Source organism: Heteronotia binoei, chromosome 9 (assembly GCF_032191835.1).
Source record: "Heteronotia binoei isolate CCM8104 ecotype False Entrance Well chromosome 9, APGP_CSIRO_Hbin_v1, whole genome shotgun sequence".
Taxonomy (NCBI): domain Eukaryota; kingdom Metazoa; phylum Chordata; class Lepidosauria; order Squamata; family Gekkonidae; genus Heteronotia; species Heteronotia binoei.
Window position 1 is genome coordinate 15,992,108 of NC_083231.1, and position 72,089 is coordinate 16,064,196.

Here is a 72,089-nt window from a genome sequence, read left to right on the forward strand (position 1 = left end):
CAGTGCCATCTATGGACTGTGGCTAATTCCCATTGATGGACCTCCTCTCTTGAAGCTGTCTGCACTTGTAACTGCCACCACTCACCACTTCCTTTGGAAGTGAATTCCATGTGTTAATTATTCTTTAGGTGAAGAAGTACTTCCTTTTATTATTCCCCTACAGAAAATGCCTATTCTGGACCGTAGACTTTATGGCATTATACTCCCATACCCTGCTCTCCCCAGGCTACACACCTCAAATCCCCAGTTTGAAGTTACCAGCTCTACTCTAGAGAGGGTGGACGAACCAACTTTCAGCAAAATCTTGCAATGGGGAGAGGGAGGAGCCAACTTGGTTAACTGTTCCTATATCCCACTCCCATTGGCCGAAGTACACTGAGGAGCATAGAGAAGCTTGAAGGCTACTCAGTGTCTCATGTCTCATCTAAAATATGGACTGCCACCAAGCTATACCCCAGTTTGATAATCTTGATAATCTGGAAATTAGATTCTTCCTAGAAATTAAACCATAATCTTGGGAAGGGAAGAGGAGAAGATGCCTACCTTTATTAATGTATATCCAATTATTGTTGCCAAAGCACCTCTATGCATTTGTTTGTTCTTGTTTTGCTTATACAGAGTCTCTTGAGTCCACTGAGTCTCTTGGAAACATAACTACATTTCTTCTATATTTATGGGTTTCTGAGTACTTTGTCTATCAAAGCTCTCAGGTTTGCTCAAGAGTTATGAGAATTCTTTACTCCGTAACACAGCCATGGAATCACAGTTCAACTCTTATAAAGAGACATTGAGAAATAATAATAAAAAAAAAAGAGTTAGAATGTGTTCACAAATCCATAGATGGATGGCTTTTGGAATTCTGGTATTACTTTTCGAAAGACCTGAACAGTATATAAAAAAATGTAATGCTACTTCCAGCAAAGATGGCATGATTTTCTGGCAATGTGAAGCAATCTGCTGTTCAAAGCAAGACCTAAACCATCTCTGATATTCTTTTGCCCTTTTCTTTTCTTTTCTTTTCTTGATGGGGAAGAATATCAGCAGAATTTCTAGGATTACTTACCATGAGGGCTAAAAGAAAATAATTAACGGGTTTCCCCCCACAAATGTTTCTAGCAGTGTTGAAAAACCACCTCTTTATTTTACTGTGTGTGTTTGACAACTTGCTTCAAATTCTACACATGCTGTTGAATGAACTTCATTTCTACAGCTCAGCTACAAGGTAGCATCTAAAACCACAAGATTTGGGTTTTTTTCAATGAGCATAAAGACCTAACTAATAACCATGAACTCCGGTTAAAAACAAATGCCTTAAATTCAGTGCTGTGGCATAGATGTGGCTGAGGTGTCAAAGGGTAAGATCAGATGATATGATTCACTGCCACAGGAGGCATAGCAAGAAGAAGAAGAAGATATTGGATTTATATCCCGCCCTCCACTCCGAAGAGTCTCAGAGCGGCTCACAATCTCCTTTACCTTCCTCCCCCACAACAGTCACCCTGTGAGGTGGGTGGGGCTGGAGAGGGCTCTCACAGCAGCTGCCCTTTCAAGGACAACCTCTGCCAGAGCTATGGCTGACCCAAGGCCATGCTAGCAGGTGCAAGTGGAAGAGTGGGGAATCAAATCCGGTTCTCCCAGATAAGAGTCCGCACACTTAACCACTACACCAAACTGGCTTCAAGAGGGGATTGTATAAACATATGGAGCAGAGGTTCATTAGTGACTATTAGCCACAGGGTATTGTTGGAACTCTGTCTGCAGCAAGTGATGCTCTGTATTCTTGGTGCTTGGGAGGGGCAACAGTGTGAGGACTTCTAGTGTCCTGGCCCCACTGATGGACTTCTTGATGGCACCTGGGGTTTTTTTGGCCATTGTGTGACACAAAGTGTTGGGCTGGATGGGCCTTTGGCCTGATCCAACTTGGCTTCTCTTATGTTCTTTTGGGCAGGTTGTGGCGGCAGCATCTTGCATCTGGAAAAGTCACTTGAGTTTGCACCACCCCACCATGATTATATGGTGTGAGCTCAGCTGGCATCAAAGTAGCATGGGCCCATGGTCGGCTGTTGTATTGCTAACACTCTGCAATCACAGACCCATGGGGAATGGATTTGGGTTTTTTTTTTTTAAGTCCTGCTCTGTGTGTGCACAAGCAGACAAGCCTACAATTGCTCCTCAGAGTGGGTTTGAAGGGGGGAAAAGAACATGCTGGATATGGAGTGGAACAATCACCTGGATTTTGGCCATTTTGTGGCACAGGGTGTTGGACTGGATGGGCTGGTTGGTCTGATCCAACATAGCTTCTCTGTTGTTCATAAGGGATGTGTCAGCAGGAGATTACGTTTGGATCCAACCCATGCATTTAGAAGGAGGATTTGGCTTTGTTTCCCCAGAACTGACCAGACTGGGATGAGGGAACGAGAATGTAATGTCATGTTGCATCCTACAGTTTGTTCGTTCATATAAACTAGGCATGCCAACCTCCAGGTGGGGCCTGGAATTACAACTGATTTCCAGACAGCAGAGATCATTTTGCCTTAGAGAAAATAGCTGCTTTAGAAAGTCTAATCACTGCCTCCTTGAGCAGAGATGGCACAACTACCACTTCCAAGGAAACATTGGTCACTCCTCATTTTCTGTTCTGCACAATACTCCAAGTGAATTCTAACTAGAGCAGAGTCATAGAATCATAGAATCATAGAGTTGGAAGTGACCTCTAAGGTCATCTAGTCCAACCCCCTGCACAATGCAGGAAACTCACAAACACTTCCCCCTAAATTCACAGGATCTTCATTGCTGTCAGATGGCCATCTAGCCTCTGCTTAAAAACCTCCAAGGAAGGAGAGCCCACCACCTCCCGAGGAAGCCTGTTCCACTGAAGAATCGCTCTAACAGTCAGGAAGTTCTTCCTAATGTTGAACAAGAAACTCTTTTGATTTAATTTCAACCCATTGATTCTAGTCCTTCCTTCTGTGGTTACAGAAAACAATTCCACACCATCCTCTATATGACAGGCCTTCAAGTACTTGAAGATGGTGATCATATCACCTCTCAGCCGTCTCCTCTCCAGGCTAAACATCCCCAGCTCCTTTAACCTTTCCTCATAGGACTTGGTCTCCAGACCCCTCACCATCTTTGTCGCCCTCCTCTGGATCCGTTCCAACTTGTCTATATCCTTCTTAAAATGTGGTGCCCAAAACTGCGATACCATCACTCACTTGATCTGGACACTATACTTCTGCTGATACAGCACAAAATCACAGTTGTCTTTTTAGCCACTGCATCACACAGCTGACTCATGTACAGTGTATGGTCCACTAAGACCCTTAGATCCACATGCTACTGCCTAGACAAGACTCCCCCATCCTATACTTATGCATTTGATTTTTTCCTACCTAAATTCAGAACTTTACATTTATCCCCATTAAATTTCATAGTATTTGTTTGACCCAGTTTTCCAACCCGTCAAGATCATCCTGTATCTTTACTCTGCCTTCTACTGTTTTTGCTACCCCTCCCAATTTAGTATCATCTGCAAATTTAATAAGCATTCCCTCTATTCCTTCATCCAAACCATTGACAAAGATGTTGAACAAAACAGTACCAAGGACAGATCCTTGAGGCACTCCACTTGTCACTCCACTCCAAGAGGACTCTCTGGGTGCAATCAACAAACCAGATCCACATAACAGTAACAGGATCCAAACCACATCTTACCAACACGTCAACAAAAAATATTATGCAGAACCTTATCAAAAGCCTTATTGAAATCAAGATAAACTATATCTACAGCATTCCCCTGATCCAGCAAGGTAGTAACTTATTTTTTTTTGGGGGGGGAAGGGTTAGTATGACATGTCTTGTTCTTGTAAACCCACGCTGGCTCTTAGCAATCATGGCCATCATTTCTAAATGCTTAAGAACTGACTGATTATTTGTTCTAAAACTTTTCAAGGTATAGACATCAAGCTGACAGGTCAGTATTTCCCCAGATATGAAATAATTGCCAGTTCTTTAAAAACACACTCTGAGAATAATGGTTCCATTCCCACAAAATAAGTTTCTCCATCAGCATTGTAAACCAGCTGTTATGTAACCTTCTGTTTATAGTATCTCGCAGTGCTAAAATACCGACTGTATGTGAAACTAAATCTAAGACCTTTTCCGCTGCCAAGTCAATAGGAATGTTTCTGATGACTTCTTTCGAAAGGCTTGCATCTCAGTTATCCCTGACTCAACCTGTGTTTATTCTTTAAGTTCCAGCCTTATGTCAAGCTATAAAAGCACAGCCTTTAAAGAGCTTAGAAATGTCGTATCCTTTTTTTTTTTTATCCTGCTCGACAATGGACAAGCCAAGAAAAGGAAGGCTGCGTTTTATTTCTCCCCCTCTCTTTACTTCAACTCTTCCTTCTTTGATCCTACGAGAGACAAAAATGCCCTCAGGTTATCCACGTAAGGTTGAAGCGGGCAGGAGCTAATGATGCTGTTAGTCCACTGATGGTCTATTTGCCCTCTGAGGGACTTGAGTGACAGGTTCTACAATAGCCTTAGCCATTCGTGAAGCAGTCGAAGGCCATTTGCCTGTGCTGCAGGAAGCAAAGGCCACCTAGGCAGCAAGCCAGGATTGTGCCGTAGCTCATCATTACTCCTTTTTTTTTTGTCCTGCAAAAGAGGTACTGAGGAACTGACAACATGAGCCTGTTTTCAAGTGAACAATACGTTATTACCCAGCTCCTGAATGGCTGTGGGGATGACCTGTCTTTTGTTCCCCCTCAAAGACACAATAACGACTGCCTTCTTCAGTACATTTTCTGTTATACCACCATGGCCCATGACCTTGGAGGACTCCATAATATGAGAATGCCCTCCTTACTCTGTACACATTATGGCTTGTCGGGTGAAAAGCCTCTGGGACTCCTCTTTGAAAGCAGAGGTTGGGACCATTTGAAGAAGAAGAAGAAGATTGCAGATTTATACCCCCTCCCTTCTCTCTGAAGCAGAGACTCAGAGTGGCTTCCAATCTCCTATATCTTCTCCCCCCACAACAGACACGCTGTGAGGTGGGTGGGGCTGAGAGGGCTCTCACAGCAGCTGCCCTTTCAAGGACAACTCCCGCAATAGCTACGCCTAACCCAAGGCCATTCCAGCAGCTGGGGGAGTGGGGAATTTGAAAACTTTGCCCGTTTAAGTACTCCATCCCCAAAGAATTAAGAAGAAAGGGTTCTTGCTAAAAAAAGTGACACTCTTTCAAAGGATAACAGTCTCAATGGGACAAGCGGAGTAGAACAATCAATATACAGGAATCTAATGAACAAGCAGAGAGGAGGGTTTCCTAGATTCCTCAGTCAAATCAGGGCTTCTCAGAATTGTGACTGGGAAGAGGATGTTAGCAGCTCTTGAAGCTGAGGGTTACTGTTGTGTCCATGTCAGTTTTGAATGAGTACTGATTATATTAGTTGCGTCAGAGCCATTTGTCAGGTGGAGCCCAGGCAATGGAATAAATCAGGCCTCAGATTCAGCAGGAGTTCACAGGCGCACAGCTCCTGAACCTTTCTGATGGTTCCCCTTCCTCCTCCCCACCTACCTTGTCCATTGCTGCAGTTGCATACAAATAGGAGAACGGGCAGCCAGCCAGTCACCCCCAGCAGCCTTCATTAAACCCTGGAGTAGCCCATGCCACCCCTTCTCCACTTCTTATGTGATTTTAGGTGGTGGGTTGCTTGCTGGCCTTTTGACTGGGGGTGGCGGCCCAAGAGACCCCCAGGCAAGTGAGGGCTGCTTGGGCTAGCCGGATCTCTAGCCAGCCCAAGCAGGCCTCGCTCGCCCAGGACACTCCTTTCTTACATTGGGTTGCTTTTGGCTGGGGGGCAGCATATCCTAATGAGCCCCACCAACTATTTTTCTACAAAATGACCCCTGGGAATAAGGCTGCCAAATCCCCAGTCAGAGTATGGAATTCCTTCCCTCCAGGTCCCATTCCCTCCCCCTGCTCCATGCAGCAGCAACAGAATTAACAACAACAACCCTGCAGTGCCAGAAGTTCTTAGCAAGAGTGACAAAGGGTAGCTCCAGTAGTTCCTGGCAATTCCTAGAGCTACCTTATGTCACTTCTGGGGCAGTTCTAAGACTTGTTGGAAAGTCTATGATAAAACCAGAGAGTACTGAATAGTAGTAGGTCGGACACTATAGTGTTTCCAGCACAGTTCTTTGATTAGCGAAAACCCAACTGAAAACACACACAGCTAGCCACAACTATATAGACAGAAATGCCACCCAAGACACACCTCCAGCAATAGACAACTCAATAGAAAAACAGGACTTGGAACCCTCATTTGCATGGACTTATTCAAAGGGATATTACCTGATTGGGTGGCTCAGCAAGGGTGGCCACTCTGAGTATAGTTGCAAGGAGCCTCTCAAACAATGGGCTTCATTCAAATGGATATTACCTGATTGGCTGGCTCAGCAAGGGCATCCAATCTGAATGCAGCTGCAAGGAGCCTCTCCAACAAAGGGTCTTCATTTGAAACTCCCAGTACACTACAATGGGCTTCACTCAAATGGATATTACCTGATTGGCTGGCTCAGCAAGGGCAGCCACTCTGAGTATAGTTGCAAGGAGCCTCTCAAACAATGGGCTTCATTCAAATGGATATTACCTGATTGGCTGGCTCAGCAAGGGCATCCAATCTGAATGCAGCTGCAAGGAGCCTCTCCAACAAAGGGTCTTCATTTGAAACTCCCAGTACACTACATCTACCAGTTCTTTTTTTAAAAAAATGGAAGTGATGTAATTATGTGATGCTGTGTACCAATACCCCATCTTGGGGGTTTTATGGAGGGGCACTCAAAATTTGAGACTCCACCTCAAGTAGTTTTGTGAAACTACTTGGTTTACCACCTCAGTGATGACTGATATCTAAGTATCCATATCTGAAGGGAAATTATCACAATTAGGGGTCCCATTCCCCAGTAGGGGCACTCTGAATGGTGGTGGGAGAATAGAAATTAAAAAACCCTAACACATCCACTGCAACACCACATCACTTCTGTTAAAAAAGTAACTTCTGGTAAAACCATAGAGTTTCCAGTGACACCTGGAGCAGAGGTTTCAAATATGCAGCCTGAGGGCCGAATCTGGCCCCTGGAGAGCTCCTATTAGGCCCACAAGCAACTCACTGTCATCTGCTCCCACCTCCTTCTCTTAGATCTAATGGTAAAATTTCACAGAAGGAAGGGGGGCAACTTTTTATGATTCCCTCCCCCTGCAGACTCCCAGTTCACCTCTTGTATTTTTCCTAAGTAAGGCTGGTGCTAGGGTTTTTGGTGCCCTAGGCGAGCTGCCCATTAGCCCCCTCCCCGAAATTTAAAAAACAAACAAACAGAGAATGCTAATGAAGACCCATACTTATAAAGACTCAACACTTTATAAGTATGGCATTGCAAAAGAGAATCTTCAACCAGAAAAGCGAGATAAATACATGAAGCTGCCTTAATACTGAATCAGATTTTTGGTCCGTCAAAGTCACTATTTGGAAACTTTATAGAAGATTGTAGTGTAGTATTCTGACAGATCGCTGTTTTATTTGTTTTATTACTTTACTGTTTTAATTGTTGTAAATCGATGTATTTTTAAAACCAAAATGTTAGATCTTATGTTGTGAGCCGCCCTGAGCTGCTTCGGTGGGAAGGGCGGGATATAAACTGAAATAAACTGAAACTGAAACTATTGTCTCTTCAAGGTCCAGACCACTGGCTTGGGGTGGCAGTGTGCCCGGACAGACATAAGCCAGTACAAACAGAAGTGCCCTGGGATGGCCAGGGCACTTCTGCTTGGACACTTCTGCTTGGCCAGGGCACCGGCTGCTTGGACAGGTGTGGGCAGTGCGTGCATCGGAGGAGTGTCCACAGTGCCCAGGCACTTGAACCACTGCACTTCTGGTGCTCCCCAGTTGTTCCAAAGTGGTAGCTTTTTGAGGTGCGACTGGGACAACTACAGAGAGGGTGAGTGCAGGAGTGAGACAGCAGGCCGATGTGCATGTCTGGACACACACGTTTTTAATCTGTTGGCTTCTTTGGTGGCCCTGAGGAGGACAGAATGGTCTATTGGTCTTGACAGAATGGTCTATTGGTCTGCTGAGAGCCAGTCTGGTGTAGTGGTTAAGTGCATGGACGCTTATCTGGGAGAATGGGGTTTGATTCCCCACTCCTCCACTTGCAGCTGCTAGAATGGCCTTGGGTTAGCCATAGCTATTGCAAGAGTTGTCCTTAAAACCCTCTCAGCCTAACCCACCTCACAGGGTGTCTGTTGTGGGGGGAGAAGATATAGGAGATTGTAAGCCACTCTGATTCTCTGATTCAGAGAGAAGGGCAGGGTATAAATTTGCAATTCTTCTTCTATTGTAAGTTCTGTAAGTAAATAAATAAAACCTGGGACCTTCTGCATGTCAAACAGATGCTCTGTCACTGAACCACAGTTCCTCCCCTAATTATGAACTACCTGAGCTAGGAACTATGGGTATTCTCTGTAAGATATTCATGATCCATTCAGTTTGTAAATTGCCTCTTACTATGCATAATAACAACAGTCTCTCTCTCGACTTGACTTCACGAACAAAGATTTAAGAAAGGTGCAGTAGTCCACGTCTGCTGCAGGCTCGCTGGTGGTTGACAAGACCAATGTGGGACAGACAGGTCCGGCCACAGTGGCTGCAGGGAAAAGTCTGATTTGGAGTTGGTGCTGTAGCAGTACGATTCTTCCTCAATCTCCTTTTGTCCTCAAGACCAGCTATGCGTGCGTTCTCAAAGGAAGAGACAGCCTGGTGGATGGTGTGTGTCACGGCTGGGGCCGGGTCAGGCAAAGTCCAGAGGCAGTCCGAGGTCTGTAGCCAGTAAGCAGGAGGGTCTGAGGCGCCAAATCCAAATCAGTGTACAAGTATCGCAGGTCCGAGGTCCAGAAGCCGAGGTCAGGGAGTCCAGAAGTCAAAAGCCAAAGTCAAGGAGTCAGGAACCAAAGTCAAGCCGGAGTGGATGCTAGGATGTCAGGGAGATGACTAGTTGCTTCCACAAAGCCTCCTCCCAAAGCCCACAGCTATATAGCCCTCTGCTGGCTGTTGCCCGTTTGGGCTAATTGCTGGCTCAGGGAGGCAGCCAGGATCCTGTCATAACTCAAGCATCCTTGCTCTTAGGAGGGCCAGAATCCTCTCAGAACTCAGGGCTCAGGGAGCGTCTTGCTTGTGAGCGTGCCGCCCTCCTCCGATCCCTGAGGTCCTGCCGGAGGCGGTCACGCACACGAGCCACCCGAGAGGGCGAGGCAGGGGGGCTGGGATCTTCTCCAGCAGGAGGCAGGGGCACTGGTGCAGGTGGCAGGGGCACAGTTTCCTCGTCAGACTCAACTTCCTCTGCAGGGTCCCCAGCACCCATGACAGTGTGCCTCCATGCTTTGCGATCTGAGGCTAGGTCAGACCACTGGTGATGGTTGATGCAACAGGTACCAAGGGATTTCTTCAAGGAGTCCTTGTACCTCTTCTTTGGTGCCCCTCTATTTTGATGGCCGAACAACAACAGTAACAATGATGAAACCAAAAAGGAGAGTATAGATTCCTGTTGGGAGAATTATTGGTGACTGGGGTATATATATAAAAAAAAAAAATCAAGAGGCAAATCTGGATCCATGCCTGATTTAAAAGGGAGGTCGTCAACTCTATTATTTCTAATACGGAGTCTGATTGTACTGTCTATGCTCAATCAAGGCAGACAGCATTAAAAAACCTTCTAAGCCATCATTGCTTTCTTATTTGCAAGAGGACAAAAAATTGCAGCAATTTGTCTGTTTTACTAGAATATTAATGTTTGGTTGCATTCAGCTGTAATAAATATAGTCTCTTTCTGAAAATGCAAATAAATATATATATTTCCACAGTGTGCTTATTATGCCACGGGTCTAGAATTTCTGTGATGCTTCCCAGACAGCATAGGAAATTCTGCCATTAATACCAGACGAAACCAGTCTCATTATATTGTTCATTCAGGGTTCCAGTCTGTAGGCTTTTAAGTGTCCAGCTTTTCATGTCGCTGAAGGTTGCACTTGCGCATAGAAAGGTTGAAAGGTTACAAAAAGGAATTTTTCACACACCCCCTTCTGAATCAATTCTATGAAACAACGTTTGACATTGATGAAAATCTCACCATCTGTTATCTTAATTAATGGAGAAAACAGAGAAAACGCACTTGGTACAGTGGCGTGAGCCCTTAGCAATGGTTCAACATAACGAAGGGGCACGAAACTTCAATTAGAACATGGCGTTCGCACACCACACATGCACACCGAGAGAAATGTCATCCTGCATTCTTGTTTAGAGCATCACCACAAATTGGTTTCTCAAAATAACGACAAATGCTTCATTAATGTATGTATCAGGGAAAAAAAATCCTATAGCCTTCTGACAGATGTAAACACCCGCATTCTGATTGCTATCCAAAGCAGAACAAAACAATGAACTTAAGAGGTGCCCTGCAGTATCTGGTCTATATTTTAAAAAGGAATGGTTCAGAAAGGCCCTTTTATAAAGGGAATGGGACTGTGTGCTTATATAGTATCTGTTTACTCAGTGTATTATCCTTCTCTGACTGGCTCGTTTTATATTTATGCACAGGGCTTTTTTTGGCAGAAAAAGCCCACCATGAACTCATATGCATAATAGGCCACATCCCCTAGTGTCACCACTGTTTCCAACAGAGCTTTTTTGTAGAAAAAGCCCAACAGAAATTCATTTGCATGTTAGGCCACACCCCCTGACACAAGCCAGCTGGAACTGCGTTTCTGTGCGTTTCTGCTCAAAAAAAACCCCCTCTTTATGCACCATCTTATGCATTATTTTAGCATAGAATGTCCAACTTTGTGCTTTGTTTCAGTTTTCTGTAACCCTATTACCTTGTTTCTTAGATGCTTGATTATACTGACTTTACACAGTGAAAGATTATACTGACTTTACACAGCGAAAAAGGTAAAAAGGGTGGACTGTTGTTGTTCTTCTTCTTCAGTCACACAGTCGAGTCCCTTTGTGACCCCACGGACAACATCACACCAGGCCTTCTATCTTTCACTGTCCTCCTAAGTTTGCTCAAATTCATGTTCGTTGCATCGATAACACTGTCTAACCATCTCATCCTTTGCTGTCCCCTCCTTCTTTTACCTTCAGTTTTTTCCCAGTGAGTGTCCCCTTCTTATTTGGTTGTCAAAGTATTTGAGCTTCAGTTTCAGTATCAGACCTTCCAGGGAACAGTCAAGGTTGATATCCTTTAGAATTGACTGATTTGATCTCCTTGCCATCCAAGGGACTCTCGAGAGTCTTCTCCAGCACCACAGTTTGAAAGCATCTATTCTTGGCCTTCCTTATGATCCAGCTCTCACAGCCATACATTACTACTGGGAACACCATTGCTTTGATTATACAGACTTTTGTCAGCAGTGTGATGTCTCTACTTGTTATTATGCAGCCTAGGTTTGCCATAGCTTTCCTTCCTGGGAGGAACGCTGGCTCAGTGGTAGAGCATCTGCTTAGGAAGCAGAAGGTCCCAGGTTCAATCCCTGGCATCTCCAAAAAAAGGGTCCGGGCAAATAGGTGTGAAAATCCTCAGCTCGAGACCCTGGAGAGCCTCTGCCAGTCTGAGAAGACAATACTGACTTTGATGGACCAGGGGTCTGATTCAGTAGAAGACAGCTTCATACGTTCATATGTTCCCAAGGAGCAGGCGTCTTTTAATTTCATAGCACTGGTATTATTGCTTCAAAATACAGAGGCTCCCTTTAGTTGTCACAGCTAGTAGCCACCGATGGGATCTGCCATCGTGAATCTGCCACCATTCATGGAAACAAAATAATCTAAGCAGGGATGGAATTCTAGCAGGAACGCCTTTGCATATTAGGTCGTGAATCTGCCACCATTCATGGAAACAAAATAATCTAAGCAGGGGTGGAATTCTAGCAGGAGCTTTGCATATTAGGTCACACACCCCTGATGTAGCCAATCCTCCAAGAGCTTGCAAGACTCTTTTTCGTAGGCTGTTGGGGGATCGGCTATATCAGGGGTGTGAGAACTAATATGCAAAGGAAGTCCTGCTAGAAGTGTTTTTGGATCACCCCACCTCTAGATAAATCTATAAGCATATTTCAAGACGATCTGCACATTGATATAAAACCTTCATAAAATATATGATTCAGTGCCGCCTCAACCATCCCCGTGAGCCAGTATTCCTTCCGGTAATAGAACCCCCTATTTAGATGTGTTCAATCTTGTTGAAACTCAGCAGACAAACCACAAGAGTTGTTGCTGTACAAGACAAAAGGCACTGCAAGCCTAATTGCTTCCTTTCTATTTATAATATTATTTTCAACTCTATTTCCTTCTCTTCCCCTGGGCCAAAGCTGCAATGTTATTTGGAAGGTGTGCAGCAGAGATGGCGGGTGTCTGTTCTAATTACTTGGAATTCAAAGTTAGATCGGTGTGTGTGGGTGTACCAATTTCAAGTTGTCAAAAAGTGGCAAATGAAGCAAAGATTTTGTTGTTGTTGTGTTGTTAAGTAGATTTCATACATATTCGGAATGCACTATGGCGAATGCTAGCAAGGATGTCATGGGATGTAAGTGATTTTTAATTAGTGAATTCTTGACATCCCAGTGTTTGTGAAGCTCACCTTTTAAGGTATCTATCAGTTGTAAAACAATGCTATGATGCATGACATCCAATTATATTAGCAAGATAAGCAGCATAATGTGGATGGATGAAAAACTTTAAAAATGATTCATTAAACTGTTTATGACTTCTAATATACTGGAGGCCTGAGCTCAGACGGCTTCACATCTGCACAGCGATGGTGGCTGTGGACTGGTGGCTGTCAAGAATTCATTTTGTCACGGGCACTTCCATTTTGGTCCAGACTCTTGTAGGCACAATACTGTGTTGCTATACTGTGTTGCTATACTTGCTTGCTTGCTAATCAATTGTGTTTTGTCTGTAACAAAGTACAAGTCACATTTCCCCACCCTGAGGTATGTTGGCACTGAAGGTCAACTGCAACTCAGAGACTTTCATTTTGGGGTAACCGGCTTCAGCTAAAAAGGATAACGGAGGGGGGAGGTATGCTTTGTTGGCAGAGAAAAAGGTGCTCAGTGCTTCAAACTAGTAATGGTCCGGGCCCTAATGCATAATTATCTGTCTGAGACTAATTCCTCACCGGCATTGGCTCTGCTCCTGCGCTTCTCCTTGCATTGGCACACGCTGTCGATTCTCCACCAGTCGCTCCGCAGCACGTCTTGCTTCCGGGCTCCTTCCCACTCCCATCGTTGCAACTGGAACGCCAAAAAGCCAGCATCCTGTTGCTGCAATGGTAATAGGAAGTAACCACGATGTAAGAGTTGCCCGTGGAGCAACTAGCGGGGAATCCATGACTTGAGCCGGTGCAGGGAGAAGCGCAGGCGTGGAGCAAATGCCCATGAGGAAACAGGTTGAGTCTGGGGGACTCAGTTTCACCAAGACGCCATCTTGGAACTGTAACATCTTCATTCATTGAATAAACTTTATATCATTTCACCACAGAGATCTTCATTGGTGGGGATTGTGTAGCACCTGACAGTGTCTCTCAAGAAGCACTCCCGTCTTTTGAAAAAAAAAAAAGAAGAAGAACAAATATCTAATAGTTCTTTCAGTTGTGGCATAGGAGGTTCTTGTTCAGAGCTGGAAAGTGTCAACGATCCCTCGGAGTGCGCCCCAACTCACTGCATGCCTCAAACAGCTCTTTTGGATCTCATCCCTTAACGGTCTGGGACCTGTACACCTTTGGGGCCACCTCTCCTAGTATACCCCCAGGAAAGTCTTCTGCTCTGTTGACCAACATCTGCTGGTGGTCCCTGGCCTGAGAGATGTCTGCAGGGCCAGGCCTGCCACTAGGTAAACTAGGCGATTTCCTAGGGTGCCGGCCTTCTGAAACCATAGAGCAGGGGTGTTGAATTCATTTGTTATGAGGACTGGATCTAACAGAAATGAGACTTTGTAGGGCCCGGCCATGTGTGTACCTATTTAAGATTAGGTAGCAGAGAATAAATGTTATAAAGACACACACAAACACAAAGTTTTTTTGTTTTTTGTTTTTTTTAAAAAAAACCCAACAACTTAAAACATGCTTAAAACTGTCAAGCATGCGGGTTCAATGACGAGTCGAAGTTGATACAAAGACTACATTTATTGATAGACCGATACTTTGGCCGAAGCCGTTCCTTGAGAAGAATGAAACCGATACATTGATACAAAACTCTTAAGGCTTACCTCAAAGGGATTCCAAAGGTGGGGGGATGTGGGAGAGTGTTCACACATAGAATATCAAAACTACATACATTCCCAGGGCGTTATCAGACATTCGTCCTTGCTAAGCCCAGATGGTTCATCCTCCCGGAGGAGAATTCATGGGAAGGTGCTGATTACTTCGTTCCCTTCACACTACTTCTAATTAAACAGCCATAAAGTGGAATGAAAGCCAGGAAGGAATAATAAACTAACAACATTTGGTTCTCGGGGACATTTCCCAGACCTGCCTCTGGCAAGGCCCTAAAACCATTAGTTATTGATCAGAATTAGCCATGCTTGACAAAAACATTAGCACTTGTTGGTCTTAAAAGTGTTAACTCCAGGACCAAGAGGGGGAGGAGCCTCAGCCAATAGAAGAAATGGAGGCTTGGCTCAGTAGCTCTGCTGCGCGATTGAAAGAGCCTGGCAAAGCGAGCTCTGCCTCCCCCCTTCCTACCCAAGGGATAGGTTCAATCCCTGGCATCCCTGGCCTCAGCCAATGGAGAAAACAGAGGTTTCACTCTGTAGCACCTGTGCAATTCAGCAAGCCTTGAAAAGTAAGCTGTGATGCAGACGGAAGCAAGATATTGGGAGAAGGAAGCAGATGACAGCCAGTTGCTCAGGGGGCTGATAGGAGCCCTTCGGGGGCCTCATTTGGCCCCAGGCTGCATGTTTGAAACCCCTGCCATAGAGAAACCATAGAGTTCCCCTCCCAAATTGCTAGAGTGTCCAGGAAAATCACAGAGTTTCCCCAGAAGCTCCTAGAGCAGCCAGTGTGTGACGTCGCCGGTGTGATGACATCAGTTGTGAGTGACGTCATCGTGCGACGTGTGCTATGCAGGTGCAAAAAAAGTCCCCTGTCAGAGGCCTCGGGGGACTTGGCAACCCTACAGGGACCTGTTCCTGACAATCTCCGATAAATGGACTTCTGGGTGGAATGGTGTAGAGCAGGGGTGTCGAACTCATTTATTATGAGGGCCAGATCTGACATAAATAAGACCTTGTTGAGCTGAGCCACGTCGGACTGGACCATGTGTGTACCTACTTAAGATTAGGCAGCAGAGATATAAACTTTTTAAATGACACAAGCACAACTAAAGATTTTATTAAAAAACTTAAAACAAAACATGCTTAAAACATTAGCACTTGTTGGTCTTAAAGGTGCTTTCTTTGTGTTTCTTCCATGGGATCCAGGGAACTGGGCAAAAGAAGCTCTGGCTCTTTCCTTCCTTTCCCAGGGGCCCTAGGAGGAAGAGGAGCCTTAACCAATGGGGGAAATCAAGGTTTTGCTCTGTAGCTCCTGTGCGACTGAGCAAGCCGTGCAAAGCAAGCTGAGATGCAGAAAAAAGCATGAGAGAGGGAGAAGGAAGCAGGCAAGAGCCAGTTGCCCGGGGGCCTGATAAGAGCTCTGCAGGGGCCCATTTGGCCCCTGGGATGAATGTTTGACACCCCTGGTGTAGTGGTTGGAATCTATTGGTGGCCCTGACCTGGATGGTCCAGGCTAGCCCCCTCTCATCAGATCTTGGAAGCTAAGCAGGGTGTGCCCTGGTTGATATTTGGATGGGAGACCCCCAAGGAGGAACAGGATTGGTAAGCAGAAGAAGGCAATGGAAAGCCACCTTTGTTCATCTCTCATCTTGAAAACCTTATGGGTTGCCTGTGAGTTGATGGTACTTTCCACCACCCGTTGGAGCTATATATTGGGGAGGGACGGTGGCTCAGTGGTAGAGCATCTGCTTGGGAAGCAGAAGGTCCCAGGTTCAATCCCCGGCATCTCCAAAAAAGGGTCCAGGCAAATAGGTGTGAAAAACCTCAGCTTGAGACCCTGGAGAGCTGCTGCCAGTCTGAGAAGACAAGGTCTGATTCAGTATAAGGCAGCTTCATATGTTCATACAATGGGATGTACCAGTGCAACAGGAAACTAGGATGCTGCTGTAAAAAAAGAGGTCATTTCCCCCGTCTCATGCCGAGGTAAGGAACATACCCCTCGCAGCTTCTGGAGAGTTATTAAAAGCCCGAGAGTTTAATCCTCTTTTATATCTGATCTTTCTACTGTGTGATAGAAATACGAAGCCTTTACCGGTGCAGGCTGGGAGTTCCGCGCAACGCTGTCGTATCGGTACGTTTCATTGGGAAATTGTTTCGTAAGAAAGAAAGAAACTACAATACAAGTTTTGAAGGCTTGTAAGGAACCTTTGGTATCTGCTGAAAGTTATTTTTTTTTTGTTGACTTGGTCCTCCCCCCCTTTACCTTAAGGTCACAGTATTGATTCTGGCAAACTACTGTAAATATTAAAACCCCAGGTCAATAAGCTTAACACTAACCTAGAAAAAACGTCAATAAATGCTTACCATCTGCAAAGCCGAAACAAGATCCTTATCCAAGGCTTGGAATGTGCACAGCTTTCTTAAAGCAGCAGTCGGTGGACAAGTGTAGGTGTATCTGTTTCCAATAGTGCTGAAAGAAATACCTAAGGCGGTGATGCTAAGCAAAAGTTTTGGAAGAAAGTTCCAGGGTAACTATTGGGACTAGCATCAGGGGATCGCAAATCTGCTGCATTCTATTTCTGTTCAGAAAGCAGAATCCATTTCTTTAAAAACTTGTCATTCTAAAACCCTTTAAAACACACACACAAATGTTTGAACATTGTCTGCTCTTAGGGCTTTTTTGTGGCAGGAACGCCTTTGCATATTAAGCCACACACCCTTGATATAGCCAATCCTGTCTGTCTATCTATCACTCAATGCACAGCAGCCAAGAAGGTCAGAGCGCCTGCTCCGGCTGCAACGCCACTGAGGATGTTCTCCGCAGCTGAGAACGAAACGTCTGGAAGAAAAACTTTCTCCAGTAGAGCCCGAAAGATTCTACAAACCCTAATCCTCCAAGAGCTTACAGAGCTCTTATTACAGGGCCTACTGTAAGCTCCAGGAGGATTGGCTACACCAGGGGTGTGTGGCCTAATATGCAAAGGAGTTCCTGCTACAAAAAAGCCCTGGCTAGCCCATGTATTCTTCCTTGAGAGCAAGAAAGTCAAATATCTTAGCAGACATTTTCCCCCAAAAATTGTTTCTATTATGATCTCTATTTTTAAAATGGTTCATGTTTTTAACTCAGGCTCTGGCCTGAAGTTAATTTCTGAAGACTATTAATAATTCCCCTGGAGGTAGTGAATTGCTTGGGAGATTGTGGATAGGGGATTAGCTGTCTGTTTATTCCTTTAGCACATATGTTTAACAAATAAGTTGGTTTATACTGTCTCTGTTTATCTTTACTCTGATCCTCTAATATTTTAAGCTGTTTGTTTCTAAACAAACATGTAACCTTTGTTTTTCTCTTTATTGCAGGGCTTGAATTCAGCAGGAGCTCACAGGAGCATGGCTCTTGAATCTCCAGCCAGGGTCTGCATGCAGTGGGGAGTTCTCTCCCCACTGCACACAGATCCCGGGAGCATATGCAAATGAGATATGCTACTGAGCTCCTGCACCTTTTTTCCTACCAAATGACCCTTGCTTTATGTCCTCATTTATGCTTTTGTTTGATATCTATCTATCTATCTATCTATCTATCTATCTATCTATCTATCTATCTATCTATCTATCTATCTATCTATCTATCTTTCTATCTATCTATCCATCCATCCATCCATCCATCTATCCATCCATCCGTCCGTCCGTCTGTCTGTCTCTATCACATCAATCATAAATTGGTTGTTATTGTTAAAATAATTTTAATTCAATAATTTTAATTTAATAATTTTAATTCAATAATTTTAATTTAATAATTTTAATTCAATAATTTTAATTTAATAATTTAATTATTTTTTTTTAAAGAGAGAGAGAGAGCCAGCAAGCCCTGTTGAACTTGGGAAGAAGAAGAGATTGAATTTATACCCCACCTTTCACTACCCAAAGGAGTCTCGGAGCGGCTTACAATTTCCTTTCCCTCCCCACAACAGACACCCTGTGAGGTAGGTGGGGCTGCAAGAGCTCTCCCTGAACTGCTTGTGAGCAGAACAGCTCTGAGAGAGAGAGAGCTATGACTGACCCAAGGTCACTCCAGCAGCTGATATGGAAAAGTGGGGAATCAAATCCATTCTCCCAGATAAGAATCTGCTCGCTTAACCACTACACCAAACTGGCTCTCTGAAACTGAAGGAATTCCAGACAGTACAACTAGAATTGCTGTGTCTCCTTGACCAATAAGCTTGCTAGCTCCAAATTGGGAAATACCTGGTGATTGTGGGGGATGCAGCCTGTGGAGGGCCTGGTTTGAGAAGGGAAGGGACTCCAATGGGGTATAATGCCATAGAGTCCACCTTCCAAAGTGGCTGTTTTCTCCAGGTGAACTGAATGCCAGGATTCACTGCCTTACTCTGCACCAAGGCTTTATCCAGCCATAACCAATAAAGTTGTGGCCATTATATTTCAACAAGGGGTCATCTGGTTTTTGCATGTATGGGAGTGCCTTCACTCTTCTTGGGCACTGGGTCTGCAAGCTCTACTACAAGGACAGTAGGTTCAGCTATGCTGCCAACTCTGCACTGGGAAATTCCTGTAGATCTGGAGGTAGAATAGGGCTGCCAAGCCCCTGGTCCTGCTGGGCCAGCAAGGGAAACCTCACCCTACATCACTGGCATGATGACGTCACTCGGAAGTGATGTCATGAAAATGGCGGCGCCCGTGCGGGGCCGTTCTAGGCGTTTCCAAGATTACTCTATGGTTTTCCCGGATACTCTAGCCATTTGGGAGGGAAAACTCTATGGTGCAATAGGTACCATAGAATTTATACCTCCCAAATGGCTAGAGCATCCGGGACTTGGCAACCCTAAGGTGGAGAGTAGGGCACAGAGATGATAGGAACCTCAGCAGAGTGTAGAGAAAGAGCCTTCTCTATTGCGGCCCCCCACTGGTGGAACCAACTCCCAGACGATGTTAGAACCTTGCGGGACCTTGCCCAGTTCCGCAAGGCCTGCAAAACAACATTATTCCGAATGGCCTTCCGCCAAAGTACATAGATGCCCAACACCACCGAATGTACGGCATGACATTTAGCGCCAAAACTGTTATTTTAAAATTGCATTAATAATTTTAAATTGTAAACTGTTTTAATTTTTAACTGATTTATTCTTGTGATTGTTCTTATTGTTTAATTCTTGCTATTACAGTGTTGTTAGCCGCCCTGAGCCCGCTTCAGCGGGGAGGGCGGGATATAAATATGAAAAATAAATAAATAACGTTAGGGCTTTTTTGTAGCAGGAAGTCCTTTGCCTATTAGGCCACACACCCCTGAAGTAGCCAATCCTCCGAGAGTTTACACAAGGCCCTGTAATGAGAGCTCTTGGAGGACTGGCTACATCAGGGGTGTGTGGCCTAATATGCAAAGGACTTCCTGCTACAAAAAAAGTCCTGTGGAATGCCATAGGCTCCCCTTTCCAAAGCAGCAGTTTTCTCCAGAAGAACTGCTCTCTGTTATCTGGAGACCAGCTATAACTCCAGGAGACCTGCAGGCCATGCTTTGAATCAATCAACTGCCAATCAAAGGCCCATCTGTGGCCCAGTAAATAACAGTATTGGTCAACCTGGTGCTCATTAAATTAAAGTTAGAATCAAGAATCATCAGCTTTTTTTAACTGGCCTCGAGAGCTGTGCCTTTGGATGTGGCACATCAGAAAACCTGATCAAGACTAAGCTATTTTCTTTCCAGCTATTGGCAACTCTCTGGCTGCAATCACACACACTTTCCAAGCACTTTCCAACTGGATTTTACCGTGGGAAATGGCAAAACCTAGCTGTAAAGTGCAGTGAAAGTGGATTGAAAGTGCATTATTTGGTGTGCATGATCACAGCCCTTAGTCTCCCAGGCATTCAGAATCACTATCCACAGGGCGAGTTGTTGTTGTTGCTGTTATTTTGTAGAAAGATCCCAGCAGGAACTTGTTTGCATATCTGGCCACACCCTCTGACATCACCATTGTTTCACACAGGGCTTGTTTGTGGGGAAAGCCCAGCAGGAACTCATTTACATATTAGGCCACACCCTCTGATGACAAACCAGCAGGAACTGTGTTCCTGCTCAAAAAAAAGAGAGAAAAAGTCCTGACTAACCAGAAATGATTTGTCAGTGAAAGAAGGACTGCAGTTGCGGGTAGGTTTTTGCAAGATCAGGCCTCAAAATCTTCTCTTCTAAATCATTGCAAGATGTTATTCCGTACTCAGGAGGAAAACCCACTGAGTTCAGTGGGACTTGCTGATGAGCACACAGCACATTGTTAAATGTGATGGATTAAAATGGGTAATTAACATGATTACATTGTTAGTTTAGTGTCTGCTATAAAAGGCACAAACTGAAAACTCAGCAAGGCAGTTTGGGTTGTCTGGGAGTCGAGTTGGAAAAGGTGTGAGTCTATAGAAAGATAATAAACAAATAAAAGTGAGGCATTATTTCCTTTTGCTTAACTATTGGTTAAGTTTCCCCAAAAGTTCTCTGATGCAGTTCTTCATATATGTAAGAATGGAGGGAATTTGGGTCAAAACCCAAACATTGTTACTAGGGCTTAAACCTGACAGAAAACATTTCTGGTACATTTCTGATTTAATTTGTTTTGGATAATTTCTTCTTCTCCTCCTCCTCCTCCTCCTTCTCCGTCTATAGTTCAATTTTGCCAGATCACAGAAACTAAGCAGGCTTGATAGTTTGAAGGGAGACCAACCAAGGAAGACTGTGCAGAGGAAGGCAATGGCAAACCACTTCTTCTCTTCCTTCTCAGGTTCCCCATAAATGAGCTGTGATTTGATGCCACTTTAAACACACACAGAATGTACCATTTTAATACTTATGCTTTGTTTTTGGTTCTATTTTTAGACTTCTGGTTGGTCCAGACTTCTGGTTGCCACAGGAGGTGGTAGCAGCTACAAGCATAAATGGCTTCAAGAGGGAATCGGATAAAAACATGGAGCAGAGGTCCATCAGTGGCTATTAGTGTATTGATGGAACTCTCTGTCTGGGGCAGTGATGCTCTGTATTCTTGATGCTTGGGGGGGTGGGGCAACAGTGGGATGGCTTCTGGTGTCCTGGCTCCACTAGTAGACCTCCTGTCGGCACCTGGGGGTTTTTTGGCCACTGTGTGACACAGAGTGTTGGACTGGATGGGACATTGGCCTGATTCAACATGGCTTCTCTTATGTTCTACAACTCTAATTCCTATTGCAGCGTTCACTGAATGACCCGTCCTGCTGATTGTATTGACTCACTCTGTGTAATCTACCCATAAACCTCTCCTCCAACACCACATTTCAAATGAATCAATTTTCTTCCTCTCAGCTTTCTTCATTATTCAGCTTTCACGTCCACATACGGTAATGGAGAACATCATAGTATGAATTCTTGATCTTGGTCTCCAGTGCCAGTTTGGTGTAGTGGTGCTGAGAGCCAGTTTGGTGCAGTGGTTAAGTGTGTGGACTCTTATCTGGGAGAACCAGGTTTGATTCCCCACTCCTCCACTTGCACCTGCTGGAATGGCCTTGGGTCAGCCATAGCTCTGGCAGAGGTTGTCCTTGAAAGGGCAGCTGCTGTGAGAGCCCTCTCCAGCCCCACCCACCTCACAGGGTGTCTGTTGTGAGGGGAGAAGACATAGGAGATTGTAAGCCGCTCTGAGTCTCTGATTCAGGGAGACGGGCGGGATATAAATCTGCAATTCTTCTTCTTCTTCTTCTTCTTCTTCTTCTTCTTCTTCTTCTTCTTCTTCTTCTTCTTCTGTGACCGAGCCTTCACACCGTTCTAGTTCCTTTTTGGGTGCCCTTTCAAGTTTCAGTGTCGTTCCTGATCTCTTGGTTGCAATCTCACTTTTCTTTGGGCCAGCTGTATAACAGCCAGAATGTAAAACCAAAAGAATACAATTCAAAAGAGATCTCTGCTTCTGATTTTTCGTTTGGTCTCCATCTACATGCGTTTAAGTTCCTTCCATCCTTCTGAAGTCGGTAAAATGAGTACTCAGCTTATCAAGGAGAGCCAGTTTGGTGAAGGAGAGCCAGTTTGGTGTAGTGGTTAAGTGTGCGGACTCTTATCTGGGAGAACCAGGTTTGATTCCTCACTCCTCCACTTGCACCTGCTGGAATGGCCTTGGGTCAGCCATAGCTCTGGCAGAGGTTGCCCTTGAATGGGCAGCTGCTGTGAGAGTCCTCTCAGCCCCACCCACCTCACAGGGTGTCTGTTGTGGGGGAGGAAGATAAAGGAGATTGTGAGCCACTCTGAGACTCTGAGACTCAGAGTGGAGGGTGGGATATAAATCCAATATCTTCATCTTCTTCTTCAAAGATTTCAGGTTTTCACAGCTGGTAACATCATTAGGGTTTGTAGAATCTTTTGGGCTGAAGTGCCGTGTTCTACTGGAGAACACGTTTTCTGGAAGGAAAACTTTCTCCAGTAGAACATGGCACTTCAGCCCGAAAGATTCTACAAACCCTAATAGTACTCAGCTTGTTGGGGGTAAAGAATGTAAAACCAAAAGGATACAATTCAAAAGAGATCTCTGCTTCTGAATTTCCGTTTGGTCTCCAATAACATGAGTTTGAGTCCCTTCCATCCTTCTGAAATTGGTAAAATGAGAACCCAGCTTGCCGGGGGGAGGGCAATGTAGATGACTGGGGAAGGCAATGGCAAACCACCCGATAAAACGTCTGCCGTGAAAACATCGTGATGTGACATCACCCCAGAATCGGAAATGACCGGTGCTTGCACAGGGGACTACTTTTACCTTTTTTCTTTTTGCTCCCTGTGCAAGCAACAGACTTTTTATGGGGTGGTTTGCCATTGCTTTCCCCAGTCATCTACAGTTTACCCCCAAACCACCCCGTAAAAGTCTGCCAAAAAAATGTCCTGATGTGATGTCACCCCATGGGTCAGGAACAGCCCAGTGCTTGCACAGGGGACTACCTTTACCTTTTACATGTGAAATATAAAACTGGCAACACTGCTTTAACAGACTGCAGAAATGTCACCAGTTTCCCTCTTGAGTAGATCTGATAATGAATCTGATGGAATGATCGTTACAGAGAACATAGGCTACGGCCCAAATTAAATCGTCCTCTGTGAGTGGCAGTCGCAATAGCAAAGCATAAACATTTATCCACTATTTTATCTGTTCTTGTGGCAGCCTTATTTTACATCAGAGGCAGAGAATGAAGGTCCTTCTTGCCTTCCCCTATAAACTCAGTATACTACAAAGGCAGATAAGTTCAACATAAAATGAGGATTTGAAGCATCACATTATCCTGGAATCCGACAGGTAGAAGAAGGAGGAGAAGACGGAAAAGGAGAAGGAGAAGGAGGAGACAGTAGATTTATACCCCGCCCTTTTCTCTGAATCAGTTTCAGAGTGGCTTACAATCTCCTTTATCTTCTTCCCCCACAACAGACACCCTGTGAGGTAGCTGGGGCTGAAAGAGCTCTCACAGAAGCTGCCCTTTCAATGGCTGACCCAAAGGCCATTCCAGCAGCTGCAAGTGGAGGAGTGGAGAATCAAACCCCGGTTCTCCCATATAAGAGTCTGCATACTTAACCACTACACTAAACACCCCCTCCCCTTTTGCTGGGCAACCAACTGCATGAACTAAAGGGACACTTTATTCTACAGCATCCCAGGCCCTTAATATCAGGTGACAGCCCCACAGGAAGCCCCCATGCTCGCCGGCCTGCTTGATTCAGCTAATGGCTGCTATGCAACTACTATCGCAGTCACAGAAGAGCTGCAATCAAGAAATAACTTCCGAATTGGCGCCGAAACCAGGGCAACCTTCCCAAATCAAACTTTAGACTGGCACAAGATCATCAGCCGAAGAAAAGCCAACGGAACCAATGTGAATGAGCCATTTCCTATTTACCACTGCTTTCTCATGCACGTTCAGTAAATAGAAACAGCACTCAAATGTAAACCCACTCAATGGTTTTCATAATGAATTATTTACCCGGCCCTATTGATCATAAAATGTACAGTCCCTCTCCCGAGACGAGAGAAAGAGAGGAAGATTTAAATTTGTTCTCCTCCACAGCAGAAATGTTGCTTTCGTAGCTTTGTCTCAACATTGATCATTTTCTTTTTTTTGTTACGTGTGGCATTCGAATCCATTAGAATGGTCTACAAATTACTGAGCATATTCTAAAGATCAACAGCAGAAACCATTAAAATAAATAGCTCCTCAGGATCTGCGAAGCCCTTGCAACAGTGGCCTTTAAACTGTCTAAATCCAGGATACATATGGGATGTAGGCTTGCCATATGTCCCCCCTCCCCATAACAGATAAACCCCCGTCCTTGGTCCCAATTCCTTGCCCTCCAGAAACTGAGCAGAAGAAAAAAAAATGGCCAAAAAAGGCCTCCATAGTGCCACTCTAGGATCCCCACCCTGTTTTTATGGCATTTACCATAGAGATTAGGGGAAATATCTAGAGTGTCATCCAGATGTATTATCGCATCATCCCCAAACTCCACCCCTCCAGGCACTGCCCTCACAATCTAGCATTTTTTTGGCCGGGCTAGCAACCCTAACAGATCATAACAAAAAAGAGGTGGAACAAGAGTTGTGTGGCATCAAGATCAAGCGAGCCAAGGACTGGAAACACAAGCCGAGCACCAGGAGTGGTGAACAAGGAAAGATACAGTTCCATGGAGGAATTCTTTTCAGCCATTGAGGCCTTGCCTCACCATCCAGCAGCTCCTCTTGACATGTGTGCACCTCTCAGTGGGCAGAAGCAGTGATGTCCTTGCCCTCTGTGTCCACACTAGCAGCAGATCCTTCCAAACGGCAGCAAAAATAATGGCGTCTCCAGAGAAGGTCATTAGACAGGAGGTGGTGCACTAGGATGAAACGGAGAATCCAGAATCATACAAGGGGCTGGGCCAGATGACCCTGGAGGTCCCATAAGAGCATAAGAACATCAGAGAAGCCATGTTGGATCAGGCCAATGTCCCATCCAGTCCAACACTCTGTGTCACACAGTGGCCAAAAACAACCAGATGCCATCAGGTGGTCCATCAGTGGGGCCAGAACACTAGAAGTCCTCTCACTGTAGCTCCTCCCAAGCACCAAGAATACAGAGTATCACTTGCCCCAGACAGAGAGTTCCAACAATACACTGTGGCCAATAGCCACTGATGGACCTCTGCTCCAGATGTTTATCCAATCCCCTCTTGAAGCTGGCTCCAACTCTATAATTCTATGATCTCAGACCACTGCTTTAAAATAACATGCAAAGCACTACTTGCTTTTTGCTATGGACTGTGAAAAGACCTGCAAAACCATGGTTGCTCGTGCACCATCTTCCAAAAATAACTTTGGATTGTGTAGTTTCTCCCCCCCCCCCCCGCCCCTGCTTCATTAGTGAGCAAACATGTCCTAGAAATCAATTATAGCGGTCTCATCCTGAGAGCCTGCAGAGTTTGCTCACTCTTATCTTTTGGTCTTTCTTTCCCATGAGCTATATGTACAATCTTACAATCCCACATGACAGTTGAGCTTTTTTGTTTACAAGATTGAATATTATCCCCACAATGGTTTTACAGGGGAGACTTTTGAATCTGCCCTTGTGACAGTTCAGACATATCCTTCCACACCCTGCTGAAACAAAGGCTTTTTAAGAATATAAGGGATCACTATATTAAACATTTAATCAACCACACACACACCCCTACACTCTAGAAACCCTGGCTCTTTTGCGGAGTGATAACGATCCTAAGTTTATTGCAAAATTTGTCTGAGTTCTTTTGACCCTTGCATCAAAACATAAGAAGCAAGTATCTGCTGCTTCTCCAGGTCTGTGAATGAATACAGCTAGATCCAAGTGGGCAGCTGTGTTGGTCTGAAGCAGTTGAACTAAACAGGAGTCAAGTTGCACCTTTAAGACCAACAAAGTTTTATTTAGAACATATGAAGCTGCCTTATACTGAATCAGACCTTTGGTCCATCAAAGTCAGTATTGTCTTCTCAGACTGGCAGCGGCTCTCCAGGGTCTCAAGCTGAGGTTTTTCACACCTATTTGCCTGGACCCTTTTGAGTTGGAGATGCCAGGGATTGAACCTGGGACCTTCTGCTTCCCATGCAGATTCTCTACCACTGAGCCACCATCCCTCCCCAAGTCCCTCCCCAACGTCCCTCCCCAACGTAAGCTTTCGTGTGCTCTCTAAGCATCAGACGAGGGGATCGGGTACAAACTGCTTGTATTTCAGCCCCCAATACCCGAAAGCTTACGTTCTCAATAAAACTGGGTTGGTCTTAAAGGTGGGACTTGACTCCTGTGAATGAATGCACACGAAAGCTTACGTTCTCAATAAAATTGGGTTGGTCGTAAAGGTGGGACTTGACTCCTGTGAATGAATGCATTTCTAAAGGTATAAAAGGAAAGGAATGAGGATTTCAAATTTGAAAGTTCAAATTCAAAAGTTCAAGGGTTTGCTGTTTGCAAGTGATTTGACTAAAGAAAGGAGCACGTAAATAATTTGAGGCGGTTGTAGCTTTGCAGGTGATTTGACTCTTGAATCTGTAGTTAGGGGATGCTTTAACAGGCCATTTATAAGTTTGCCAGTTATGAGTACAAGGGACCTTGCCACAGTAAAGGAGGCTAGACTAAATACACTTCAGAAAACTCTGAACCTGTCAAATTCCAGCTGTACAGACTGATAGAGACCTTAGTTATCATGCGATGAAAGCAGAGTCCTAAGCAGACTCTGGAGATATTACTTCAGCGCACTTTTTAAAAAAAGTAAAGGCAGTCTCCTATGCAAGCACTGGGTCATTACCGACCCATGGGGTGACGTCACATCATGACATTTTCTTGGCAGGCTTTTTACAGAGTGGTTTGCCATTGCCTTCCCCAGTCTACACTTTACACCCAGCAAGCTGGGTACTCATTTTACCGACCTCGGAAGGATGGAAGGCTGAGTCAACCTTGAGCCTGCTACCTGAACCCAGCTTCCGCAGGGATTGAACTCAGGCCATCAGTACTGCAGCTTTACCACTCTGCACCATGGGGCTCCATTTAATGTACTTAGAAGGATGTAACTCTGCTGAGGATTGCTCTGATAGTGGCATACTGGAACATTCAAAGAACAAAACAGGAGTCGATTGCACCTTTAAGACCAACTTAATTTTATTCAGAATGTAAGCTTTCACGTGCATGCACACTTCTTCAGATGTGGACTGAGGTACAGTAAGCAGAACCACATATAGCTGGTGGGGTTTGGAATGCAAAGTAGTACAAAGTTAGAATCCAATAGCAGAATAGTAAAAGTAACAAATTCAGAAAACCTTTGATCTGGGTTGCATTAGCGTGGGAAACCATAAAACAGTAACATGTCAGAATGCAAAAATGCCTGTTAATTATTCTATTGCTAATAAACCTGGGTCAAAATGAGGGCATTTCTTTCCCAGAAGTTTTTCCTGTCCAACTAATTTACCTTTTAGCATGTAACATAAATATATACATCATTCTAGTTGGCCGTTAGGAAAAAAAATACATTAAAATATAGTGGAAGATGGGTTTAGTAAATGGATTAAATGAAGTCAGGATTTGATCAAGTGTGCCTGTACTTTTGCCCTTAAAATATTGAAAGTAGGTGCATTGTAATTCAGAGACTGATGCTCAGCCACTCGTTGTGTATCTTTTAAAGTTCAAGAAGCCGAGACGGATCAGAGCATCAAATCATCGCAGGAAAACACCCTTTAATTCACTTTAAAAGTGTTGAAGTTTTATGCTTCAAAAGGTTATGCGGTCTTTCCATAAATTAAATCTGGGGAAACATCAGATTTATTAAAATGTACCTTTTGGCTTCATGATCATTCTTTCCTTGGTAATTTGGGTCCGCAGCAATTCATCCTGGGTCTAGTGTCATAATCAAAGTTTGAGTCCAGTGGCACTGTTAAGACCACATGAACATATGCAGCTGCCTTATACTGAATCAGTCCCTGGGTCCATCAAAGTCAGCATTGTCTACTCAGACTGGCAGCGGCTCTCCAGGGTCTCAAGCTGAGGTTTTTCACGCCTATTTGCCTGGACCCTTTTTAGTTGGAGATGCCAGGGATTGAACCTGGGACCTTCTGCTTATCAAGCAGATGCTCTACCACTAAGCCACCATCCCTCCCCTAAACAGAGTTTTATTCAAGGTGTAAGTTTTTGTGGGCATGCATACTTCTTCAGATACGGTGAAATGGAAACTACCGGTCTATATGTATAGGTAGAAGGGTGAGTAGTAAATTAGCAAACAATGTAATGAATATGGAGGAATTAAAAATGTGAGAATTGGAGACTGATGGGCAGATGTATCGTTAATACTGAGAAAGAGGGATGGGAAGTATTCCCATGACTTTCCAACCTTCTAAAAGTTATAGTAACTTACAACCACTGTAATTACAAAATTTATAGCTTTAACATGTGCAAATTACACTTCTGGAAAATGAAACATGAGTGAGAGAAGAAGAACAAAACACCTAAATAAATATTTTCAAAAGTTCAACAATACTGTTTGCAGGGCTTTTTTTTTGTAGCAGGAACTCCTTTGCATATTAAGTCACCCACCCCTTATGTAGCCAATCCTCCAAGAGCTTACAGTAAGCCCTGTAATAAAAGTTCTGAAAACTCTTGGAAAGGAAAAGGAAGGAAAGGTCCCTGTGCAAGCACCAGTCGTTTCCAACTCTGGAGTGACGCTGCTTTCACAACGTTTTCACGGCAGACCTTTTTACAGGGTGGTTTGCCGTTGCCTTCCCCGGTCATTACACTTCCCCCCCAGCAAGCTGGGTACTCATTTTACCGACCTCGGAAGGATGGAAGGCTGAGTCAACCTCAAGCTGACTACCTGAACCAGTTTCTGCTGGGATCGAACTCAGGTGGTAAGCAGAGGGCTCCAACTGCAGTACTACAGCTTTACCACTCTGCATCACGGGGTTGGCTAAAGCAGGGGTGTGTGACCTAAGATGCAAATGAGTTCCGGCTACAAATAAAGCCCTAACTGTTTCAATCCTGAAGTCTTTTTTTTTGTAGAAGGTGCAAGTTCCAAACTCCCATGGAAGAAACGCTATTGAAGACAGCCTCCAGAACATCAAGTGCAACTGGTCAATGTCAGTCGGCCATGAAAGATTCTTAGATGTGCAGTATATTTCCTTTTTTTAATTATTAATATGTGCTCAACAAGGTTTCCAGAATATTCAGAACCCGTTTTTGCCTCCCTGGGTTTCTCTAAGCTCCGATTATAACAAGACGCTTCAAAAAAGATCCATAGTTTCAGTTTTTCACAGTTCCAGACAGGTTACCTCCCTTAGAGCAGGGGTGTTGAACTCAGCTGACTGGGGGCGGGAAGGAGTCTGGGAAAGTGGAAGAACCCCCGCTGGGACCTGGGAATTGGCAAGCCTAGCCCTGAGTAAACTAGTCCATGATGGGCCTATCTTGAATTCCATTGTAGCAGGAATCATTTTAACAGAGGCATTCCTTTCTGCACATGAGGGCTGGATCTGATATAAATGAGACCTTGTTGGGCTGGGCCAGGCCATATCGGACTGGCCCGTGTGCATACCTATTTAAGATTAGATAGCAGAGATATAAACTTTTAAAAGGACACAGACAAACATGACTTAAAAAAAAACACCGGGGGAGGAGCATCAACTAATGGAGAAAACTGAGGTTTTGCTCTGTAGCTCCTGTGCAATTGAGCAAGCCTGGCAAAGCAAGCTGAGATTCAGAAGGAAGCAAGAGAGAAAGAGAAGGAAGCAGACAAGAGCCAGTTGCTCGGGGAGGGGGGGGGCTGAAAGGAACCTTCGGAGGGCCTGATTCAGCCCTGGGCCACAAGTTTGACACCCCTGACTTAGAGTCTTTCTTCCCATCAGAGCTGCCAATAGGCCTGAAAAATATGCCCTATCCCTTTAACAGAGGCTTGATGTGTGGAAACAGGCAAATGAATGTATCTGTTTATTAAAGGGACAGGACAATTTCCCCTAGGCAACCCTACTTCCAAGGGTGCAATTTCCTGCAGGGGAAATTGTCTGGAGAGTAGGGAGAATTCTGGGAGAATTCCAGGCAATCCCGAACGTTGTTAATCCTAATGAGACCACAAGATAAAAATAAATTGGTAGGCTGGGTCCCTTAAAATAGCTTAGGCCCATCATAAGAACATAAGAGAAGCCATGTTGGATCAGGCCAATGGCCCATCCAGTCCAACACTTTGTATCACACAGTGGTCAAAAATTTATATATATATATATACACATACACACACACATACACACTGTGGCTAATAGCCACTAATGGACCTCTGCTCCATATTTTTATCTAACCCCCTCTTGAAGCTGGCTATGCTTGTAGCCGCCGCCACCACCTCCTGTGGCAGTGAATTCCACATGTTAATCATCCTTTGGGTGAAGAAGTACCTCCTTTTATCCATTCTAACCCTACTGCTCAGCAATTTCATTGAATGCCCACGAGTTCTTGTATTGTGAGAAAGGGAGAAAAGGACTACTTTCTCCATCCCATGCATAATCTTGTTAACCTCTATCATGTCACCCCGCAGTCGACGTTTCTCCAAGCTAAAGAGCCCCAAGCATTTTAACCTTTCAACCCCCTTTCCAACAGTGTGACCCCTCCATTGGAGGGCTCCCAATCTGTCCCCTCTGCTTACCACCACTCTGAACAAGTAGTAACATTGCTGCTGGTCTTTTTGCTTTTTTCTCCCCCTTTCCCTAATTCAGCGTGCGGAGCAAGATAGGGGGAGAGGCAAAATGTCCCTGTCTCTCTGAGAGAGCAGCACATAAGAAAGGGGCAGGAGGTTAGTTTGTGGAACTCAAGGCAGTTTACAGGGCTGAGAGCCCAGGGCCACCAAACCGAGTGCTCCCCCCTTGACTATGGCCCTGAGTAGGGTTGCCAAGTCCAATTCAAGAAATATCTGGGGACTCTGGGGGTGGAGCCAGGAGACTTTGGGGGCAGAGCCAGGAACAAGGGTGTGACAAGCATAATTGGACTCTAAAGGAGTTCTGGCCATCACATTTAAAGGGACAGCACAACTTTTTAAATGTCTTCCTCCCATAGGAAATAATGAAGGATAGGGGCACCTTCTTTTGGGGCTCATAGAATTGGACCCCCTGGTCCAATCGTTTTGAAAATTTGGGGGCACTTTGGGGAGAGGCATTAGATACTATACTGAAAATTTGGTGCCTCTACCTCAAACAACAGCTCCCCCAGAGCCCCCGAAACCTCCAGATCAATTCCCCATTATATCCTATGAGAATTGATCTCCACATAGGGAATAATGAAGTGCTCAGTAGACGTTTCCCTCCCCCCTCCCCCCGTTTCTGGTGACTCTGAAGCGAGGGCTTGGCCTCTCTACTCACGAGTTGCTGCCAACTTCTTCCAAGTAACAGACACCCCATCCCAAGAGGAAGCCTTTCCATCAGAGACTGAAGCCTCTGGAGGTGAAAAGGCACATGGTCCTCTGAGGGCGGGGCTTCCCCCCACCGGCCAGCTGACTGGGGGTGGGAAGGAGCCTGGGAAAGTGGAAGAACCCCTGCTGGAACTGGGAATTGGCAAGCCTAGCCCTGAGTAAACTAGTCTGTGATGGGCCTATCTTGAATTCCATTGTAGCAGGAAACATTTTAACAGAGGCATTCCTTTCTGCCCATGAGCAAAGGAAGAGTGGACTTTTTAGATAAAAGCATGCCACAGTGGCATTGCAGCCAAGACGTTTCTAACTATTAAACAAAGTACTTACATTAGAAATAATCAGCCTTTTAACAAGTACATGCTGCTCTATTCATTCCGGCACTTTTTTCATTGATAAAGTTTTAAAATTTTAATGTAATTGAATGATCAGCGAAAAAAGGCCACTTTGTTTACAGGTTTCCGAGGCTTCTTTGAGACCTACACAAACAGGCTCTGGGAATTATCCCCAGGCGCTGACAGTTGGAGCTGTTTCTCTGAGGTAAAGTGGAAATCTCTGAGATAGCAAGAGAATGCACAGCCCGCTAATACTCCTGGAAAAAAAAACACACCTTGAATGGTGAACTCAGTTACTTTCCACCTATTAAGGAAGTGTATCATAAACCTAAATGATTAAAGCCAAGAAGTATGCATTGTCTCCCTGGAAAACAAATATCCCAAGCCTTGAAAGGTGCTCTCTTTAAGAGTCTGATCGGCGGAAAGATCAATAAGGCAGGCTGTTGTACCGTTTTAAAAAGATTATAACCCAACAAGACAGTGTGGTGCTTAAGCCTGAAATGTGCACTGGATTATTTTACACGGCAGACTAGAAAAAGAAGATAAAGGAACCATTCTTATCCAGCTTTGCTTAGGGCTATACAAAGGGGGGGGGGGGCAGAATAATATTGCGGTTCAGTGTATGAAGCAAAAACAGGGCTTTATTTTTTTCTTCCTAGACAGGGTAGTCTTCTACCGTAAAGCACAGTTTTTTAAAAAGAAGAAGTCGTGTTTGTGTAGAACGTAGTGTTTGGATACCACGGATCTGTCTCTTGCTAACTAGACTTGGGGGTACAGCCTGAGAAGGGCACTGTTTGAGAAGGTCATAAGGCTGTCAGGTTCCCGGGTGGGACAGGGATTCACCTACTTGGGAGGTCCCCAACCCACTGGCCCAGAGTGGGCCAGCGGGGGGATCCCCACCCAACATCGCCAGTGCAATGACATCACTCACAAGTGACGTCATTGCACCAGCAACATTGCTCATTGGCTGCTCTAGGAGCGTCATGGAAAACTCTATGGTTTTCCTGGATGCTCTGGCAATTTGGGAGGAAAACTCTATAGTACTATGGGGGTGTAGAAAGTCACTCTCTTCTCCCTTCCTCTGGAATCTGGTTTGGAATGGCAGGTTTGCTGGTCTACAAATAAAGCCAATACTACAAAAATGTCATAATGTTCTCTGCTCCAATGTTCTCTGCTCCAAAGTGAACAAACCCATGTAAGTAGTACCCCTGAAAGTTCTCACTGGTGAAAGAAATGGGATGCACATAATAATATTTTCTTTGCTTTTTAAACTTATTTTTATTGTTTTTCAATTATAACACATCAGGGCTTTTTTTGTAGCAGGAACTCCTTTGCATTTTAGATCATACCCCCCTGATGTAGCCATTCCTCCTAGAGCTTACAGTAAGCCTGACACTAAAAAGAGTCCTGTAAGCTTTTGGGGAATTGGCTACATCAGGGGTGTGTGACCTAATATGCTACAAAAAAAGCCCCGTAACACACTAATAATTTGGACTGAAATAAAAATAAAATACAAATAAAACATACATATTGTACCAGGCAACATATCCAATATAGAATTTGCAATAATGCCTCTTTATAACCCTGTTTCTATATCCATAAAGAACTCTACCAACTATTCAATAAAAACTGAAGGTTATATATTTCTTGGTTTACACAATTTACTTTGAATTTGCAGTGACATAGTCAAAGAACAGAATCCACATTTCAGTAAAATATTTTTCCCCTTATTCGGTACTTTTGATATATTTAACTGAACAACTATTCTTATCCATAGCTTCTATGTCCCAGAGTTTAGAAAACCATTATTTTACCATAGGCATTCTACTAGATTTCCATTGTTGTGCAAGTAGTGTTTTTGCTGCTATTAATAATAAAAAAAATGAAGCTAAATCCATTTTGTGTTTAGACATTTTTAATTTAGGCCAGTAATTTAGAAGCGAAAAATAGCTCAGTTTGCCAAGCTCAATCCAAAACTCCCATTGCAGGAAATAAAACTTCCCGATATTTTTACCTAGGCCCGAATGCAACGGAATTAGCAGTTGTCGGAAGGGACTGTCTTGTGATTCATCTCTGCATGAGTCAATGCCCTGGGCTTGTCTCCGAATCAAGAAATAGAATCGCGGAGGAGGGACTCCTCTGTCGGCAGGTAATTCTGACTGTTACCGTCTCCGGAAGCAAACCCTTTTCAGGTAAACAAGTCTGCCTTCAGTTTTAATTGGGAAAATTAAAGCCTCAGCTGTCTGAATTTCAGCATACGCTTAATGAGAGGGATGCCATCCTAGGGAAAATGGAGGCAGAGGATAACATTCCAATATCCAGAGCTGGATTAACAATAAGGACAGCATGAGCTAGCTCACAGATGTTTAGCCTCCAGTGCACACATTTTTGTCTTAGCTCAGGAAGGATGACCCCAGAGCACACCGATTGGTGCAGCAGCTCACAACTTTCACGCCAGTCGCTCGCAAAGTCGAATTTTTGCTCACAAGACTCTGCAACTTAGAGGGGACGTTGGTTGTCGGCAGGTTTGCCTCTCTCTCCCTCTCCCCTGCAGCTTTGTCAAAGAGGTTTTTGAGAAGATGCCTGCAGGCTGTAGTGGGGGCCGTGGGGTGGGCGCTCAGACTCTGAGATAATTTGCGAGCCCCACCCCCCGCCAAGATTTCAACTGCCTAGGGGTCTCCACAGGGTTTAATCCAGCACTGCCAATATCCAGGGCTCTTTTTGAGCAGGTATGCACAGGAATGCAGTTTCAGCTTGGTTGGTGCCGGTGTGTGTGTGTGGCTTAATATGTAAATGAGTTCCTGCTGGGCTTTTTCTACAAAAAAAAACCCTGCCGATATCCAAGCAAACGTGTGATGGGAAAGGAGAATATAGAAGTACTGACTGTTGAAATCTGGTGTTTGGAGGGACACAAGCACAACTGGTCTCCTGATACTGTGCATTTGCCCTCCTTGCTGGGGACCGTTGAGAGGCTGTAAACATTTCCAGGTGATGTTTCATTCCGCTTGACGTCACCCTTGGTTACATATCAAAGGCTTTCTTGTTCAGACAACCGATTTCCAAGACGTTTGGAGCTGGTGGGGAAGGGAAGGAAATTAGATCAAGCAACCATTTCCAGCGCAGGTGAAAAGTCAAGTCATTCTCCCAAGATGCAGGCGATTCACTTCCTTCGTTGAATGCTGAAGCAAGGCCAGCAGCCTTCGTCGCCTCATCTATTTGCAAAGGGCTGAAGGAAATCATTTCAGATTAGAAACGGTTTCCAGGCTCTTTGGGTCAGGCGGCAGCAGGCTTCTAATAGAATAGGACGGTTTTTTCCCCAGCACCTTTTCTGTTGAGTATCGGACTCTGCACCCGCGCCGCGCAAGCCGGGACGTCCTCGGGTTACCTGGCGCAGCGCGGGAAAAGTCACCGCCAATCAAGACCAAGCGCGGGAAGTTTAACTGGCCAGGATTGGGCTGGCCAGCAGGGGGGTTGATCCGGGGTGCATGTATATATTAGCGGACCCGGCCGCGTGTTCCCCAGTTCTGTAATGTACCAGCCATTAAAGACCAATGCCTTTACCACGTCTCGTCTCCCAGTACATTACACTGGCGACGAGGATGGGATCTAGATAGGTCCGGCCGGAGACGAGGAAGGCGAGAGACCGCAGGATCGTGCAGCCCGCCGCCACCATGGCGAACTCGAGCGTAACGACGGGCCATCTTGCGGAATTCAACCCGGAGCACCCCGAGAGATGGGAGACCTACACCGAAAGGGTCGAGTGCTACCTGCGGGCGAACCTGATCGACGATGACGAGAGAAAGAGAGACGTCCTGCTGAGCGTCTGTGGCGAAGAGACCTTCGAGATCGCACGAGGTCTCTCCGCTCCAGCTAAGCTGACGGAGAGGACCTACCGGGATGTCGTGAGGCTCCTCACGGGCCACTTTTCACCCCAACCGTCCATCGTCGCCCGCCGATTCCTCTTCCACAAGAGGGACCAAAAGTCGGGGGAGACAGCGGCGGTCTACCTGGCGGCCCTTCGGCAGATCGCCGGAAATTGCAACTTTGACAAAAGGGACGAAGCCCTGCGGGACCGTTTCGTCTGGGGCCTCCGCGACGAGCGATTGCAGCAGAAGCTCTTCGCGAAGGAGGAGCTAACGCTACAACAAGCCTTCAACGAGGCAACGGCCTTCGAGAGGGCCACCAAGGCGTTCGGCCAGCCACGAGGTGAAGCAGTCCACCAAGGGGAAACGGAGCCAGAAGACCGAACAGAGGGAGAAGCGTTTCAACTCCGGCGGCCCCAAAGAACGGACACAAGGGCCCCCACTAGACAGCGAGCGACGGAGAGGGCCACCGCCACCACCGGTCCCAGGTGCGCCAGCTGCGGCGACCCCCACGAGCGCCGTGACTGCCCGTACCGCAACCTGGACTGCCGCAGCTGCGGAAAGACGGGCCACATCGCTCGGGCTTGCCGGGCCAAGAACAGCCGCCGACAACCATCAGCGCATCACGACTCCCTGGACACCCACACGACGGCATCCACCACTCTGCAGGTATTGAACTTGCCCCTATCGGCCCCAGACAAGGTCAAAATGTCGGTCCTAATCGAGGGCGCCCCCTGCACCATGGAAGTGGACTCGGGTTCCTCCATCTCCATCATTTCGGAGGAAACCCTCAAGAAACTATGCCCCCACCGCCGCCTTCAAACGAGGCCAGCGGACTTCGTACTGAGGGACTTCCAGAAGAACCCAGTACACATCGTGGGGTGGGCCCGGGTGCATGTGGAAAGAAGGGGTTTCAGAGGGCCCCTGGACATCCTAGTGGTCAAGCGCCAACTGACCACACTTCTAGGGTTGGCTTGGTTCAATCCCCTGGGGATCCAGCTGGTGGGGGTGGACCACTTGCAGGCAAGCAATTTCGACGGGGTCTGCCGAGAGTTCCCCGAGGTCTTTGATGGGTCTTTGGGGAGCTATAAGGGTCCGCCCATCACCCTACCGATTGACCCAATGGTCAGGCCCATAAGGCTTAAAGCGAGGCGCGTCCCGTTCGCCCTTAAGCCGAAAATAGAGGCAGAACTGGACCGCCTAACGGCCCAGGGCGTCCTAGAACCGGTAACATACGCGGAATGGGAAACCCCCATAGTAACGCCCGTCAAACCCAATGGGGAGGTGAGGATCTGCGCTGACTACAAGTGCACGATCAATAAGGCGCTACAAGACAACCCCTACCCAGTCCCGGTGGTCAGCCACGTCCTAGCAGCGCTAGCCGGGGCGAAGGTTTTTGGGAAGCTGGACTTAGCACAAGCATACCAGCAACTGCCGGTCGACGCTAAGACAGCGGAGGCGCAGACGATCGTGACCCACAGGGGCGCGTTCAGGGTTAAACGGCTGCAGTTCGGGGTCAGTGTGGCTCCGGGGATATTCCAGAGCATAATGGACTCTCTCCTGAAAGGGATCCCCGGAGTTCAACCCTTCTTTGACGACGTTTTAATCGCCGCCCCCAATGAAGGAGAGTTCTGCTGCCGCCTGCGCGAGGTCCTCAGGCGGTTCCAAGCGGCGGGGCTGAGAGTCAAAAAGGAGAAATGTTTGTTAGGGGTCCCGCGAGTGGAGTTCCTGGGGTTCGCCGTGGACGCGGCGGGGATACACCCGACGGCGGACAAGACCAGGGCCATAGTCCAGGCTCCTGCGCCCAAATGCAAGGCAGAACTACAGAGTTTTTTAGGATTGTTGAACTTTTATCACACGTTCCTACCGCACAAAGCCGCCGTAGCGGAACCGTTGCACCGTTTGCTGGATAAACAGGCCCCGTGGGTCTGGGGCCAACGCCAAGCCGCGGCGTTCCAAGCAGTGAAGGACCTCTTGGTCTCTAACGCGGTACTTCACCACTACGACGAAAACCTACCCCTGATCCTAGCTTGCGACGCCTCCCCCTACGGAGTAGGAGCGGTTTTGGGGCACCAACTCCCGGACGGGAGGGAAGTGCCAGTCGCGTACTATTCACGGACTCTATCTCCAGCGGAGCGGAACTACGCTCAAATTGACAAGGAGGCCTTGGCGATCGTGGCGGGGGTGCACAAGTTCAACGACTACCTCTACGGTAGGCGTTTCACCATCGCCACGGACCACAAGCCGCTCCTGGGCCTCCTAGCTCCAGACCGTCAGACCCCCCAAATCCTATCCCAGAGGGTCCTGAGGTGGAACCAGTTCCTGAACTCCTACACGTATGAACTGGTCCACCGCCCGGGTAAAGCCATGGGACACGCCGATGCCCTCAGCCGCCTGCCGCTCCCCATGACAGAACCGGATCCCGCCCCTGCACATGGGGTAATGCTCATTGAATCGCTCCCCGAGCGCCCCCTGCACGCGGCGGAGGTGGCTCGGGCAACAGGGAGGGACCGCATCCTGGCACGGGTCAGGGACTGGGTGGGGAGGGGGTGGCCATCAGGCAAAGTCGAAGACGCGTTCAGGCCATTCACGTCCAGGAAGGACGAGCTATCAACCCACAAGGGGTGTGTGCTTTGGGGCAGCCGGGTGGTGGTTCCCCCCCCCTTGCGCAAGCAGGTGCTGGAAGACCTCCACGAGACCCACCCGGGCATCGTGAGGATGAAAGCCCTGGCCCGTAGTTATGTGTGGTGGCCGGGCATGGATGAGGAGATAGAGGGGTGGGTGAGGAGGTGCCAACCCTGCCAAGAATCCCGGCCCGATCCCCCATCAGCCCCGGTCCACAGATGGGAGTCTAACAGGCGACCATGGTCCCGCCTCCACTTAGATTTTGCAGGCCCGTATCAGGGCCAAATCTTTTTTATACTTGTGGATGCCTACACAAAATGGCTGGAGGTGATTCCAGTAGCCTCGACCTCCACAGCAGCAGCCGTCCGGGCACTCAGGAGGGTCCTATGCACGCACGGGATCCCAGACACCCTGGTGACGGATAACGGTACTGCATTCACCTCCCGGGAATTCCGGGAGTTCACGGAGAGGTACCTCATACGACACATAAGATCCGCACCCTTCCATCCGGCCACCAACGGCCAGGCAGAGCGGATGGTGCGGACCACCAAGGAAGCACTGGGGAGAATAGTACAAGGGGATTGGGACCACCGCCTCTCAGCCTTCCTGTTCCACAACAGGATCACCCCAAACCCTATAACGGGATCCAGCCCCGCAGAACTGCTTATGGGGAGGAAACTGACAACACGCCTAGACAGGCTGCACCCCGACCGGGCCCCCGAGGTCCGCGGGTCCCCAGAGGTCCGGGAGGCGGTGCGGGGGTTCTTTCCGGGTGACCCGGTATACGCGAAGAACTTCGCAAGCGGTCCCGAGTGGGTCGCGGGGAGAGTCCTTAGGGTGACAGGTTCCAGGTCATACGAGGTGACCACCGAGGGGGGCCAGGTACTAAGGCGGCACATAGATCAGCTGCGCCGCCGCACCCTACCCGAAGAAACAGAGGAGGTAGGGAATAGGGAACCGCGGGCAACCGAAGGTCCGGAAGGGCGCTCGCCAATACAGGAACTACCCACTTATGACGCCCCCAGAGACACCGAACCAGAGCCGGAGCCTGAAACAGACCCCAACATCCCGCAGCCAGAAGCAGCATCGCCCACAACGGAACCAGCCTCCGCACCAAGAGCGACCCCGAGGAGATCGACACGGGAACGGAGAGCACCGGAGTACCTCCGGGACTATGTGGTTTAAACTAAGGGGGGAGGAGTGTTGAGTATCGGACTCTGCACCCGCGCCGCGCAAGCCGGGACGTCCTCGGGTTACCTGGCGCAGCGCGGGAAAAGTCACCGCCAATCAAGACCAAGCGCGGGAAGTTTAACTGGCCAGGATTGGGCTGGCCAGCAGGGGGGTTGATCCGGGGTGCATGTATATATTAGCGGACCCGGCCGCGTGTTCCCCAGTTCTGTAATGTACCAGCGATTAAAGACCAATGCCTTTACCACGTCTCGTCTCCCAGTACATTACATTTTCGCTGTTTATTTGAGGTGTTTTCGTTGTACTTAACACGACATACAGATACCAACTCGGCCCCGGTGACTGGCTTAAAGCCTGAGGTGTCATAGAATGTTCACAGTCGGTTCAGTGTCGGTTGTTAAGAGAGGCGATGGACAGTGCAATGACTCTGAGAGAAATCACAGATGACTTTGGCTGACTTCTAGGGGCAGGAGGAGATTTGTAGCTCTGCCAGGAAAGAGAAACAGAGGCGGAGGGGCGGAGCAAGCCAGCACGATGTATCTGAGAAGGTGAAAGAAGAAGAAGAAGAAGAAGATATTGGATTTATATCCCGCCCTCCACTCCGAAGAGTCTCAGAGCGGCTCACAATCTCCTTTACCTTCCTCCCACACTACAGACACCCTGTGAGGTGGGCGGGGCTGGAGAGGGCTCTCACAGCAGCTGCCCTTTCAAGGACAACCTCTGCCAGAGCTATGGCTGACCCAAGGCCATTCCAGCAGGTGCAAGTGGAGGAGTGGGGAATCAAACCCGGTTCTCCCAGATAAGAGTCGGCACACTTCACCACTACACCAAACTGGCACTCCTGGGGAGAGGCCACGATGTTAGTAAAACAGAGAATGCATCTGATGAAAAACAGGACCCTGCTTTTAGGAATGAGGGAGACATGCAACTGATTAACTAAGAAGAAAGAGAGAAACAGGTCAGGGAAGAATCCTTACATAGCATCCAAATTCAAGAAAGAAATGGACAAGACAGTGCTAGGGGACTTAGAAGGGCCAGTGCACTGCGAGAGCCAGTGAAGCTCAGGGTTTTGCAGGGGTGTCAAAGGGCTCCTCTCAGGCCCCTGAGCAACTGGCTGTCATCTGCTTCCTTCTCCCTCTCTCTTGCTTCCTTCTGCATCACAGCTAGCTTTGCAAGGCTTGCTCAATCGTGCAGGAGCTATAGAGCAAAACCTCAGTTTTCTCCATTGGCTAACCTCTGAAGCTACCGTTTCCTTCAAGGAGACCAATAACTAGTCTTGAAATTAGTCATCCCCATCTGGCTGTTGGTAACCAGGACTTTTTTTTAGCAGGAACTCCTTTGCCTATTAGGCTACACCCCCCTGATATAGCCAATCCTTCAAGAGCTTACAGGGCTCTTCTTACGGGGCCTACGGTAAGCTTTTGGAGGATTGGCTACATCGGGGGGGTGGGGGGGGAGGAGTAGCCTAATAGGCAAAGGAGTTCCAGCTACAAAAAAAGCCCTGTAATGGTAATATTACTGTGCAGGAAGTAAACCCCTCCCCTTTCTTTGCCTGCTGAAAATAATCAGCACTTTTGGATCTCCTGATGTTTTGTGGATTCTCCCAGTGTTTCATGATTGACCTTACTCCTGGCAGCCATTTTGTTGGGCCTTAGGAAAGCGATGCTGTTGTTGACTATTCCTCCAGGACAACCACTTAGCAGCGGAGCCCGTTCTTCTTTGTTAACAATCCAGAAGTGCCTGCAGTTTGGAGACCCACTATGCCAAGGGTGTCAAACGTGCGGCCCAGGGGCCCAATCAGGCCCCCAGAGGGCTCCTATCAGGCCTCAGAGCAACAGGCTGTTATATGCTTCCTTCTTCCTCTCTCTTGCTTCCTTCTGCATCACAGCTTGCTTTGCCAGGCTCTCAATTGCATCGGAGTTACAGAGAAAAGGCTCTATTTTCTTCATTTGTTGAGACTCCTCCCTTGGGGAGGAAGGGTGGGGGGAGGAAGAGCTTGCTTTGCTGGGGCTCTCTCAATTGCACAGCAGAACTACTGAGCTAAGCCTCTCTTCCTTCTGTTGCCTGAGGCTCCTCCCCTTCCTGGTCCCCTAGAGAAGGGAGGAAAGAGCCAGAGCTCTCTTTGCCCAGTTCCCTGGATCGCACAGGAAAGATACAAAGAAATCACCTTTAAGACAAACGAGTGGTAATATTTTAAGCATTTTTTAAAAAAAAATATTTAATTGTGTTTGTGCCCTTTATAAAGTTTATATATCTGCCTCCTGGCGTTACATTTTATGACACACGTGGCCTGGCCCAGTCTCATTTATGTCGGATTCGGCCCTCATAACAAACGAGTTCGACACCCCTGCACTATGCCATGCTGGTTAGCTGTGAAGTTAATAACTTGCCGCTGCCCAAATGGGAATGAGTCATGTGAAGCTGAGGCTGAGCCTTATAAGAGGCTTTGAGAGCCAGTTTGGTGTAGTGGTGAAGTGGGCGGACCCTTCTCTGGGAGAACCGGGTTTGATTCCCCACTCCTCCGCTTGCACTTGCTGGAATGGCCTTGGGTCAGCCAGAGATCTGGCAAAGGTTGTCCTTGAAAGGGCAGCTGCTGTGAGAGTCCTCTCAGCCCCACCCACCTCACAGGGTGTCTGTTGTGGGGGAGGAAGGTAAAGGAGATTGTGAGCCGCTCTGAGACTCTGAGTGGATGGTGGGATATAAATCCAATATCTTCTTCTTCTGAGTAATCACTAATGATGCCATTACGTTGCCCATAAGTCTCCTGCCAGTTGCCAGCCAATGACACAAGGAGCTCTTCCAATCAGAAATGTACCATTCCCACCCTTTGCCATTTTTTTTATGAATGACTGGAGAGTGGCCACAGGCCTATTCTAGGAACGGCGTAGAATGGGAAAGAGAAGTGTGATTTCTAGGCAGTGACTGTTCTCGGCCAGACATTTCTTTAAAGAAGATACGTTTCGTAAAACATTCATCATTGCACCCTTCCAGATGGCTACGCAGGAGAGGGGAAAAAAATGAATGGTTCCATCGCCAATAAAAATGTGAATATAATAGTGCAATTTTATATAATTTCCATTGTAATTGAAAGGTTTAGTAGGCGAGATTGATGCCGGTAGAAATGCACCAGTAATGAGTTACCTCAAATGGTGCACCCAGGGGTAATTAAAGGGGAAGTAATCTTGGCCAGAGCAGCATTAGGTATCTGCTAATCGAATGACACACACAGTGCTGCAATTGAAAGAAGCGCTTTTCTGTTTCAGACGTACAGTAGATTTTGCATCCTGTTGTCCTGGATATGATATATGTCATTAAAGAAGTGTTGATGATGAAGTTCTTCCTGTACTGGAAGCATTTTTTTATTATTTTTGTATTTTTATGTGCATGAATGTGTGTGTGCATTTGCGTGTGAGTGCGTGTGTGCACCTGGAAGTCCTGGTGACCTCTGGTGACTGTCCCCTACTGGGGGCATGAAGGATATTCAGAGAGGTGGTTGAATAGTTTGGTGTAGTGGTTAAGTGTGCGGACTCTTATCTGGGAGAACCGAGTTTGATTCCCCACTACTTCACATGCACCTGCTGATGAGACCTTGAGTCAGGCACAAGTTCTCACAGAGCTGTTCCTCTCAAGAGCAGTATCTGTTAGAGCTCTCTCAGCTCCACCTACCTCACAGGGTGTCTGTTGCGGGAGAGGAAGGGAAAAGAGATTGTAAACCATAAAAAACATAAGAGAAGCCATGTTGGACCAGGCCAATGGCCCATCCTGTCCAACACTTTGTGTCACACAGCCCGCTTGGGGCCAGATTGAAGCCATCTCAGAAAGGCACCACTTACAAAGTGCCTAATTTCCGAGGCAGCTTCAAGGCATATCCCCGGTAGAGTTGCCAAGTCTAATTCAAGAAATATCTGGGGAATTTGGGGGTGGAGCCAGAGACATTGGGACAGAGCCAGGAACAAGGGTGTGACAAGCATAATTGAACTCCAAGGGAGTTCTGGCCATCACATTTAAAGGGACAGCTCATCTTTTTAAATGTCTTCCTTCCATAGGAAATAATGAAGGATAGCGGCACCTTCTTTTGGGACTCATAGAATTGGACCCCCTGGTCCAATCATTTTGAAACTTGGGGGGTACTTTGGAAAGAGGCACTAGATACAATACTAAAAATTTGATGCCTCTACCTCAAAAAACAGCTCCCCAGAAACCTCCATATCAATTCCCCATTATACCCTATGGGAATCGATCTCCACATAGGGAATAATGAAGTGCTCAGCAAACGTTCCCCCCCTCCCAGTTTCTGGCTACTCTGAAGTGAGGTACTGGCCTCTCTACTCACGAGTTGCAGCCAACTTCTTCCAAGTAACACAGACACCCCATCCCAAGAGGAAGCCTTTCCAATCGGAGACTGAAGCCTCCGGAGGGGGAAAGTCACATGGTGGCTTTGGGGGCGGGCCTTCTCCCCACCGGCCAGCTGACTGGGAAGGAGCCTGGGAAAGTGGAAGAACCCCCGCTGGGACCTGGGGATTGGCAAGCCTAGCATGTAATGAATGGATCTCTGAAAGTCATAAAAGTCAATACATAGAAGCTGAATCTAGAAAACAGTGAAGGGTACCCAATCAGGAGGACCTGAAGAGTCAGACTGTTTTGGGTGGGATTCCAGGTGTCCTTAGAAGAACATTTACAGTTTGAGGGATACCACTGTGTTCAAACAGAAGGGCGCATAAGGGAATAAGTCTGTTTTTCTCCGCAATGACTGTTGTAATTGCCACCTGTTATTCTAGGTATCATCTGACTTTTATGGCATTGTCTTACACCATGTGGAAGAGCCCCATGGCGTAGAGTGGTAAAGCTGCAGTACTGCAGTCCTAAACTCTGCTCATGACATGAGTTCAATCCCAGCAAAAGCTGGTTCAGGTAGCCGTCTCGAGGTTGACTCAGCCTTCCATCCTTCCGATGTTGGTAAAATGAGTACCCAGCTTGCTGGGGGGGAAGTGTAGATGACTGGGGAAGGTAATGGCAAACTACCCCGTAAAAAGTCTTCCATGAAAACATTGTGAAAACAATGTCACCCCAGAGTCGGAAATGACTGGTGCTTGCACAGGGGACCTTTCCTTTCCTTTCCTTTCCTTTCCTTTCCTTTCCTTTCCTTTCCTTTCCTTTCCTTTCCTTTCCTTTCCTTTCCTTTCCTTTCCTTTCCTTACACCATGTAATCTCACATTTTGTATTGCTAATGTGCTTCCTTTGTCTTCTGCAGTTTGCAGTTCTTATTGTTGCTTGTATTTTCTTTGAACGTTTGTACTCCCTGTTCTATTGCATGCAGGGTATGGTTACATTTTTGTTGTTGGCTAGGTGCACCCAATAGATGGACCAGCTTTTGCTGTTCATTGTTTTAGATTTATTCAGTTGTTCTATATAAATATTGTGTACCATCTCAGGAGCCTTGTCAAGAGCGCATGATAGAAATAATCTAACTCAATGAGTTCTTTATCAAATTAGGGTTGCCAAGTCCAATTCAAGAAATATCTGGGGACTTTGGGGGTGGAGCCAGGAGCAAGGGTGTGACAAGCATAATTGAACTCCAAGGGAGTTCTGGTCATCACATTTAAAGGAACCGCACACCTTTTAAATGCCTTCCTTCCACAGGAAATAATGGATAGGGGCACCTTCTTTTGGGGCTCATAGAATTGGACTCCCTGGTCCAATGTTTTTGAAACTTGGGGAGTATTTTGGAGAGAGGCACTGGACGCTATACTGAAAATGTGATGCCTCTACCTCAAAATGCAGCCCCCCCCCGAGCCCCAGGTACCTGCAGATCAATTCTTCATTATTTCCTATGAGAATAAGTCTCCATAGGAAATAATAGAGTTGCCAACAATTATGTTCCTCCCCTCCCCCACTTTCTGGTGACCCTGAAGCGGGGGGGAGGGTCTTCAAACCGGGGAGGGGGGGGGTTCCCCTGCCTCCACCTGGGGATTGACAACCCTATAGAAAGGGAAAATAATTCCTGCTATTCAACTGTAAAACTGTGCAGAGAAAGGGGCTCACATATATACCTACTATCAAGCAAGACAAAGCAAACTGCTTATGTTTTAAAGTCTACATTTTCCACTATGGCTTATAGTCGCCCAATGAAGAGAAGAAGAGGAGACTGGATTTATATCTCTCCTTTCACTACCCGAAGGAGTCTCAGAGTGACTTACAATCTCCTTTCCCTTCCCATCCCCACAACAGACACCCTGTGAGGTTGGAACTCTCTGTCTGGGGCAGCGATGCTCTGTGTTCTTGGTGTTTGGGGGGGGGGGCACAGTGGGAGGGCTTCTAGCCCCATTGGTGGACCTCCTGATGGTGCTTGGGTTTTTTGGCCACTGTGTGACACAGAGTGTTGGACTGGATGAGCCATTGGCCTGATCCAACATGGCTTCTCTTATGTTCTTATGAGGTAGGTGGGGCTGAAAAAGCTCTCCAAAAACTGCTCCTGAGCAGAACAGCCTCAGGAGAGTTATGTGAGCCAAGATCACTCCAGCTGTTGCATGTGGAGGAGTGCGGAATCAACCTTGGTTCTCCCAATCCCAGAAAATACTCTGAACACTTAACCATTACACTAAACTAGCTGTGAATGCTTTGCTCCTCCCACGTGAGGCGTTATAAGCTTCCATGCACAAATTAGGGGGGGGGGGGGAATCAACTAAGCGGATTCACAAGTAACAAGTTGAAAAGCTGTTGTTAATTTACGTGGTAACTTTTAGGCTCTCCTTTTCTGGGGTGAGGGTTTGCAAAGTGGTGCAAAGTGGTGCCTAATTTCCGAGGCAACTTTAAGGCACATCCCCGGTAGGGTTGCCAAGTCTAATTCAAGAAATATCTGGGAACTTTGGGGGTGGAGCCAGGAGACATTGGGGCGGAGCCAGGAACAAGGGTGTGACAAGCATAATTGAACTCCAAGGGAGTTCTGGCCATCACATTTAAAGGAACAGCACACCTTTTTAAATGTCTTCCTTCCATAGGAAATAATGGATAGGATAGGAGCACCTTCTTTTGGGGCTCATAGAATTGGACCCCCTGGTCCAATCATTTTGAAACTTGTGGGGGGGGGGCTTTGGGGAGAGGCACTAAATACTATACTGAAAATTTGGTGCCTCTACCTCAAAAAACAGCTCCCCCAGAACCCCCGAAACCTCCAGATCAATTCCCCATTATACCCTATGAGAATAATCTCCACATAGGGAATAATTAAGTGCTCAGCAGACATTTCCCTCCCTCCCCCCCATTTCTGGTGACTCTGAAGTGAGGGATTGGCCTCACAAATTGCTGCCAACATCTTCACAGACACCCTATCCCAAGAGAAAGCCTTTCAATCGGAGACTGAAGCCTCCGGAGGTGGAAAGGCACATGATCCTCTGGAGGCAGGGCTTCCCCCAGCTGGCCAACTGACTGGGGGTGGAAAGGAGCCTGGGAAAGCAGAAGAACCCTCGCTGGGACCTGGGGATTGGCAGTCCTAATCCCCAGCCATCTGGAAGGCTGGGAAGTGCCTGAGGAGTGACCAAGAGGTGCGCAAGTGCTCCAGAAGCTTCTCCAGGGTGCACACAGCCCTTCCCTGTGTTGGGGGCGAACCGTGTGCCATCTGGAGGCTTCTGGTCTGCTCCTTTTCCAACCAGTTCTCTTTGGGACAGCTTGATGCTGCCCTGGAGTAGCCGTCTGTAATCACCCTGTGTGTCTCCATCTATTTATTAAGAAATTCTAGATGCCGCCTCTCCTGAAACCTGTTCAAGGTGGCCCACAAAGTAAAAATCATTTGATCAAATTATATAATGTTAATCAAAGAATTCTCCTGTGTTCATCATTGTTGAAGCAAGCCATAAAGCAATCCAGGAACATTAAAACACCATAAAGCAACTTTCAGTAACCTAAAATGATACCTATAAAACATTCCTGAGGCTAAAAGCAGACCATAAAAGCAGAGTAAAAAGACAGAACCTCTTCAGTCAAAAGCCTGGGTGAAAAGAAATGCTTTGGCTTGAGGCCTATCGGATAGCAGAGAAGATACTGAGCCAGCCTCAAGGTAGAAGGAACGCAGCCAAAGAAGATATTATTGTAACAGAATGATCAGTAATGTCTAATTTAAAAGAAACAGTGTAATGTCTAGCTAAGCATAAAGAGAACTGCAAAACAGTCGGGGTCATCCTAACCAGAATTAAACTTTCTAAATACACTGTAGTCAATGGACTTAGAAGGGTGTGATCAGGGCTTTTTTTGTATCAGGAACTCCTTTGCATATTAGGCCACACCTTCCTGAAGTAGACAATCCTCCAAGAGCTTACAGTAGGCCCTGGAATAAGAGCCCTGTAAGCTCTTGGAGGATTGGCTACATCAGGGGAGTGTGGTCTAATAGGCAAAGGAGTTCCTGCTACAAAAAAGAAGCCCTGGGTGTAATTCTGTTTAGGGCAACATTTTTGATGAAAACACTACATATGGCTCCAAACTGAAGGAGAACCTTGCCAGAAAAGCACACACACACACACACACATATGCCGCAGTCACATCAAGACCAGAACTTTGGAGCAAACTGGACTATTGCATTTGAGGTAGGGATAAGGAGAGTTCGGTGGACCTTCTCTGTCACTACAGGCATATCCTGATTTGTTTGGGAGGGTTGTTTGGTTTTATTGTTACCTTATAATCTGCTCTTTCCTTGTGACAGGAAACAAATCAAAGTAGCTGCAAAACTGGATACCAACTCTGGGTATAAAGGAGAAGCAGAGGTAGGATTTTGCTTTGCATCTAGTCAGGGCTTTTTTTGAGCAGGAGCGCACAGGAAACCAGTTCTGGTTGGCTTGATGTCAGGGGGTGCGGTCTAATAGGCAAATGAGTTCTTAGGGCTTGAGCTGCAAAAAAAATCCCTGCGTAAAAGAATAATGACATCGGGAGGTGTGGCCTAATATGCCAATGAGTTCCTGCTGGGCTTTTTCAACAAAACCCCCTGGATCTAGTCAATATCCATATCCTAGTCTAGCGGTCTCCAATGTCATGCCTGTGAACACCCTGACCATAAATGAAGCTGTCTTAGATTGAAGCAAACTCTTAACCCATCATGGTCAGTATTGGCTACTCAGATAGGCAGTAGCTCTCCGAGGTCTCAGCAGTGATTTTTCACATCACTGATTGCCTGGTCCTTTCAACCAGAGATGCCAGGCTTGAACCTGGGACTTTCAGCATGCCCAGCAGATGTTCTGCCATTGGATCACAGTCCCTCCCATTGTGCCTGATGATGCATTTCTTCATGCCTTCAAGATATTTCTTTCTTCAAGATATTATAGAGCCCCCCAGGCTGAAAGCAATAGAGGAGAGACAGAAGAAGACGCTGGATTTATGAAAGGAAATGAAATGAAATGCTGATTTTAATTATCGAATGTATAATTTTATAGAATGTACTATTTTATAATATTTATCGTTTTAACTATTGTGGTGCTTTTATGTTGTGAGCCGCCCTGAGCCTGCTTCGGCGGGGAGAGCGAGATATAAATAAAATAAAATAAAATAAAATAAAATAAAATAAAATAAAATAAAATAAAATAAAATAAAATAGAAATAAATGTTCCGCCCTCCACTCAAGAGTCTCAGAGCAGCTCACGATCTCCTTTATCTTCCTCGCCCACAACAAACACCCTGTGAGGTGGGTGGGGCTGAGAGAGCTCTCCCAGAAGCTGCCCTTTCAAGGACAAGCTCTGTGATAACTGTGGCTGACCCAAGGCCATTCCAGCAGGTGCAAGTGGAGGAGTGGGGAATCAAACCCGGTTCTCCCAGATAAGAGTCCGCACACTTAACCCCTGCACCAAACTAGCTCTCTTTTATAATGTTGCCTGTGAATACCATGGCCATAATGAAGCTGTCATATACTGAAGCAAACGTCTACTTTTATCACGTTTTACAGATAGTTCTTGCGAATATGCATAGTTATCCCTTTTGTTTAAGGTGTTGGCTTTTGCCATAAATAAAATCTATCTATCTTCATGCCTACTAGCTTCTGACCCCAAAGCAGATTTTTCCCAAAGCTAAGAGCCAATCCTGACTTTTCTTCCCTCAGAACAGGAGATCCTTCAGAACAGCCCATGAGGCATTCCCACTGTGTTTGCAGAAAGCCCCGTTTTGGAAACAGCTCCCTCCCTTGTGGACTCTCCCAGCATTTTGTGATTGGTCCCAGCCCCCCCCCCCCCCAGGGCAGTCATGATAATTCAACTCATATTTAAAAAACCACATTCATTTATCCATCAAGAAATCAATATAATCCCTTCTGGGATTTCATGTGGGAATAGTAGAAAATGTATCATTCTTACTGAAGAAGAAGAAGAAGAAGAAGAAGAAGAAGAAGAAGAAGAAGAAGAAGAAGAAGAAGATGATGATGATGATGATGATGATGATGATGATATTGGATTTATATCCTGCCCTCCACTCCGAAGAGTCTCAGAGCGGCTCACAACCTCCTTTACCTTCCTCCCCCACAACAGACACCCTGTGACCTGGGTGGGGCTGGAGAGGGCTCTCACAGCAGCTGCCCTTTCAAGGACAACCTCTGCCAGAGCTCTGGCTGACCCAAGGCCATGCTAGCAGGTGCAAGTGGAGGAGTGGGGAATCAAACCCGGTTCTCCCAGATAAGAGTCCACACACTTAACCACTACACCAAACTGGCCACTGGACTTTTGAACGATCAAAAACAAGAATGATCTAAAATAACCAAAGTTAGACTTTCCAAATATTGAGCTTTTCCGGTCACCTTAACATTAATTTGATTTGTCAGATAAAACTTTATCAAGGAATCCCAAGTAAGAACCAACTTTTTCTCTTTCTACAATATGGTTGTGAAAAAGGTCAAGGTAGTCCCCTATGCAAGCACCAGTCGTTTCTGACTCTGGGGTGATGCTACATGACAACAATTTCACGACAGACATTTTTATGGGGTGGTTTGGCATTGCCTTCCCCAGTCATCTACACTTTTCCCACCAGCAAGCTGGGGATTTATTTTGCCAACCTCAGAAGGATAGAAGGCTGGGTCAACCTTGAGCTGGCTACCTGAACCCAACTTCCACTGGGATCGAACTCAGGGTTGTGAGCGGAGAGCTCGAACTGCAGGACTGCAACTTTACCACTCTGTGTCACGGGGCTCTTCTAAAAGGTAAAGGTGCAAGCACCAGTCATTTCCGACTCTGGGGTGACGTTGCATTAGGACGTTTTCACAGCAGACTTTTTTATGGGGTGGTTTGCCATTGCCTTCCCCAATCATTTACACTTCCCCCCCCCCCCCCAGCAAGTTGGGTACTCAGTTTACTGACCTTGGAAGGCTAAGTCAACCTTGAGCTGGCTACCTGAACCAGCTTCCACTGGGTTTGAACTCAGGTCATGAGCAGAGGGATCAGACTGCAGTACTGCAGCTTTACCACTCTGCGCCACGGGGCTCCTCAATATGGTCGTGAGGCATCTATAAATCTGGCAATATGTTGACTAGTGCGGTTTTGATACTGAGACTCTGCACCACACCTACAGCCTTTGAAGCATGCAAAGATTTTCCACCCACTGGAAGAGTATATGACATCTCTGAGGATGCCGGTCACAGCTGCTGGTGAAACATCAGGTACTACTATGCCAAGACCATGGCTATACAGCCCGGAAAATCTAGCATGGATGTCATGGGAAACTACTTCCTGAGTATTCTGACAGTATGAACCACTCAGAAAGAAAAGAGCGCACCGCTGATCCACAACTCACTCATGGCAACCCCAATCATAGGGCATTCCAGGCAAGAGATGAACAGAGGTGGTTGGTCATTGCCTTCCTCTACAAAGCTACGTAGCAACCTTGGACTTTGTGGTGGTCTCCCATCCAAGCACTAACCAGGGCCATCCCTGCTTAGCTACCAAGGTCTGAGAACTCAGACTAAACCGGGCTATTCAGGGTGCAAAGACTGTCCACTTAGCAGGCGAAGGATCTTTGCATGGTTCAAAGCAATGCAAATTCTCCCCATGACTGAGGGGATAGAATCCCTTGAAATAGGTATCCGTGTGAAACCATATCTGCCGGCATCAAAGGTAGCATTCTCTACGTGACAAAGGGAATGGTCTCCTTCTGCTCCTTCGGCACACGAAGACTCTCACCAGCACAGTCCTTGATTTAAGATATTTGCATACCATTTTTCGTAAACGCGAAGCAATTTACATAAAAATTAGTGAGAATGTTCCGTTTTCTTTCTTTTTTACGTTAATTTGCATTTCTGTCGTCAGTTTTCGCTGTCGTTTGCGTAGATTTGTTTGCCTGCCGTACTTCTGTGTATGCAATTTATATGGTATTAATAGGTTCAAAAATACATTAGTTATTTATTTCGCAAATGTTTATGCTACCTCTCTGGGGAACCTGCTCGAGGCAGAACAGTCTTACATGTTTAATATTATATGTTTAACCATGGATTTATTGATGCGCAATGAACACTGCCAAACATTTGCATTGTACACACACATAAAAATAAAAATCACAAGGAGCTGACTGCATTACATCCCTGCATTACATCCCAAGCTTCTTATCTTGCTCCAAGGGTACATGGATCTTTGAGTAAGTACTCGGAAGATGGGGAAAAGGCTATCTCATGTGGGCTCTCGGGTAACAAGCAAGGGTTGTTTTGTAGAAAAAGAGGTGGCGGAGCTCATTAGCATAATCGTTAGCATATGTTTATGTTTAATTCGATTTATACCCCGCCCTCCCCGCCAAGGCAGGCTTAGGGTGGCATACATCAAATCATAGCATACTATGATTGCAGTCATAAAATCAATAAAACCATTAAACAGTACAAGTTAAAACAATCTACAGTTGGTGCTAACAAATCAGCTATTACTCATAATCTCAGGACAGCAGTTGTTCCAGAATTCTCCTACAGTCGACTGAAGGCTTGCCGGAAGAGAGAGATCTTATAGGCCTTGCGGAATCTGCAAGGCCCTAACGGTCAAGTTGGCAGATTCAATAACGAGTCGTTGTTGATACAATGAAACTACTTTATTGATACTGATACTTGTGTCCTGAGACAAGGTTTGAAAAGACTAAAGAATATACTGTAGATACATTGCATATAAGGGATACTTCAAAAGGATTCCTTAGGAGGGGGGGGGGGACTATGCAGGGAACATTCACACATAGATGTTACAAATTCGTTCTCATGTTGATTAGGCCTGCATGGCCTTGATCATTGTAAGCTCCTGCCTCCCTTCCGTGAGCCAGGCCTGAGAAGACACAGATAAGACTTTCACATATTTCCATTTCAAAGCAAGGATACTCTCTACAGGAAAGGAGGGGGTAGGGAGAGGGTGTGCTAGCAGCATTTGGTTATACTTTGGTTTTACCCAGAATGCTCAATGGTTGAGCCAAAGTTATAGACAGACTTGACACTAACCTCTCCTGGCAATTGATTCCACCAGGAGGGGGCTTCCACTGAAAAAGTCCGATCCCTGGTGGTCGACAGTCTCGCCTCTTTCAGCCCGGGGATCACTAGGAAATGTTGAGATCCAGATCTTAGTATTCTCTGGGGAACGTGTGGGGACAGACGGTCCCTCAGGTAAACAGGTCCTCGGCCATATAGGGCTTTAAAGGTAATAACCAGCACCTTCTAACAAATCCGGTACACTATTGGTAGCCAGTGCAGTTCCTGCAGCGCTGGCTGTATGTGCTCTCACTTGGGTCGCCCCATTAGCAGCCTAGTAGCCGCGTTCTGAACTAGCTAAAGTTTCTGGGTTTGCGACAAAGGCAGCCCCAAGTAGAGGGCATTACAGTAGTCCAATCTCAAGGTGACGGTTGCATGAATCACAGTTGCCAGGTTGTCACAGCCAAGGAAAGGAACCAACTGTTTTGCCCGCCTAAGATGAAAGAAGGCAGATTTCACAGTTGCTGTTTGGTGTAGTGGTTAAGTTTGGTGTAGTGGTTAAGTATGCGGACTCTTATCTGGGAGAACCGGGTTTGATTCCCCACTCTTCCACTTGCACCTGCTGGAATGGCCTTGGGTCAGCCACAGCTCTGGCAGAGGTCGTCCTTGAGAGGCAGCTGCTGTGAGAGCCCTCTCCAGCCCCACCCACCTCAAAGGGTGTCTTTTGTGGAGGAGGAAGATAAAGGCGATTGTGAGCCGCTTTGAGAATCTTCAGAGTGGAGGGCGGGATATAAATCCAATATCTTCTATCTGGGCCTCCATCATCAGGGAGGACTCCAATAGCACCCCCCAGCCAATAGCATGTGCCACCCCCCTCAGCCAAAAGCAACCTGATGCAAAAGAGAGCCACGGGTGAGTGAGGCCTGCTTGGGCTGGCTAGAGATCCAGCCAGCCCAAGCAGACCTCACTCGCCTGGGGCACTCCTGCCCCCTCCCCCCACACACACAGTCACAAGGCCAGCAAGCCACCCACTGCCCAAAATCACATAAGTGGAGAAATGGTGGTGGAGGCTTCTCCAGGGGTTAATGACGGCTGCTGGGGGTGTGGCAAAGCACCTGGTGGCTGGGTGGCTGCCCGCTCTCCTAATCCAGGGATTGTTATGCAGCAGCACCTACAATTCAATGGACAAGGTAGGTGGGAAGGAAGAGGCAGAACCGTCAGATAGGTTCAGGAGCTGCACTCTTGTGCGCTCCTGCTGAATCTGGAGCCTGATGATATCAGTTCTCAGAAGTTGGCTTGTCCTTTTTGATTCACAGCCGTGTTCCGTAGCACATCCATTGATTTAATTTATGCTCTCTCGGATAAGAACAGTTCTTCTGTCTGCTCCCAGGATTCCCTTGTGACCCTCAGCAAGTCTCCACTCTTCTGACCTCAGCAAATGCTGTCTGAGTTCAGCTCCGCGTAGGGTAAAAGTTGACTCCTTAATGGACATGGGTGCATTAAATTGCCATGACCCCCAGCTGTTGTTTAAACATTGCAAGGGATTTGGGTGGTTTGTTAATTCAGTAGTCTTTTTTCCTGAGAGGCTTGGTGGCATTGGGAAGGATTAGTGAAGGTCAGGCGTACAAGGAAATTTCCTGGGCAAGTTGCTTCTAATTGAGTTTTCAGCAAATGGAACAACTCCAGAGTATGGCAGTATATATACAGACACTGAGTTTATATGCATTTTAATACATTTGCTCACATACTTCCAAAAGTAGCCATGAAACAGGAAAAAAAAAACTGTTACTGATTTTGCACACAGTGTACCCTGTGGTCACATTCCTGTTATCTGCGCAGCATCTGTCGGATTTCCCACTATCTGCGCCCGAGTTACAGGCTCTTCCTGGCCATCCAGACAGTTGGGAAGCGTCTCAAAGCCACCTCAGAATTTAGGTACTACTTTGTAAGTGGTGCCTTTCCAAGGAAGCTTCGACCTGGACCTCACAGGGTGTCTGTTGGGGGGGGGGGTAGAGGAGATTGTGACCGCTCTGAGATTTCCCACTATCTGCGCCCGAGTGTTGCAGCTTTTGCGTAGCAAATGTAAACCGCTAAAACCCAGTTTACGTTTGCTACCCAAAAGCCGCGGCACTTCCTGTAACGCCAGCGTAGATAGTGGGAAATCCAACGGACACTGCGCAGAGAAGAGGAATGTGACCATGGGTTACACTGTGTGCAAAATTTGTCTGTGTTAAATTTGTTTTATTAAAAGACTTGATCAACAAGGACATCAAAGAAGAAGAAAGATGATGATGATGATGATGATGATGATGATGATGATGATGATGATGATGATGATATTGGATTTATATCCCTCCCTATACTCTGAATCTCAGAGAGGTCATAATCTCCTCTACCTCCCCCCGCCCCACAACAGCCACCCTGTGAGGTAGAAGAAGAAGATGATATTGGATTTATATCCTGCCCTATACTCTGAATCTCAGAGTCTCAGAGCGGTCACAATCTCCTCTACCCCCCCCCCCCCAACAGACACCCTGTGAGGTCCAGGTCGAAGCTTCCTTGGAAAGGCACCACTTACAAAGTAGTACCTAAATTCTGAGGTGGCTTTGAGGCGCTTCCCAACTGTCTGGATGGCCAGGAAGAGCCTGGGAAGCGGCCAATGTGTGTTTGTGTGTGTGCGCACGAGTGCTCTGGAAGCTCCTCCAGAGCACAGGCGGCTTGTCCCTGTTCTGGTGGTGGGCTACATGCCATCAGGAGGCTTCCAGTCTGCCCCCTTACCCACCGGCTCTCTTTGGGGCACCTTCATGCTGCTCTGAGCCGGCGCTGTAATCGTCTGTTTTCTTTTTTAATTGCCAGAACTGTTTCTAATGGCCATTCACTCTTGTACTTTGATTTCATTTTATTTTTAAAGACCTTGCAGAAGAATGTGCAACTTTTTTTGCTAATTGTAAAGGAATATGAGCTGTTGAAGTGGTCCAAAAGTTGGGTTAGTAATTGGCCAAAAATGTATCCAGTAATCAACATTTATAGCCTGTTGGACAAACTTCTTGATTCTAGGGGTGCTTTTACACTGACAGTTTGTGACTCTCTATCACCGCGTTGGAAACTCACCTTTTACATTACCTAACATTCTCACAACTGTTTTGCATCGTTGCTGTCTGAAGCATCTACATTTGTTTTGGTGAGATGAGTTCCGGCGCTGCTGCTGCAATGTTTTTGTCGAAACTAGTTTTGATCCGGTCATTTCTCTACAGGCATTTAAAACTTGTATTGTAGATGTTTTCATGCATTTTAAAAGACTCCTCCAAAAGCCACAAGGTGCAGTAATTTGCATGAGAACTGACGGCACTTGAAATGTTTACATATCATTGCTTGCCTCATCTTGCAATTGAAATGTGTATTGTTTTTGCAGTGTTGACACGATTTCCAAGCAATTGTATACTGGTATTCCGGCTGCCCTCTGATCAGAGACCCCTCCCCCCCAAAAAACTGAAACACTTTTAGCAGGAAATATAGAAGTTTGGCTATACAAAATGAGCAGAGAAAATCCACAAATGTAAAAGGAAAATAATTAAGAGTCAGTTTGGTGTAGTGGTTAAATGTGCGGGCTCTTATCTGGGAGAACCGAGTTTGATTCCCCACTCCTCCACTTGCAGCTGCTGGAATGGCCTTGGGTCAGCCATAGCTCTGGCAGATGTTGTCCTTGAAAGGGCAGCTGCTGTGAGAGGCTTCTCAGCCCCACCCACCTCACAGGGTGTCTGTTGTGGGGGAGGAAGGTAAAAGAGATTATGAGCCGCTCTGAGACTCTTCGGAGTGGAGGGCGGGATATAAATCCAATATCTTCATCTACCTCACAGGGTGTCTGTTGTGGGGGAGGAAGGTAAAGGAGATCGTGAGCCGCTCTGAGACTCTTCGGAATGGAGGGCAGGATATAAATCCAATATCTTCTTCATCTTCTTCAAGTGGAACGTTGGCAGGCGATTTGAAGACTCAAAAACTCTGGCTCAAGCTGAATGTAAAAACACCCTAGAACACAGGTTGTCAGGAGTTCTGGAGGGGGGCTGGGAAAGAGGTTAAATTGACTGACTTTGCAGCAGTGTAAATAAAACTGTCGTCTTCACCAGGGACCTTTCAGGACACCGTCATCTCACACATCGTTATGTTTCCATAATTCTACGGAGTGAAGTAAGCCCCATTACCGCTTGCGTAGAAGAAAGTAAACACTGGTTTCACAAAGAAATTGTAGTTTGGAGTACTGTCTTGAGTGCAGCGGAGACACCCATGGCATGCAAAAAACTAAATCACAGGATTGAATTCTAATACTTTTTCAGCCTATCTTTTCCCCATGACTTCCTTTTTCTCTATTATCAAAGAACATTGCTAAGGATTCTAGTTTTCCAGGTATCCGTTTCTTTTTCACAGGCAATGTGAGAGCATTCGTACAGTTCTTAGCTTTACAGGGGGACTGGATAGATTAATGGAGGCTAGGTCTAGCCAGGGCTCTTTTGCTAGCAGGAGCTCCTCTGCATATTAGGCCACGCCCGCCTGATGTAGCCAATCCTCCAGGAGCTTAGAAGGATTTTAGTACAGGGCCTACTGTAATCTCCAGAAGGATTGGCTACATCAGGGAGGTGTGGCCTAATATGCAGAGGAGCTCCTGCTAGAAAAACAGCCCTGGCGTCTAGCAGTGGCTACTAGCCATAGTGATGAAAGGGAACCTCCATGTTCAAAGGCAGTAAACATCTGAATACCAGTCCCAGGAGGCAACAATAACAGTTAATAAACAAAACAAAAGTCTTAGTAGCAGAAGACTATGGTAGTGAGCAGGGTCATTTCATAGAAAAAGAGGGGCCAGAGCTCATTAGCACTACTCATTTACATAACTCATTTGCATTTGCCCACACCCCTGACATCACCGGATGGTGTACTAAATTAGATCAGCTCCGCATCCGCCTTAAAATGCTTCTTGAATTATAATGGTCATAACAGAACTTAAGTTCAGGTCTGACTTAACTTCACTATCCAAACCTTTTCTGTATTTTATGCTATGCCATTAAAGGTTTGAAATTGAAATTGATAATGGTCATAATAAAACCTTACTCCCATCATACTTTTTCAGTTACTTTCTCCCATGTGGCCACAAAGGTCCCGGTGGAAGCTGGGTTCAGGTCGCCGGATCAGGTAGCCAGTTCAAGGTTGGCTCAACCTTCCATCCTTCTGAGGTTGGTAAAATGAGTACCCAGCTTGCTGGGGAGAAAGTGTAGATGGCTGGGGAACCACCCCATAAAAAGTCTGTCGTGAAAACGTGATGCGACATCACCCCTGAGTCGGAAACAACTGGTTCTTACACAGGGGACTACCTTTACCTTTATGTGACCATGATGGCATAATGAAGATTTCCATCAGCCCGCTTTATATGTTCTAGTTATTTTCCCATTTTTGTGGGGGGGAAATATTAGAAAGTTTGTCAAATCTTCGAGTTCAGCAAAATTCTCACAGGGGGGTTTGAACAATGGAACCCAGAAGCAAATATTTCGGGGTGGTAAGAAAGAGTACAACAAAATTTAGAGGTTCCAGAGCTCTGTTCCTGTGAGCTCCTGCCCAAAATGAGGCTTGGTAGAGAGAGAACCTCCCTGAGGAGAGAGTTCCAACGTTTCAGCCCCATAACTGAGCAGGCCCTTTCTTGATTTTCCACACTTTCTTGACAGCCACATAAAAAGCAGGGCTTCTGAAGATGACTGGAGTGAATTGGTAGTCTTTTGTGGGAGAAGGTGGTTGTAACAGGCTCTGTGCTCTGTTGTTGGACCTCCACAGGGACTGGTTGGCCACTGTATAAGACGTGATGCTGGGCTCGATGACCATTGGTCTGATCCAGCAGAGCTCTTCTTATGTAGAAATGAACATTAAAAATATTCTGTAAATAGGAGACAAGGAACAGGAATGGAAAACAGGCCAATATTGGTGGGGGAGAGTAAGAAACCAAGAAGAAAGTCAGTAAGTAGCATTGTTACTTTGTTATAGGGAGAGGGATCTCTTTTTCTGACATTCCCCTCTTGAAATATAGTCATTGATCCCATTTGTTATATATAGATTTTTCTCTTTTAAAAGAGGAATTTCTCTTTCTTTTTTAACATTTCTTTTTCACATTTCTCTTTCTTTTTTTCATATTTCTTTTTCACATTTCTTTAGCACTAAAATGGTGCTAAAGAATCCATCCAAAATCTGCAATAAACAGAAACCAGTTGAATCCAAACTTGAACACAGTTTCTTTTAACTCTTTCTCCCTCATACCTGGTACCATAGAATTTTTATCCAAATTGCTAGAGCGTTTCCGCGCCAAACCAAAGAGTTTCCCATGATTTCCTAGAGCGTCCCCGTGTGATGTGCCCGGTGTGATATGTCACTTCTGGGTGAGATCATCGCTACAAGTGTGTGGAAAAAAGTCCCCCGCCAGCAGCCGGTGGGGATTTAGCAACCCTAAGCCTATGAAAAGGAGTTCCTGATACCAAAAAAACCCCCCAAAACCCTGGATGCGTTAATTGTTCTTAGTTCTCCCAAGAGATTTCTATGAGCATGACTTCTTTATAGAGCCCAATAAGAGTAATTAGGATTACACTGAAACAAAGAGAGGAAAGCAAGCAGTATACATGACACTTCTATTCAATCATCATGGCTTCCGGCACAATCAAGTTAGTTGTTCATTATAAAAGATTGTCTGCACTGCACATTCTGGAAGTTTGAAAAGGGATACCTAACTGTTTAGAGCTAATATATAAATGTTGTTGCCACAGTAACAAGCAGTTTTGGTAAGAAATGTTTTAATTTCATTTTGTGCTCAGGAGGGTGGCAATTTCTTTGGAATCAGACTAACACTTCTCTTGATTTTCGAACAATTTTATTAGTAACATATGGTAATAAATTTCATTTTTTTTACATCATTAATAACTACTTTTTAATCTATCCCATATATTACTTTCTACCCACCCCTCCCCCCGTTACTTGACCTCCGCCAGTGTTATATACTTAAAATATTAATATTAACGGTACCCTTAATTAATAAGAACCAAAATTAATATCCTCCTCCCTCTTATACTTAGTCATTATCAAAAATTGTCCAGTGTCCTTTTATTTTCCACTCTTTTTCTACGTATCTTCTGAACTTTTTCCACTCCATCTTTTTTACATTTCCAACATCTGTCTGGCATCTTATTGTTCATCTTTGCCAATTTTTTGGGTGTCATTGTCAGAACTGGCAGAACTTCAAGTAAAGCCCAAGACTTAGTTGCAAATATAGGCATTTATTGAGAACTTCAGAGCTGGAGGTACAGAATAACACTGATAATGAGAGCTAGCATTGGATACACTTTATGTGATTCTGTTGACAACAATAAAATGATCTTTCACACGGGTGGAGACAACAGTCTGTTTCTCAGGGTTTGTTATCAGGCAGGGAGGATGGAATCCTGCTGAGAAAGTGCAGGCCGGCCTGGCTTCAAAGGCCATCTGCAGATGTTGACCCTGGGCTATCTGTCACCCTTCAGTGATCACAGTTTGTTTGAAATGCATAGGCATACACAACATGTAAGCTGGTTAGTTGCTTGGGCAAAGCTGCATGGGTTAGTGTTTGGTTTCAATATGGAGTCGCTTAAGCTAATCGCCTACAGGAAAGTTACAAGTTCTGACAGTCATATACCATCTGTACATCATCTTAAAACAATTTTCTTTGATACTCTGACATGTTGAGAGTTTCATAGAGTTCTTCCACAAATATTCCCATGTATCCATCTGTATTTCTTTATTTACATTGATTGCCCACTTAATCATTTGAGATTTCACTACTTCATCTTCCATAGACCATTTTAAAAGTAATTTATAGATTTTTGAAATTAATTTTTCATTATCTCCAAGCAGAACTTTTTCCATTTCTGTTTGTTCTCGTCTTATTCCTTCAGTTTTAAAATCACTTTCCACCAAACTCTTTATTTGTTGCATTTGAAACCAATCATATTTATAATTCAGCTCCTCAGCTGAATTTTTTTCAACTCTATTTTACCGCTTTGTATTTTTAATAGTTGATTGTATGACATCCATTTTCCCTCTCCTGACTCAGCTGTTATTTTTATTACTTCTGCTGGCACTATCCATAGTGGTTTTCTCTCATTGCCATATTCTTATACTTCATCCAAATATTTAGCAGATTATTTCTTATGTAATGGTGAGAGAAAAAAACATCCATCTTTTTCTCCCATAGTACATATAAGCGTGTCAGCCGAATTTATTTCCATGACCTTCCAAAGTTAAAAGTTTTTTATTCAAAAGTGTCACCCAATCTTTTATCCACACTAAACAAACTGCTTCATGATATAATCTTAAATCTGGTAATTGGAATCCTCCTCTTTCTTTAGCGTCTATTCAAACTTTCATTTTAATCCTTGGTTCCTTTCCAGCCCATATAAATTCTGAAATCTTTCTTTGCCATTTATTAAATTGTTTACTGTCTTTCACAATCGGAATAGTTTGGAATAAATACATTATTCTCGGCAAAATGTTCATCTTAATTGCAGCTATTCTACCAAGCAATGACAAATTAAGCTTGTTCCACTTTATCATATCTTCATCCATTTTACACCATAACTTTTCATAATTATTTTTAAACAAATCAATGTTCTTCATTGTTATTTCCACACCCAAATATTTTACTTTAGAGGTGGCTTCACATCCCGTTAACCTTTTGTTTAATTACTTGCATATTTTTACATAAAAGTTTTGATTTTTCTTTATTAACATAAAGTCCCACCAATTCTCCAAAATCTTCTATTTTAGCTAACAACAAAGGTGTTGCGTGAAGAATTTTCATTTATAAACATTATATCATCTGCAAATGCTCTATATTTATAGGTAAATCCTTTAATTCTCAATCCTTCTATTTCTTCATTGTCTTGTATTTGCATCAATAAGATTTCAAGAGTCATTATAAATAACAATGGTGAAAGCGGACAACCTTTTCTTGTACCTTTGCTGATTATCATTTCATCTGTAAGATCAGCATTTATACATAGCCTTGCACATTGTTCAGTATATATTGCCTTTGTCATTCTTATAAAGTTTTCTCCCAACTTTATTTTTTCCATTACTGCAAACATAAAGTTCCAATTCAACTTATCAAAGGCTTTCTCTGCTTCTGCAAAAAATAATGCAACTTCCTTCTCTGGATGTCTTTCATAATATTCTACAATATTTACAACAGTTCTAATATTGTCTCTTATTTTCCTTTTAGGGAGAAAACTCTCTTGATCTTCCTTTATTAAATATTGTTTAAGCCGTTCTGCCAAGATTCTTGTGTATATCTTATAATCATTATTTAATAATGAAATTGGTCTATAATTCTTTACATTCGTGACATCTCTTTCTTCCTTTGGAATCAATGAAATTACAGCTTCTTTCCATGCATTTGGTATTTTCCCATTTAATCTTATCGCATTCATCTATTTTTGAAGTTTCGGTGCTAATTCTTCTTTAAGCTTTTTTATAAAATTTTGCCGTATATCCATCTAGTCCAGGTGCCTTTCCAGTTTTCATTACATTAATCGCTACTTCAATTTCTATTTTTTCAATTGGATCATACAATTTTTTTTCCATATATTCAGTTAAGGGTGCTATTTTGATCTTTTGCAAATACACTTCAATCCTTTCTTTCTTTACTTTAACACCCTTAAATAATTTAGCATAATACTTAAAAAAATTCTCTCTTTATTCCTTCTTGATCTACCATCTTTTTTCCATCAGCCACAATTTTATTAATAATTGTACTTTCTCTCTTTTTCTTCAATTGCCAGGCCAAGTACTTTCCAGGTTTGTTTGCTACCTCAAAAGATTTCTGTTGTAATTTATTCAAATTCCATTCCATTTCCTTATTTAACAAATGTCTCATTTGTGTTTGTAATATTGTAATCTCCCTTATAATTTTCTTTTTTCCTGGCCTTTTTCTTAATTCACCTTCTTTTTTCTTAATTTCATTTTGAATGTCCAACATCTGTTTATCTTTTGCTCTCTTATCTTTATTATTCAATGTTATTAATATTACTCTCATTACTGCCTTGTAGGCATCCCATACCATCTGAAATTCTATATCTTCTCTATCATTGACTTGGAAGTAAGCTTTAGTTTCATTTTCTAAAGATGTCACTATTTCTTTATTTTGTAGTAAATCTTCATTTAATCTCCATCTTCTTGATTTTTTAGACAATTTTGTAATCCACATTATTGGGTTATGGTCAGCTCCTATTTTGGGTAAAATCTCTATCTCTTTATTATAAGTCCCAAATCTTTGGTACCCCACAACATGTCAGTTCTAGAAAAAGAATTATGTCTGGCTGAAAAAAAGGTATAGTCCCGTACTTCAGGATTGAACTTCCTCCATATATCCTCCAAATTCTCTTGTTTAACCAGCTAAAAAAAAGACTTTGGCAATTTCCCTTCTTTATCATTTTTTTCTTCCCAGATCTATCTATTGTGTTCTGAATTGTTCCATTAAAGTCCCCCATCAACAAAATTTGCCCATAGGTCACTTTATCAAGATGTTGCGTAATATTTTTAAAGAAAATGTCCTTTGCACCATTTGGAGCATAAAGTCCCAACAATAAAGTTTTTTTAGCATTCAATACAATTTCCATCGCTATATATCTTCCATCTCTAACGTTAAAAACCAATTTCGGTTCTAATTCTTTTTTAATTGCCCTTTCCAATGAACCCAATTTTGCCGTCCTCTGAGCCTCCCAGGGACAGTTTGGTGTAGTGGTTTAATGTACAGACTCTTATCTGGGAGAACTGGGTTTGATTCCCCGCTCCTCCACTTGCAGCTGCTGGAATGGCCTTGAGTCAGCTATAACTCTCATAGAAGTTATCCTTGAAAGGGCAGCTGCTGTGAGAGCTCTCTGAGCCCCGCCTACCTCACAAGGTGTCTGTTGTGGGGGAAGAAGATAAAGAAGATTGTAAACCGCTCTGAGGCTCTGATCTGTAGTCCTTCTTCTTCTTCTTCTTCTTCTTCTTCTTCTTCTTCTTCTTCTTCTTCTTCTTCTTCATAGAACTGGAGTTTTGAGGAGTGTTTTGAGGAGAGGCACTGGATGCTATGCTGAAAATGTGGTGCCTCTATCTGAAAAAAACAGCCCCCCAGAGCCCCAGAAACCCACAGATCAATTATCCATCATACCCTATAGGAATCAGTCTCCACAGGGAATAATGGAGTGCCCAACAGACATTTCCCTCCCCCCCCCACTTTCTGATGACCCTGAATTGGGGGAGCATCTCCAAACCGGGGGATTCCCTGCCCCCACCTGGGGATTGGCAACCCTACTCAGAGCCTTTCTCGTCACTGTGTGTGATGGTGGTATAATTCATTAGGCACCTCTGCAGTTCTATACTACATGTGGGGAAAAGGTGATATTTTGATTGATGACAGTGTTCTAATTTTCTCAGTGGGCAGTCTTTTCTTTTGACTGATATGGACAAAGAGTCCTGTTTTTTTTTCACCTACACTACAGGAGTGAACATTTTTGTAACTTTTTTTTTTTACTTAGAATAAGTCTCAGTTTTATAAAATGCATATTTGCCAAATTAAAAAAAAAAAGAGTGACATGATTTAAAACATAGTTACATATCTGCAGGAGGAAATTAGATGCTACATTATTTTACTAAAAGAAGCAAATTAGCCCATTTCTAATAGAACAAATATTGACCTGCTGGAGAAATTGTTGGTATAATAGTCTTCCCAATTATGACTTCAAACTTAAATTTCCTGTGAATATATTGTAGCACTCCCAATTGTCAGTCATTGTAAAGTATAGCTAATAAATGTGCACAGATATTCTAGGACAATATTAAAGGGCGCAGCAGCATCATGGGACTCTATGGGTTGTCTTCCTGGTAGAGCTTACAAGGGAAAGGGGTGTTGTCTGAGGCAGGGGGAGATTCACTTGCTTAGCAAAGAAAAAAAAAGTTCTAAGGAAAATTATTTTGATGTGAAAGGAAGATGAAAACTATCTGGAGAAGAAGGTGTGTTCTATACAGAAGCAGCACACTATTGTAGCATTCCTCATCTACAGAAACACCAAAAAGAGCCAGCCACCATATGTGGGGGGAGAGAGGGAGGGAGGGAGGGAGGGAAGGAAGGAAGGAAGGAAGGAAGGAAGGAAGGAAGGAAGGAAGGAAGGAAGGAAGGAAGGAAGGGAGGGAGGGAGGGAGGGAGGGAGGGAGGAAGGAAGGGAGGAAGGGAGGAAGGAAGGATGAATTGGAATTCAGGCCATATAATGGGTCAAACAGACATTCTGTGGCATACCTATAATCCTGCTACATCTCTATGCTATTTTCAGTTGTTCAACTCTATCTTCAGTGGTTCAATTTGCCTGAGTTTGTATTTATGCATATATTTTACAACTCTGATTCCTCCCGCTTTACCAAGGATCCTCACTGAATGGGAAGGAATCCACTTGAAGTCCCAGAATGGGCCTCAGTGAAGTCAGTTCTCTTGTTCCTTTCTTGAGGTGACTCATCTCCCGTGATGCTTGGAAAAGGGAGTTGACCTTTCCAGTGAGGTCCTTGACTAACATGAGGAAAATATCTTGATTGCAAAGGCTATATATATATGTGGTATTTCGGCTGTCAAGATGTGCCCCCTCTCTTTTTCTGAGTCACAGGAGTCTGTGTATGCAGAGATTCAATTGTTCATGTTTTTAATTGTTCTTCTGGGGATGGGGGGACATGGAGAAAAAAACAAGAGTGTTCCCTCTCTCACATACATGCCTGACTTTATTGTGTTAATTTCATTATCCACACAAGGACATCAACTTTGATATGAGGTGTAGCAAAATGGCTGCCAATACAGACAATTACATCAAAAGTATATTTTATATGACAGACAGCTTCCAGGTATGTCACTGTAAGATGGCGCCAAAACATGGAGAGATCAGTACTCATTTGCCAATATGAAACTTTCAGGCTTCTCTGTTCCAGAGCAAAATCTGAAATGTAGCTTTATTCCCCTCATTTTAACCACTTTCATAACCCTTCAATGGCTCTGCTTGTAAAAACTCCTGCTTTATATATTTTGGAAAGCAGCCAGCCAGTATGAAGCACTTTTGCCTCTCTCTTTTTTTAATTTTTGTGAAGAATTTAGCATGTACCAGCGTCATTCTCTCCAACTGAAATCAATAAAAGCACTTAACCTTGGCATGGATTGTGCTCTAGATCTCACCTGACTGTATTAGTTAGTGAGAAAGAATGTCATGTGATCCAGCTACAAGGTAGAATTCCACCCCCCCAACATATTCTGCTCGGTTGATTGGACATTCAAGCCACTTAGTGAGGCCATTTCAGAGCTTAATACTATACTTAGGAGATGAATGGGCCATCAAATATAACCTTATTGACAGAAAATTCATCTTGAATGGGTAAAACTAGTACCAGTTCTAGTGCAAAAGGGGACCTGTATGCATATAAGCATCTGGATGTGAATTAGTTATACCTCTGGATCAATCATCAAGGCAAGCAGTTAAATAACAAGAGATAGAGTAGCAGCCTTATCTTTGCCAGTTAACAAATATAATAAATGGAAATCACACAAATGGAAATCAGTGGAGAAATACAAGATCTTAGAGATGAACATAAATCACAACCAAATTTAAAAAATGGGTGAGTGTTTCCATCTTTGAATTTCCACATGGGCAGACTCTCTAACCGATTCCCCACTCACCTTGTTCCGGTCTCGTTGCTCCTTTTCCCACGGTGCTTCTGCTGGATTTTGCACGAGCTGCCCGGGGTGGCGAGTTGCCTCTTTTCAATTTCCCTCCACAGCAGGCAGAAACCAATTTTCAGAGGATCCTGAGTGCCACAGAGAGAACTTGAAAAGAGACGAGGCAACTTGCCACCCCAGGGCAGTTTGTGCAAAATCCAGCAAAAGTACCGCGGGAAAAGGAGCAATGAAACTGGAACAAAGTGAGTGGGGAATCGGTCTCTATTCAACCTGACTATCTGAGAATCTGCCAAATAATTCATTAAGGGGTAAGGCATTATGTCTGGCCAAGAAGAAATGTTTTCACAAGGTTGGAATAATTATGAATGTAAAATAATCTGGAAGATCTGGAAAAGATGAGGGACTCAGTCCCCAGAAAGAATGTGCACATTTATTTTTGGCATCACTATGTAGCTCAAGATGGGCCCTTCATTCTAAGTTGGTAAGTATCCTATTCGTAAATCAAGGGACGTCTGAAGGAAAACTTGGGTACAGAATCTGCAAGTGTGAGAGTCTTTCATCTACTGTCAATGTGATGAAACAAGTGGCATAGGTATTTTAATAGATTCCAAAAGATTATTTTTGAGTTGAAAGGTCCACTAAAGGAGGACTGGTCAAAATTAGTGGGCGTAGAGAATTCAGATTTTCTAAATCAATCAGTGAGTTTTCCTTTTGAGGAGACATTGCTAGGGCTACGAGGGGGCTTGTTGCTAGTAATTATTAAGTGATTTTTGAAAGAGTCCGGTAAAACAAGCTTCATCTCTAATAAATTCGGTCAACTGGAGTCTTCCACACATTCATTAGTCACTTACCTCCTAACATCTGTAGATAAAACTCAGCAAAGTCCTATCAACAGTTGAACCAGCCTTTAAAAAAAAAACTATTATTATTGGATATCCCTGGCCCAGGGCCTCAACCAGATATGACCCCTACCTGGTGGAACATGCTCCTGCATGAAACCAGGGCCCTGTGGGAGGTATTACAGTTCCACAAGGCCTGTAAAATGGAGCCCTTGTTGAGGCCCTGGGCCAGGAATAGCCGGTAATTGACACCAGTCAACTAGGCAACAAAAGCGGGGGAAACCCTGTCTGTACTGGGGGACTAGATCCCAGTAGGCAGCCGTGTTGGTCTGAAGCAATAGAACAAAGCAGTAGACAAGTTCACCTTTAAGACCAACTAAGTTTTATTCAGAATGTATGCTTTCATATGCTCTAAGCAGACTTTATCAGACAAAATGGGAATGGAAGAAGCAATAATTCATATAAGTGGGCAGTGTAGAATCATGGGAATGTTTTTAGCAGACTAAAAGAATCACAAATTGGGATCTGTGTTTGTTAGTGTTATTGCATATACCAACCCATCCTCCGCTGTATTTTAATGACTTCCTTTTTTCCTAATGCCAAACTATAATGGATGCTATAATCTCTTGAGAAACCATGCCTTCTATTTAAACTTACAAAGCCAGAATGTTACCTAGATTTATGACACTTCACACCTACAACAGCAGTCTGCTTTTTATCACCCTCCAGTGTTGTTTCAGCCCTGCTTTGTCCTAACACTAACAAACACAGATCCCTATTTGTGGTTCTTTTAATCTGCTAAAAACATTCCCATGATTCCACACTGCCCACTTATATTAAGAATTCCTGCTTGCCATTCCCATTTTGTCTGATGAAGTCTGCTTAAGACCATATGGAAGCTTACACTCTGAATACAACTTAGCTGGTCTTAAAGGGTGCACTTGTCTACTGCTTTGTACTGGGGGACTGGCAACCTTATTGAGATAGGTTTGGGTACACATGGGAGGGAGTGAGAGGACCCACTGGAGATGTTTGCCTGGGGACTTTCCTGGCTTTCAGCAACCCTCCGTGTGAGGCTTTTTGTTTCCTAGTCTAGGCTAAATTCATTTTTTTCCTTTCTTTTGTATTTGTTCTGCCATTAAAGCAATGTTCTGTCCTCTCGCAATAGGTAAGGCAAAATCTCCATGGGCTAACTTCTGTCTTACCAGGAAGGGCCCACAGAATCACATCCTAGACCAATAAGCTCAGCCGCTAGGGCTGCCAGCCCCCAGGTGTGGAAAGTAAGAAAGCAAGCCGCCGTGCAAAATGTCCCACAAACTCCTAAACACTCCAAAGACTTGAACTAAATATCAAATATTTTACAAAATATTCATATAGAACATACATTCGTGCAGAAACAGAACATACAAAAGCAGGATAAACAATCCCGAAATAATTTACACTCTTAAGAACATAAGAGAAGCCATGTTAGATCAGGCCAATGGCCCATCCAGTCCAACACTCTGTGTCACACAGAGACCGTATATACACACACACGCACACACACACACACTGTGGCTAACAGCCACTGATGGACCTCTGCTCCATATTTTTATCTAACCCCCTCTTGAAGGTGGCTATGCTTCTGGCCGCCACCACCTCCTGTGGCAGTGAATTCCACATGTTAATCACCCTTTGGGTGAAGAAGTACTTCCTTTTATCCGTTTTAACCTGTCTGCTCAGCAATATCATCGAATGCCCACGAGTTCTTGTATTGTGAGAAAGGGAGAAAAGGACTTCTTTCTCTACTTTCTCCATCCCATGCATTATCTTGTAAACCTCTATCATGTCACCCCGCAGTCGATGTTTCTCCAAGCTAAAGAGCCCTGTCAATTTCAAGTGCTGTCATTTCTCATGCAAATTACTGCACCTTGTGGCTTTTGGAAGAGTCTTTTAAAACACATGAAAGACCCAGTCCTCCGACTGTAGTTCTTTTGATACTTTCCTGGGTGTTTATTCCTGCTTGACCGTATTGTAGGTGATGAATGGTGTTTTTACAATGACAGTTTGTGACTCTCTATCACCGCATTGGAAACTCACCTTTTGCATTACCTAACGTTCTCAAAACTGTTTTGCATCGTTGCTGCCCGAAGCATCTACATTTGTTTCGGTGAGATGAGTTCTGGTACTGCTGCTGCAATGTTTTTTTTCCTCAAAACTAGTTTTGATCCGGTCATTTCTCTGCATGCGTTTCAAACTTGTATTGTAGCGTTTTCATGCGTTTTAAAAGACTCCTCCAAAAGCCACAAGGTGCAGTCATTTGCATGAGAATTGACAGCACTTGAAATGTTTACGTATCATTGCTTGCCTCATCTTGTAATTTAATTTTGTATTGTTTTTGCAGTGTTGACACCATTTGCAAGCAATCGTACACATTTAACTGAGCACTGGTATTCCGGCTGCCCTCTGATCAGAGACCCCCCCCCCAAAAAAAATAAAAATAAAATGCTTTCAGCAGGAAATATAGAAGTTTGGCTACGCAAAATGAGTGCAGCAAATCCACAAATGTAGAAGGAAAATAATTACAGCAGAACGGTGGCAGGTGATTTGAAGACTCTAAAACTCTGGATCAAACTGAATGTAAAAACACCTGAAGATGGATCTCCTCGCGGTGCCTCTGTGCCGGGGCTAGTCCCGAGGAAAAAGAGATGAGAACAGTTACAGACTTGAAGGGAGGTTAAATCATGCAGTGAAGCTTTGAAAAAGCCTTAAAAGGTGAAAACGAGGCTTAAGGTTTCTAGAGAAGCCGGTTTGTGTCTATGGACTTTTATAAGAATTTATCATGCATCAAAGAATCTTTGGACTAGCCCTGGCCCAGAGAGGTACCACGAGGAGATCTGTCGTCTTCACCTCCAATACGGTCAAGCAGGCATAAACACCCAAGGAAGAATCAAAAGAACTACCGTCGGAGGACTGGGTCTTTAAGAGCGTAACTTATTTTTGAGTCGTTTATCCTGCTTTTGTATCCGTTCTGTTCTGTTTCTGCATGAATTTATGTTCTATATGAATATTTTGTAAAATATTTGGTATTTAGTTCAAATCTTTGGAGTGTTTTGGAGTTTGCGGGACATTTTGCACGGCGGCTTGCTTTCTTACTTTCCCCCCTTCTGTGTATTTCACTTGGTTGCCGATCCCCAGATGGGAAAACCAAAAAATACTGTGATAGAATAACGAATGCCATTACTTCAACTTTTATAAATAGCTGATTATATTAGTATTTTTACGTCTCATCAATGAAATATATTTAGAGCATTAGTAATACACGAATATAAACAACCACTGAGCCCAAAAAGAATTTCTCAAAACGGCCACATACAATAAAGTGCTGAGCGCAATAATTATTTTAGAAAGTTTCATTCCCAGAAGACTCCATAGGTCCACCTCCGATGGAGCCCGAAGCCGGCTGACGCTTGCCGTGCCATTTCAAATCCTTTGTCAAAGAGGGGAATGTGAAGTTCTTCCAAAGTTGATACTGTATGAAATAAAACGTTAATACATATCCACAAATTATAATAATCTCCATAGTTCTCCAAATCTTTGGTACGCACAAACTTGAAATAACTCACCAATATTAAATTTTTCAGACACACATACAAGCACACGCGACTCCTTTCAAGGGCATATTACCACGGCCATTTCAAAGCCCTGAGCTCAGTATTTAAAGATACAGTACTCAATCTGCAAATTATACACAGCTGTTCCTCAACTTATTCCAAAGAGCTAGGAAACCACCTAAATGCCTCCATACACACAGTTAAAGAAAAAAAAACCCACCAATATGATTAATTTGTTACATTTTACAAAAAACAAGAAAAATCAATATTATTGTTCAAACCATTGGGCGCAAGTGATTTTAGCCGAAAAATCCAGAATGTTTCTTCCCTCAATAAACGTTTCTTAGCAAAATCGTTGTGCTGACCCATATGCTTGTCCAATAAAATGAATCGCGTGTCGTCAATATGATGATTAGCCTCCAGAAAATGAATTGTGAGGAGGGGGGTGTCTACATTTTTCCATTATTTCCTGTGGAGACCGATTCCCATAGGGTATAATGGAGAATTGATCCACGGGTATCTGGGGCTCTGGGGTGACTGTTTTTTTGTGGTAAAGGCACTGAATTTGTAGCATAGCATCAGTTCCTCTCCCCAAAATACCCTCCAAGTTTCAAAAGGATTGGACCAAGGGGGTCCAATTGCATGAGCCCCAAAAGAATGTGTCCCTATCCTTCATTATTTCCAATCGAGGGAAAGCATTTAAAAGGTGTGCGGTCCCTTTAAATGTGATGGCCAGAACTCCCTTTGGAGTTCAGTTATGGTT

General features: G+C 45.0%; 2 non-coding genes across 2 annotated transcripts; one reads left to right on the top strand and one right to left on the bottom strand.

Moving 5' to 3' along the window:
• Positions 1 to 11,527: 11,527 nt before the first annotated feature.
• On the top strand, positions 11,528 to 11,599 carry TRNAP-AGG (transfer RNA proline (anticodon AGG)). Its single transcript has one exon. It is a non-coding gene; the product is annotated as a tRNA-Pro (tRNA).
• A 16,796-nt stretch (positions 11,600 to 28,395) lies between these two features.
• On the bottom strand, positions 28,396 to 28,470 carry TRNAI-GAU (transfer RNA isoleucine (anticodon GAU)). The gene has a single exon. It is a non-coding gene; the product is annotated as a tRNA-Ile (tRNA).
• Positions 28,471 to 72,089: the final 43,619 nt, after the last annotated feature.